General features: G+C 37.4%; 1 protein-coding gene, 1 long non-coding RNA gene and 1 pseudogene across 2 annotated transcripts in view; all 3 read left to right on the top strand.

Annotated features, from left to right (window-relative positions):
* The first annotated feature begins 15,004 nt into the window (after nt 1-15,004).
* LOC105047793 (uncharacterized) lies at nt 15,005-52,207 on the top strand (annotated as a pseudogene).
* A 14,291-nt stretch (nt 52,208-66,498) lies between these two features.
* LOC140858650 (nuclear transcription factor Y subunit B-2-like) lies at nt 66,499-67,443 on the top strand. Its single transcript, XM_073259962.1, has 3 exons — nt 66,499-66,825; nt 66,966-67,204; nt 67,287-67,443. Exons 2-3 carry the CDS (start codon nt 66,972-66,974, stop codon nt 67,441-67,443), a joined length of 390 nt encoding a protein of 129 aa, XP_073116063.1. The 5' UTR covers nt 66,499-66,825; nt 66,966-66,971.
* Nucleotides 67,444-67,701: 258 nt separating this feature from the next.
* LOC140858407 (uncharacterized) overlaps nt 67,702-72,089 on the top strand; it is a 9,001-nt gene continuing 4,613 nt past the window's right edge. The window contains exon 1 of the long non-coding RNA XR_012141984.1: nt 67,702-67,785. This is a non-coding gene — a long non-coding RNA (uncharacterized lncRNA). The remainder of the gene's footprint in view (nt 67,786-72,089) is intronic.

Genomic DNA, 72,089 nt, shown 5'->3' with positions numbered 1-72,089 from the left:
ATTTGATTATGTAAAGATCAAAGTAGTTCTTGCTCGTGATGTTGACCTTGACCTTGAGCATAATTGAGCCCCCATGGTGAAGTATTGGCCAAGTATCACAGGAAACAAGATAACTCCAAGTTGAATTGGAAATGATGCACAATTCTGGCGGCTATTAGTGTGACAACGAAGTCATCAAATTGGACCGCAACCTAGGTAGGCTATTCAGCATTACGGCTGCATTTGATCGGTGAAAAAAGATAAAGCTAATTGTTTATCTAATCTTATCTCTTGAATGAGGATGTTGATAACCATGTGAAAAGGGAAAAGCAAACAAAGAGTTATCCCAAGGGCAGAAATATTCTAATTCTCCCTCGAAATCTTTATTATAGAGATAAACAAGTTGGACTACGTTCCTACTTCTTCAAGCTTGTTTAGCATGAATCGAATGGAAAAGAACTTTATATTTCATACAACCTGGGGCCATTGGGCTCATTTCTCATCTGGTTTTGAATAATGGAGGGGGCTTTCTGATGTTAAAGCTGAAGCACTTCCAACTTAGTCTAATAGATATGGTTATAAAATATAAAAAATTTTAAAATATATTTGATTTGTAACCCGAAAATTAGAATGGATTGAAATAGAAATCAGAATAGTTATATTTTTCAATGCATTTGATTGATAACTGAAATTGATATTGGAATGAAATTTGAATATTACTAATGCATTTGGATTGAATTTTGGAGGATTAGAATATTTCTACCTCTCACAAATTTTCAGAGCACAGCTCCTAAAGCGAAACATGCTCTCGTATTACTCTGTTTAAGCTGGCTAAGGCTGAGGTGAGGAGCGCGACGAGTGTCGCCAGGGAAGGTCAAACCGCTAGTAGTAGGTGACGAGCCGCTTGTCTCCCAAAAGGAATAGTTTTATCTCTAGGGGAAAAGCTATAGCACTTTTGTCCCCCCATCAAATGAATTCTTCCGCCTTTTTTCCTCCAAGAGGCACAACTTTATGGAACCGATAGATTTTGTCTGATTAAAGTCCAACACCATGAGTGTTATCCACCGGAATTGTATGATCTGCCAAGCCTTTTTTGTCTTCTGGAAGAAAGGTGGACAGTGCAAATGTTATATAGAAATAATAATTGTTCGGGGAATTAGAAAGCAAAGGGCATAAGCCATCTTACCTGACCTTAATGTGAAGAGATACTATGACTTATTATGAGCTCAATTGATCCTAAGAAATTATTTCTATTGCTCTTCAGCTTCGCAATAAAGCATCACATGCTTAGCTAGTGGGGCAGGTTGGCATATGATGGATTCTGATTCCGATTCTAATTCGATTTGGTTCACCAACCGGTTCATGCTATAAACTCGCCCATATCATCATTATCCCTCGTAATGATGCAACGTGTGCTTAAAAGTACATGAGTGCATGAGTGCATGCATTGGTTTCCATTAGTTGGTAATGAGTACATGAGTGCATGCGTTAGCAGATGGTGCACTAAAATTTCAAGGCCAATTTGGAGCATTCCAGTCTCCGCGACCAGACAAGGAAACATATGTTTTCAAATTAAAAGTACGTGTCATGCCATCGTTTTTGACTTCAAAGATGGCGTGGCACTCGCTTGCTCGATGCCTCTTAATTGCTGCTTATTGGTATTGAACACGTGGATTCGTGATTCGCGAACTTAACAAAAGACGTCTCCATTTTGAACTAAAAATGCATCCATCTTTTTGACCGCCTAACTGCATACCCTCTCACCGATCGTACATCCTCTATGACCACGTTGCAAGCAAGTTCTGCAAGTTGGGTATACGATGAGTTTTGATAAATCCAAAAAATATTAATTATTTATTCACTGAGGATAAAGCACATCCTCATCAAAATTTTCTCCTGCGAAAAAAAGTATATCCTACACCATGTGCATAATATGGTGGTACAAAATATCAATCACGTTGGCTCATCTCGGTGATTGACCTATGGGAACAAGATAATATAATGGATGTGGTGTATCGCTATATGATGCATGTGATATAGGCTATGATTTTTCATCAGTCATATATGGGAAAGTGACTATTTGTTGGAATTGGATGCTTTCAAGATTATTTGGGTCGTGATAATGGCAAGGCACAACACAACACAAAAAATTTTCTGATTTTAAAGTTAATATATGATAGGCACATTTTTTATACTTCTCCGTAATCGAATTTGCAACACAAAATCTCTAAACATCCGATAATAAGGATAGTCTTTATCATCTCAAAATAGAGGTGTTGCCTTGGTGTAGGATTTGGTTCAACTCCTAGATGTCATGAAAAAAAAAAAAAAAAAAAGGAGGGGGAGGGCGAGGTCTACCTAATGAATTTAAATGGCACGTTAGAGCCAATATGCTTTTTATATTTAAAGATCGATCACTTAAGTGCCAATACTGCATTAAAAAACATGTAAACGTTTTGCATCACTCAACTATATGTCAGAAAGAGATTGAAGAGTATATACATATCATGGAACGTTATCAAAATACACAAACTGAATAACATTTTTGTTTGAATTTTTTGAATTTTTGAAACATTTGTTCCATGCATGGAGGCTTCGTATACAAAACTTAACCCAGAAAAGCATGGCCAATGCATTCATGTTCCCCACCCATGAAGCCTGATCGGTGTCCATGAAAGCCAATTTCAGCTTGAATATGAGAGCAAATAGGTTGGGTCGGATCAGATGATGAGTAATCCCGATACAATCTGATTCCTTGATCGAATTTAAATATTGGACTTAAACCCAGCTAACAGAAGATCGAATCAGATCCATGATCAAATTTTTTGATCAAACAGATCATTTGAGTTGGATCGGGTTTATGTATAACTTGACTTCGATCCATGAAATACAAGTTCATTCGAATCCGGATTCGGATCGGTTTAGATATGGGTTATAAATAACAAGATCAATAAATACCAAATAAGAACGATCATGGTACTGTTTTATGTAGCAACACTACCTAAAGACTTACTTTTCTTCAATGTGCACTCTTTGTTGTTGGCTATATACCAATTTTCAGACAGTCAAGTAGATGTTAAATCTATTACTTATTCTTAACCCATATATAGTTCTACCTATATTCTTATTCTTGTTGATGTTTCTAATAAAGTCTATGAAGCTAAAATTAATATCAAGATCCAACTAATGAGAGTATGTAAAAATGAGTATCAAGATGTTTCATATAATTTGAAAAGTTAATGATGACAACCAATAATCTTTGTTCAATAGAATCTTAATTCTTTTCCAATCTGTGTAAAGTCTAGATGAATGAAGATAGGAGGAAGACAGGGAGTTTTTATTTATTTATTTTTAAATTAATATGTTTCTATCATTTCTATAATATTAGATAAATAAATATTTTAATTTTATTTTCATCATGTTCTTTTTTTGATATATATTTAAAATCTTGAATTAAGTTGATGGAACAACAGAAGTATGAGTTTAAAAGATCATCTTCTAAAGAATCGAAAAATTATAATTATAAAAATAAATAGAGAAATTAAAGAAACATAAAGGAGCGGAGCTCTAAACTTCAATAAACAGAGAACAATGAAACTAAAGAAGGTAATCATGATCCGATCTTGTATTGGGTTGATTTGGATTTTGTATTGGGTTTGAGTCGGGTCGAATCGAGTTCGATCGAGTCTGGTCATTTATCTTAAGATCTAAATCAATTTAAAAATCTTCATGGATCGAATTGGATCGGATTAAAATTTAGTAAATCCAAATTTGATCCGAAAAATAGAATAAATCTAATTTTAAAACTCAATCCGGATCCATAGATACTTTAAAAAAGTTCAGATCGAATCTATACCTATCGAATTAGATTGAATCACGCATCAATCCGACTCATTTGCAACTTTAAATTTTGATGATGGTAGATCTTTTTGTCCATGGCGTCAACAATCGAATCGTATCTTGCATAATTTTCAAAATATTATAGTATCTTTTTTTCATCTATCCGCGTTCAATATCTTTTTTACGTCTATCTGCGTAGGTCTCATCGCGAAAGAATTCTTCCTTCTTTTTTTTTTTTTTAATAATAAACACGAGTGTGGGATTCCGTCTTCGGCGCGTTTCCAGGGCTCCGATTGGCGGGCCACAGCAATATTCTGAGGATTTGGCGCGGGCCCGGCGGATACGGCGTCACCGACCGTCCCATCCGCAGCTGCCACGTCACAAATCCGTGTATCTGCGCTGTGTTTGCGACCACGATGGGGCACGTGGATGTTGGGTGGCTGGGTCGCACGGAACCGCCGGGCCCAGGACTGGTTCTAGTTTCTGCCGACAGCGGGCCCGTTCGGCGGAGCCCCGTGTCCCGGGGAGGACATCCGGCACGTGTCCGTGATCGTACGGAACCACTTTATCCAAAAGGAAGAAAACCTCATCCTGTTTCTAGATCTGCATAAGCTTTCGACGGACAGGAGAGATTGATTACATGGGACATGGGTATCAAATTGCTTATGCACGAATTGTTGCCACGTGCACGGATGCAGCCTGCGACGTGCAACACACGTCTCGGTGCAAGATGGCTATCAGCCATTATATTTGTCAACCTTTCTCTCAAATTACAATGTATATACGTATGTTCTACGTTGCAGGTGATTTCAATGTATGCGGCACGCATTTGGACTTTTTCTTCTCTCTTTAAATTTGTTACAACAGAGAATGGAACCACACAAGGCCTCAACCCCGTATGAAGATTAACAAATAGGGATGCGAAAGCACTGACGACATCAAATAAATTAATTAAATAAAAAATTGAGTCCATGATATTTGAGAGTCTTAGTTTTGGATATCATATTATTGAAGAGCAACTTGATCTTGAAACCTAGAGTGCGATTGATTATACGTTTTGATTTTTGATTTTTAATTTTTAAATTTTTTTTATTTTTATTATTAAATAAAAATTAAAAAATAAAAATATATTTGGTAACTATGTTGTTACGAAGCAAAAAGCAATATTTGGAGATGGTAGGTGAATAGCTCGATAAGAGAAAAAAATTCGGGAAGGGAAGGAGAAGGGGATTGGGAGGTGAAGAGCTTGATGAGGGAGAAGGGTTCGAGTTCTTTACTTTTTGACCTGGCGTTTTAGACGTGAGGAAGCAAAAAAAAATAAAAAAATAAAATTTGAAAAATAAAATTTTTTATTTTGCATATAAAATAATTATTTTAATTTTTTTGATTTTAATTTTTTGTTTTTATGATGTTACTAAAAATTGTTTTTAATTTTTATTTTTTAAAAATTAAAAAATAAATATATTTTTTAATAGCTAACTAAACACACCCTTAGTTGTTAAGAAGGAAGCTTTAAAAGGAAAAACAAGAGGGGGAAACATCCGTCTTGACGTAACTGGCTGGATGGTGGGGAGCAGAAAAATAATGGATGCCCCTCGTACACATGTACTCTATTCCGTTTGCCGGCCTTTGGTTATGGGGCTTGTTGCTGCGGCCAATCCCCTCGTCATCTGATCATCGAGAACGAGCATCTGTAAAAAGAAAATCCACACTGATCGAAGGCGGCTCCGGTGGGGACCCTCCGACGGTCAAGTCAGGGAGGAGACTGGGCAACAGTGAAATGAAGACAGAGAGCTCAATTGAGAGAGAGAAAGAAAGGGAGTAAGCCTGAGAGTTTTCAGAAAGACTCCTAGCACTGTTGCCTTCCCCGATATATATAGTGGAGATTGACGCAGCACCTCCCGTTGCAGCTGCAGACGCCGTCGGATAGCGTTCGGGTTCCCGAACGGCGTCCGACGCCACTTCCAACGGCGAAGCCGCCAACGTTCCTTCAGCCGCTTCCTCCGCCGGCCGCTCCTCCGGTTGCACCATCGGAGCCGAGAGTGCGATCACCGACTCCGACTGATCGGTCGCCGACGCCGCGACGGTCGGCGCCGCTGTGGAAAATTTCTTCGATGATCGTGAAGGTCCGGCCCCCGACGTCGGTCTCTTCTTCGCCGCATATTGTCGGATTTCAGCGTCGGTCGCCTCATCCTCGACGGTGTCCCTGCGATACCGGCAGAAGGATTAATATATGCACGAGAACGAATGACAAATAAAAAGACAACCGATGGATCGACGATACCTAGACGGGGAACCAAGCTCAGGCCAGCGTCATAGAGGGCTTGTTCGGTAACAAGCTCCCTCTGTTTCGGGACTGACATGTCCTTGAGTCGGTGGAAGTCCTCCCGGTCGTCCGCCTCCACCCGGTTGTTCTCATTCGCCTCGGTTCGGGGCGCGCCCCAATGAGAAGGGAAGCCCCAGGGAAAAGAAGAAGAAACAAAGAAAAACTGGTTCTTCCACCAGTGAATGGACAATGGAAGGCCAGTGATGAAGGAAAGACCCTTCCGGGGGTTGAAGAGCCACCACCCTCGGGCCTTAGGGTGGGGTCGGAGGACAAAAAATGCCTGAAAGAAAGAGATACGAGGGTTGGTCGGCAGAAGCTGACACAACAAGGCGAAGCTGATTATTAGCCGAACAGAGTTCGGCGCCAGTTGCGCCGGACAAAGTCCGTAATAATCCAGCAGATTCGGACGAACTCCGGAATCGAAAGCCGAAGACCAGCCCGGAGGTCCTCGACGTATAGTGCCACCTGGCCCGTCGGTGGGTTGTTAACCCGACCGCTGACCCCTGGGGCGGAAAGTTGGAACTGCTCCGGGATATGATACTGATCCCGAAACTGATCAACATTCGGCCCCGAAAGCGAGGAAATCTCAACTTTCGGAGTCGACCGAGGGTCATCGATCGGGTTTCCCGATCGAGCCCCCTGAGATGAGGTTCCGGCCATAACACCAGAACCAAGAGGAAGACAAGACCAAAGGAGAAGGAGAAGGAAGAAAGAAGGTTTAAAGAAAAGCTAGGGCAAAATAGGAAGGAGCACGAACCCCGGGTGGACCCTTGCGAGAGCAGAAGAGGAGGCAGCTGCCGGCGACGACGGAAGGATCGCTTGGGCAGAGTCTCCGCAGCAAATCGTCAGGAATGAAGCTTCAAGCACGAGTGGCCCTATATATATAGGGCCGTTCAACGGCCGAGATGACGCCGCGCCGATCGAGATTTCTCAGATGGACGACACATGGCGGCATCCGGGCCCCCTTTCGGCCTGGCGGTTCGGCGCACCCATCCCGGAAGGCCACGCAGCCTTCATTAAATGCGAAGGACGCCGGCCCGATAACCCCTGACACGTGGCGGAAGGGCCGCGATTCGGAATTAAATTGCCCGCGGCGATTTGCATTCCCGATGGGATGCCTGACAGCGCCCCGCGCTCCCAGAACCGGCACTGGGCGGCGGTTTGCGTTCCCCAAAAGGCGCCGGACACCCGATCGTCTGACACTGAATCGTCCGGCACCCGATCGCCTGACACCGAATCGTCCGACATCCGATCGCCTGGCACCAGATTGTTTGACGTCCCATCATCGAACAATGGGACACCTGAGGTCGACCTGCCCGAACCATCCGTCGGTGAAGTCGGCAAATCTGGTCTGGGACGCAGTGAGGAGTCCACTCCTTTCGCTCAACGTCCCGCCTGCGTGGAGACGCGGGCTAATGCGACATCAGGCTCAGGAGTGGGGGGGGCAACTGTTGGGATATACCGACCGACGGACCAACCGACCGACGGACCGACGGACCGACCGACCGATCGACCGACCGACCGACGGACCGGCCGAGAGTATGTCGGTCGGGCAGACCCTTTCCGCCCTCCCAACCGACTACACCGGGGGGTCCGGTGTCCGACCCCCGCGACGTGCCCGACTGACCGTCGGAGGGGTCCGAATCTTCACCCGACGCCCCTCAGCTGGCCACCGACCTAAGGTCGGTCGACTTCTCCAATCGCCGTACTACTGCCAGAGACTGTCAGCCCTGACAACGGCATGCGGCGCTACCGCCTAGCGGCATTATCCCGCCTATGGCTTTGTCAACCCTAGTGATTTGACGGTCCCATGGCGATTTGACACCTTTACGGCGACTCTGACATTCTACAGTGAATTGACAATTCTCCAATTGTCCGCGCCATTAATGACGGCGCCATAGCGTGCTCCATTATATATATCGGGGAATGCAACAGTGTTAGGGGTCCTTCCGAAAACTCTCAGGCTTGCTCCCTTTCTTTCTCTCTCTCAATTGAGCTCTCTGTCTTCATTTCACTATTGTCCAGTCTCCTCCTGACTTGACCGTTGGAGGATCTCCGTCGGAGCCGCCTCCGGTCAGTGTGGACTTTCTTTTTGCAGGCACTCGTTCCCGACGATCAGCGAGAGGGGATTGGCCGCAACAGGACTCATTTGAAGGAACATTTAAACATGGATACCAACAAAATCATTTCAGTTATAACAAAAATAAGAAATGCTATGTGCCTCCAATTATAAGCTAAATCATGTAAGAATAAAATAATAGGCACCATAACGTTTCTATTTTTTTTTTTTTTATCAATTTAGATAATTTATAGTTCTAACGAAGAAAAGTAGTAAAATATAATTTTATTTGACTGCACGCAATAACCAACTGAATTTGATCTAACGTGCACATTCAAAATTTAAACTATTTTTTTTAATTTGATAATTAAGTAATTAATTAGCATGGCAAGTAATTCGCAATCTGTAGCACAGCGGCCAGTATATTTCACTTGTAATGATTAAATATCCACTCGCGTAGCGTATATACGTGGCTGCAACGGCAATTACAACGTTACACTACTCGTCCTTCATTCAAACCATGCTTTAATAATATTGTTATAGTTTTTTTCTCCAAAACTGGCCAAGGTTAGGACCCAGCTGACCAATCTGATGGGCTGTCGGCATCCATCCAGAGAGATCTTCCCATGGCCACCGCATGCCGACGTGTCGGAATCCACCGAGACAGATCCCGGTCCGGCACCGACGCCCCGAAATTTAAAGTCTCCGCTCCGCGTACCATGGGACCCGGCAATAGAACCATTGTACAAAATCCATCTATCTTCTCCTTCTTTTCTCCGCTAGGAAATTAATGGGAATCCCGGAATAGTTTAGTTCTTATTCCAGCTCCAATCGGAGTAGGCCGACCGATGCCTCCGGGACCAGGAATAGTTAATTAATTCAAAGCTTCTGTTCCAACTCCAATGAAGATAGTTTGCTTGGTGGAATAGAATAGTGCAGGATAATTTTTTTTCCTCTTTCTTTCTTCAGGCTTAATAATAATTTGAGCAAGCTCGAAGGGTCGCAGTCAGCACACGCATTTGGCACGTCAGGAGGCCTCAGTGATGCGTCGGTGCTGCGTAGACTGGCGAGAATTGGAGGACCAGAGGAAGGACATTGCTACCATCTTGACGTTGTTCTTGCCGCGCGGAAGACTTCTTTGTTTCGATCGGGCGTTTTCCACGGAACATAAGAAGAAACAAAGGAAAAGAAAAAAAAGGAGACGTGGACTGAGAGAGACGGATAAAGGTTGCATGCATGGTAGCATCAGTCTAATGCCATCAAAGGTGTGAGGGTGGCCATTGCACTCCGTGTCGTTATCCTGTTTGGATATAAAGTTTCTGTGCTCTGTCTAACTATTTGTAATTGATGGAAAACTGCTGTGGTCTGCGGGTGAACCAACCACCGTATCTTCTAAGTCAAACAAACTACCAAGGTTCTTCCACAATATTGCAACAGTTTAGATCACTTTAATTAACTTTTAGTTGGCGTGATGGCATAGCTTTTGTAGGTTGTGGTTGGCGTGGAGGGAGGTTGGTTTGGGGAAGGGTGTCCGTGCTAATCGAGACGTCTGAATCATGATCATGTGTACCAAATGAAGGTCTAAATTCAATACTGTCATCGTAGCATCCGGGTTATATCTTTTATGTGAAAGATTAATACGGAAGATTAACTATCGATCTTCTTCCACGATCTTAATTATTGGATTGCATTTACACAGATTTTAAAATATGGCATCTTTTTGTCATGGATGAAAGAAGAAATTTGTTCTGCTTCGAAAGTTATGCAAAATATAATCTAATGATTGAGATTGTAAAAGAAGATCATTTTTTTTTTTTTCAAATATTTACTTGAACTTTGCAGGATATCGCTGGAGAACAAAAGCATTCTTGCAGTAAAAGATTGCGAGATTGGTCTGACACATGTGAACCATCCATGTGATTGTGCTATGCAATCGTGTCATGCTTGTAGTCCATGCATGTGCTTGTGGCGAGAGCATGACGTGAAACTTATGTTGCATTGAATAGGATCCAACTGTGCCGGACCTACATAGCAGTCAAATGATAGAAACTCTTTTCCACGATTACATTTTGATAACTGTGACCTTGAGGATGGTTTTCTCAGTGGCAGAATATTTTGATTGATGAAAATACCGACAATGGATAATAAGGACGTCCTATCTTGCTCGGTCTTTCTTTTGTATGGTTTGGCTTTGAATAGACCTTTTTCCGATCCAGATGAGGACCAATATTGACCTTGTTGCAAGTCATTGGAAATTTTAATTTTACAATAACAATTATATAGATCAGATTGAGGACTTTGACCGGTAAATGCGTCGTCAAGAATTACAATTATATGATAGCATTGCATAAACGGTTCGCTTTGACCGCTTTTCTACCACAACAATCCGAATTAGGTGCCTAGCATGAGATTGTTACGTGATACAGAATGGTTGGTGGAGTTGGCTAGCTTCTCATACAGCCAATACCTTTTACTTTTTTTATGAGAAGCTCATACAATCAATATTATACCAGTCATGGGGTATGCTGGAATATAAAGTTAATCCTTTTTGTCTTCATATTCCTCGATCACTATCTCGTTAAAATTGTGCTGATGCTATGTATGGCCTTGGAAGAATTTTAGAGCATGGTTAGTTGGGGGAGGAGGAGAGCTAGAGTCCAGAAGAAAAATAGAAATGAATGTCTCTTATGCTGATCATTTGCATCGGAGAGTCTCACTTCCACGCCTATTTCATTCTAGGAGGGTACAAGAGTGCCCCAATTTTTTGAAATTTAATTTTTGCTCTCTATTGGTATTCAAACTCCATCCAAATTTTGTAAACCAAAGATGTGAATATGATCATTCTAATTTTCACTCCGATTTTATATTCTGATTTTGGTTACGAACCAAAAACTCTTTAATCCATACATTATAGTAACACATTATCGAGGCTGGTGACTTGGTATCGATTTTCAATTTATTCGGACACGAGCATATATAGAATACCATGCTAGATGATAAAGTAGATCCTATGCCAAAAGTCCTTTCTTCATCGGGTTTAACCCAGCAGTGCTAGAGATTTTTAAAGGCAAGTTAAGAAGTATCAAATTCTTTGTAATGCTAAAGGTTTCTTTAGAATTTCTTGTAGAAATGGGTTAAAAATCCTGAAAGATTTATGGATTGGATAAGCATAACTAGTAAGATTATAGACTATATACTCGGCTAAGCAAAATATTTAAAAATAGCTTTAGATTGAGTCTAGTCCAACTTGTAGCATGTGATCTTACTAATTGTATTGATCCGATCCACAAATCCTACAGGATTTTCAGCCCAAGCTTATAGGAAAATCCCAATAAACCTCGAGCTCTAGTAAATTTTTGTTGCCCGGGATGTCAAAAACTTTTGAACAACACTAGATCCCGAGTAGTGTGGAGTTGGCATGTTGGTTGCTTGAAGAATATTGATTGGTTTGCAGTAGATCTCTTTTAGCATTCTTCCTTTATTAATTCTTCCCCCTTCCCCTTATTTCATGTTGAAAACTAACCCCTCTCGTGAATGATCATAAGAACACGAGAAATTATTTTATCAAGTAAATACAACTAGTCCATGTAATTAGCAATTAAAGGCAAGATACAAGAGCTGTAGAGGAAATGGTTCATCAGATTAATCAGCAAGAATCCCATGCTTTGCTAGGGGATGCATAAAATCTAGAGAGTCCTGAACCAGTTAGATACGAAGTAGCAATAGTGAAGAAACACTGATGGTGCCTGAGAAACTACGAATCCAAGCAATTGTGGAAGCTGAATCCACTTCCAGGAAAAAAAATTGTAATAGATTGAATAAGCAAATCACAGCAGCGATGCCCTTCAAAGCAGCTTGGGGCCTAGCGCCAAGTATGGTGCAAGGGGATGGATCTTGTCACGTGGCAAACAACTCCTGACCATTTTGATCTCTAGTCAACATACAAATCCCAACACTATGAGATGTTACGGTGCCGTCAAAGATTAAGCCTATATTTTCAGGTCCTAGTATAGCATAGGTTGATGTTACCTTGATTTGAAATATACTTAGATGTGGGCTGACAAAGTGCATAATCTTATCCCAATCTAGTATGTTTTCTTGGAACTAGCATGCGGATTTATATAATGTTTGTTTAATCCCACATCGGTTATATGTTGGAGAGAGTACTTAAACAAGTTAAAGATCCCAACAAACAAAATCATAATTGTTTATTCCATTTTTCAGACAAGATCCTAGATCTTTACAACCAGTTCTCTTTTTCTAATTTGAAAAAAAAACATGAAAATCCTCCGAGTCACTAAGAATATAAATCAGTAGCCAAGTTACACTTGTTAGTAGGAAGAAAAAACTGCAATTCCTAACAAACCTAGTATATAGAACATCTAATTTTATGTAATTACATTTGACTTCTATTAGCTCATTTTGGACATCTCTAATATCAGTATGTTGTTATGTATCAAAAATATTAGTATGTTGTTCATTACATGTCATAAATCTCTCCTCCCTCCCCCACCCTCCTCTCCCTCTAAACTCTTGTAATAGCCAACCTGAAGGTGTTGGACAGCTTAAACTCCTAGAAATAAGAACAGGACTTTGAAAAGGACAACCATGATTCTGCTCTATCATGGATGACATTTCCATGACTATTGTTCATATTGCCTTGTTTAGAGCCTATTTAGGTGTCGTAAGCCATCAATAGGATACATCATACATAGGGACCGCCGGAAGAGGTGAACGGAAGGGTGAGCACGCGAGCGAGTTTTCCTGTTACTAGTACGTTGGCCCAATTTTAAGCGGCAAGACTTTCGGATCAAAAACAAAGCCTCTGTGCACCGCATGGGGGGCAATAAAAATGACATAGAGCATACTATTCAACTATTTGAGGTACGTAGTTATTATTTTTTAATATATATTTAATAATATATTTAATATATTAATTTTATTTTTTTTTTAAAATTTTGAATGATAAAAATATTGATAAAAATATTTTTTTATTTTAAAAAAATTATGACATTATGTGCCATGACATCTTATGGTTAACTTATAATTTTTATATATAGAAAGTCATAATTTTTTTTCAAAAATCATAAAGAAGGAAGGATATTTTTATTATTAAAGATTTATAAAATTTTTAAATGATGAAAATGTTCTTCCTTCTTTATGACATCTGTGGTCAAATTATGAATAGAAAGTCATAATTTGACCACAGGATGTCATAATATGGCATAGGATTCATAATTTTTTCAGATAAAAAAAATATTTTATCATTTAAAATTTTAAATGAAAAAATAAAATTAGAGATATTAAATGTACATTGGAAAGCGATGACTATGTAGCCTAATTAGATGAGACCGTATATTTTTGCTACACCGCATGCAGTGTACAAAAAATTACTCTAAAGTCAAATTGGTTATCATAAAAAGCAGGAATAAGTTGTCGATACAAGCTCCACTTTGGGTGTTTTGATCTCATCCAACAACTTATTTTTCAATTATATCTTTTAAGTAGAAGCCTTGGTGCAAGATTTATTAGGCTGATAAAATCTTCTAGCATCCAAAATAGACTTGTAAAGACTTGGTTATCTGTATTACCTCTAATCACGTTAGATAAGAAAGGTGACGAAGTGTTAGTGAATAAAAATAAAAATTCATACAAGATGAAATTCTTCAAAGTACAAGGAGAAATCTTAGACTTCAATTGGAGAATTAATCTTGATATTTTATTAATAAGAACTAAATAAATACAAACAAAATATTTATAATGTCTCAACACCATCACGGTAGTTCGTAAATAGTAAAATATCAAAATAATGTGATATCATTAAAATAAATTAATAGTCCAATTGAAAATAAAATAAAACCTAATAAAATGCCCCAAAAACCTACTAAAATAATGGGATTTGCACCCAAAAATTGAGATAAACTAGTAGATCCTGTTCACGACCATAGGGCTCAAAATAAGCTTTCTATCCATATATTATGAATTTCATAATTTTTTTAGATTAAAAGTTATAGCCGTTTGATGTTCAGATCGCTGTTTTGATGCTCCAATTCATTTGTTTGGGCTTTCACTACTTCATACGCTCTATCTGGCCCAAATATTCTTTAGCTTGACGTTCTGCATCAAGCGGAATTAACAATGCCCATGGGTTTACATCCAATTCTTGCTTTTGCTAGGTATAATCCACAGCTAAATCTCTCTTTTGCATGAGAGCTAAAAAAATTAAGAGATCTTATCTTGATGACCCTCGTTTCTCGCACCCGCTCCTCTAGTACATGTGTAAGAGAAAAAAACATTAGAAAATCATAAATAAATAATAACCATTCTGATATGAAAAAAATATTTTTTGATTGAACATTCTACTGTGAAAATATGAATCATACAAGGACATACTTGTGACTCTTCTAAGGACCGTGGGAGTACAATTTTAATAAATCAAATCTACTTTCATGCTTTTAAACAGAAGTAACCAAATTTATATCAGAAGGAAATAATAGGAAGGAACAAAGCAAGAATGCAAGCGAGCCTTGGATGTCCTTGAATTAACATAATCCAACTTGACCTGATTCCATTTGATCTAGTGAACTCGACTTTATTAGACTTAGTCCTACATTACCCATGAGCCCATCCTGCCTAAATCTGCAATTAAAAGCTAGCAATTTCACTGAAACAAACGGTGATAGCTGAACTACGTTCCATCAAATTCAAGTCAAAATTAATGGACCTAAACATTCGCTAATGCTATGCACAAGTCCGTCGCTGCTGCGACATGATATTCACGCGACCCACGTATACTGATATCGTCTTCCGGTTGGGCTGGAAACTGAGCTTAGAACTGGGCCTGGCTAACACGACGATCAACGCAGGCTGGATCTGGCCCCCGGCAAGAAAAAGGAAACGCAAAAGCCCGACTTTCTTCCCTCAGGCCGCCTGGGAGCAACCTCCGAGCGCCATTAATGGCTATTCTGTTCTTCTTGGATCACATGTCTAGATCCTGAGAATGAGATCTTTGTCGCAGATCTGACCTCCACCGTGTTCTTGATCTTTTGTTATATAGGAGGGATCAGCTGAGAGGAGTGCGGGGGGGGGTAGAGATGCTTCGGCTCAGGGCATTCCGTCCATCGGCTGAAAAGATCGTAAAGATCCAGCTTCACCCCACGCATCCATGGCTCGTCACCGCTGGCGACTCCGATCACGTCTCCGTTTGGAATTGGGAGCACCGCCAGGTCCCGATCTCTCAAGTTCCATATGTTTCTTGATTAGCGTATTTGGTGATTTCTGGTTTCCTGATGGTCTCGATTGCTTTCTTGTTCTTTTCTTGAACTCTTTAGGTGATTTACGAGCTGAAAGCCGGTGGAGTTGATGAGAGGCGGTTGGTTGGGGCGAAGCTGGAAAAGCTTGCGGAAGGAGAATCTGGTACGCGAGAAGATCCCCTTTCCCTTTTCTGCCTTGAATTTTGAAGGATGGACCTTATAGTGGCTAGGGCTGCTTTCTATTTCATATTACAAGATTCTTGCACCTTGTATGCTGTAGTTGAATCTGAGCATAGGCTGTTGCGTCGAATCAAGACGTGTCACGAGATTTTTCACTGTTTCATATGTTTCTTGAGGGGTCAATGACTTTAAAGAGCTTCTAGGGAGTTCTAATTGGCAGTAGGCCTACCGGTGTCAGCATGACAGTTTAGGATACAGAGACTATTTAGAAAGTGGATTTTGCGTTGAAAGCTAGGAGCAGACGATATGCAGTGTGAAGTTTTAGTTGGAATTGAGAAGTGAAGTGCTGGGGGTAGATGGAGAAAAATGCGAGCTTGACTGAAACATATATGACGTGAAACTTTAGTGGAAGTATTTGAAGAAATCTATATCTGGATAAACGTCTGAAGGCAAAGGGCCAAATGATTTCTTGATTATCTCATTTTGTTAGTGTGATTTTAAACGGAAACAAAAGATGGTGACAATATATCAAATGAAATGAAAGCAGGGTTGATGAAGTGAAGAGATGCCAATGGCATACTGTGATTGTTGAATAACTCAAGATCTTTGTAATCACTACAGCCGTAGCATGATTACAATGGCAAGGGCTGTGCATGTTATTTGCAAGAAAACTGAAATTTAGCATATTAAACTTATAAGCATCACAATTGTTTTATACATTCAGGAGAAATTGTTTTTCATGTTGTATAAAAATGGACAAAACTGCTGATTTTTTAAAAGCTTATTTTAGTATCAAGCATATCTTTTGTTAATCTGGAAGTTGACTGCATTAGTGATTATGAGTGGAAGATAACTTAGGGACTTATGTAAAAGTCGGGGGTGAACTTATAGAATGAGAGTTTTCATCTCAAAAGATCACTAGGAGTGCTCCTTGAATAACTGAAATAAAACTCCTCATGCCACTTTTGGGCTTGACTACTCACTTTATGGTTTAGACATGCCATCTTGGAAGGATCCCAACTTTTGCGTTAATCTTCCTTGGTGGAAAAAAATATCACTGATATGTCTTAAATTTACCGCAAGCGTACGGTGTGCAATGTAGCACGTCCGACGAGTACGAGTCGATCTCACAAGGAATTAAATTTTAAATTGTATTTAAATGCTTGCTCAGACGAACTTTAGAGAAAAAGAGAAGAGATTGTTTGTTGAATTATGAACTACCAAAGCAATAAACTAATTAATTATAAAGGTAAATTATCGAAAAGATCTAGGGCTCTTGAATCCACTAGATCAATGAATTAGAGAGCCTTCCTATGATTTCTCTTATAATGTCTCTTGATCAAGGTGTAAAACATGAACAAGCATGGATCATGAAGAGATTTAACTCAACTATGATTCATCAAACATTTTGTTCTCACCCTAATTAAGAGACCCTTCTTTTCTTCACTTCTCTTGTGTTATCCAAGTATAAGCTATGAAGGGATTCTGACCCAACTATAACCCATCAAGGTTTCCACATGGAAAGAGAAGAAATGATTTAGAAAATTATGATCCTTCTATCAATCATCCCCTCTTACACCGAATCAAGTATGGACTATGAATGGATTCTGACCCAACGATAGCCCATCAAGTCTCTTGGCGAGAGAGATGAAGGAGAAGGATTCTAAAAATTTAAAAGCTCGAAAAGAAAAATTGAATAGAGCAGATTTTTATTCACAATCTAGCTTCATCGCAAACCCCAGAGAGATTACTTAGCCAGACATAGTTGATTTGAAGTCAAAAATAAAATAAAGACTAATTCTACTTGCTGGAGTTGAACTTGTGGAAATTAAAAATTACAGAATTAAAAGATGCAGAAATTTAAACTATCCTATTGCAAAAATTAAAATTACAAAAATTAAATAGAAAGAAAATAACTAATTTATTTCTGAATAAAAATTCTGATACAAAAATTTTCAACTCCTAAGCCATTAACAAGGCTTGGAGTTTGAACAGAAAATAAAATATCTTACAGAACCAGACTTCTCTCCTTCTCTTAGTTTGGGATCAACCTTCCCCTGGCTGACTCTCCTTGTGTGTTGGAAGGGTGGAAGAAAGTGGGAACAAGGTGGCTAAAAAGTTTTAAAGGTGGGTATGTCTGCCTGTTACACAGACCTCCTACAAGAATTATGGAGTGGAGAGAGATATCTCTAGAGTAAAGATATTAGCCTCTATTTATAGGTGTTAAAATGGGTGGAATTTTCTGTTTTGCCGATATGAGATTAAAATAGAAGGATGTCTCTCGTTCAAAACGTTGGAATCTCAATTGATTTTGATTTGAAATCCTTCTCAACTCGATAAGATCTGTTTCTTGCTTTTACGATCGTGCATCAAGCCGCATCAGCATCCGCACGCCATTCACTTCATCAGGGAGTCTTGCATAGCACGTCCAGCTACGTCCACGTGCATCAAGGACCATAATCAATTGTTTGAAGACCTAGGCAACCATTCCGTCAGTGAAGCCCACCAAACACTCCCTGAGCCATTGCTTTTCACGTGGCTCACCCATTTTTTTTAATGGACCAAGTGGTCCATGGTGGACCACTAGCTTGTAAATTGGATCGGGTTTGCTTTCGGCTTAAAATTTAAATTCATTTTAACTCCATTTTTTATCTCGTTTGATCTTTTTAAGCTTGTAGATCGGGCTCTTCATATTGGTGCATTTATTTCCTGCAAAATATACGAAGAAGTTTCAATTTTAAAAGAATAAGGATTATTTGATCCATAAATTAATGTTTCTATAGGCAAATTTATGCACTTATCACACCCCTCATCTTATTTATTGCTAATCTCTTAGTAATGCAATATATATATAATTATTATTATTATTATTATTATTATTTTTTTTTTTAAGATCCTCTTTTACAGAAGTAGACCTAGAATTGAAAGTCAAAAAAAAAAATTTAGCAAGTATCACTAATTAAATATTGAGCTTTAGAAGTAAATTTCGTAGTTAGTACAATTAGAAACTTCTTTAGAATACATCGAAAGATCTACAGCACTTGTGTTTGTGATGGCCAACTTAGCATTTGAGTGTTGACTTGTAAAGGACAAATATATCTTCTTTTATCACCTTATTTTGATTAATTTTCTATACACTCTTAAATGAAGTTCATGAATTTAAGGTAGCTTTCACACAGCCTTTTTTTTTTTTTTTTACATGTTGAGCATCCTGGCCTTCCCTTCACTATTTGATGCGAACCTTCACACTTGACTTAGGTGCAGAGATCCGGTTACTAAGCTTAAGGCAATCCACATATACTCTGTGTTTTTATTTTAGGCAGGTAGCTCTTTCCTCAATTCAAATTTTTGATTGGAGTGTACATCAATTGCCAATTTTAAGTGATAATTGAGTCCTCAGTCGGCCTCACAACCAGCACCTATTTGCCTTGTCAGCGTGCATGTGCAGTTAGAAGTGCTAATAACCTTTAAATGATCTAAGTAAGCTGCTAAAAGTCTGCCCACTAATCTACTTCTTAACTCACTACAGTCATTAGCAAATACTTTCTAATTCTTATTATTCTTTTCCTAATCTATTTTGCTCAAAATACTCTTTTTTTTTTTTACTCTCCAACTTAAATATCATTATTTCTAATGAAGAAAGAAAGACATTAAGAAAAAGAAAGATGTCACCTGATGAATATGTGTTCTTTGTTGAAGGTGATCCGGTGCAATGTTGGTCTGAAAGTCCGCGAAGCCCGAAGACTGGTATCTTTATTTATTCAATAGAAAAGATATTAGTTGAAAAAAAAAATTGAGTTGCCTCCCAGAAGCGCTAAGTTTAATGTTTTCAGCCAGACAAAATATTTTAAGCAATTTAATCATGATAAATTGGCTCATAGAGAACCATGGCTTCGTCAATAGATTCTTTGGGTAGTTCCAAGAATGGTTTCAATCTTTGACCATTAACTTTAAACACAGCACCATTACTTGGATTTTCAATTTCTATAGCTCATGTGGGAAGACTTCTTTAACTAAGAAAGGTCCTGTTCATCTAGACCTAAGCTTTCCAGGAAATAGGTGTAATCTAGAATTATACAAAAGAATTTTTTGTCCAGGAGTAAATGATTTTCTCATAATTGCCTGATCATGAAATACTTTGGTTCGCTCCTTGTACACCCTAGCATTCTCGTATGCTTCATTTCTAAGTTCTTCTAATTCATTAATTTGAAGCTTCCTATGGTTTCCAGCTATGTCCAAATCCATATTTAAATTTTTAATAGCCCACATGGCTTTATGCTCTAGCTCAACAGGCAAGTGACAAGGTTTTCGATACACAATCCTATAGGGAGACATTCCTAAATTGGTCTTGAAGGCAGTTCGATATGCCCATAGTGCATCAACTAATTTCAAGGACCAATCCTTTCTATTGGTATTAACAGTTTTTTCCAAGATTTGTTTGATCTGTTTGTTGGACACTTCTACTTGTCCACTAGTCTGAGGGTGATAAGGTGTGGCCAACTTGTGAGTGACATTATATTTTTTCATTAATGTGGCAAAGGGTCGGTTGCAAAAATGTATCCTCCGATCACTAATAATTGCTCTAGAAGTGCCGAAGTGGGAGAGAATATTTTTTTTTAAAATTTTATGATCACTTTGCTATCAGTAGATCTACAGGAAAGAGCTTCTACCCACTTCGAGACATAGTCGACAGCTACTAAAATGTATTCATTTCCAAATGAGTTTGGAAATAGGCTCATAAAATCGATCTCCCACACATCAAAAATTTCAACCACTAAGATTGGATTGAGAGGTATCATATTTCTCTTGGTGATTCGTCCCATTTGTTGGCATCGAGCATAACTTCTACAGTACTCGTATGCATTCTTAAATAGATTGGGCCAATAAAATTCACATTGAAGGACTTTAGCAGCTGTTTTCTTGGACGCAAAGTGATCACCACATACTTGATCATGACAGAATGATAAAATGCTTCTAACCTCATTGTCCGGGACACATACTAATTATTTGATCAGGATACTGCTTAAAGAGGTATGGATCATCCCAAATGAAATACTTCACTTGGGCAAAGAATTTGTATCTGTCTTGAGTAGTCCAATGAGAAGGAACTTTACCAATGGCTAAATAGTTGACAATATCGGCATACCATGGTTCAGTGGACACAGACATGAGCTGTTCATCAAGAAAAAATTCATTGATAGGTGATTTATTAAATGGTGCGACTATGATTCGGGACAAGTGATCCGCTACTGCATTTTTCGTACCTTTTTTGTCCCTGATTTCTAGGTCAAATTCTTGAAGGAGTAAGATCCATCGTATCAAGCGCGCCTTGACGTCTTTCTTTGCTAGGAGATGTCTAATGGCTGAGTGATCAGTATAGACAATAGTTTGTGACCCAACCAAATAAGATCTAATTTTTTTAGGGCAAAGACAACAGTCAGAAACTCCTTTTCAGTGATAGTGTAATTAAGCTGCGCATCATTTAAGGCTTTGCTTACATAGTAAATAACTCTAGGAAGCTTATTAATTTTTTGATCTAAAACTGCACCCACAGTATGATCAGACGCATCACACATCAATTTAAAAGGTTCAGACCAGACAGGAGGATGAATGATAGGAGCTAAAATGAGTGTCTTTTTAAGGAATTCAAAAGACTCTAGGCATTCATGAGTGAACTCAAATTTGATTTCTTTTGCTAAGAGATTAATTAATGGGCGAACCACTTTGCTAAAATTGGCAATGAATCTTCTACAAAATCCAGCATGTCCTAGAAATGAACGAATTTCTTTGACAGATTTGGGTGGTGGAAGACTTGCAATAAGATCTACTTTGGTCTTGTCCACTTCAATTTCTTTTTTCGAAACTACATGGTCGAGAATTATCTTTTCTTTAACCATGAATTGGCACTTTTTTCAGTTAAGAATTAAGTGCTTCTCCTTATATCTTTCTAGAACTAATCTCAGATGATCTAAGCATTCGAAGAAAGTCGGATTAAAGACAGAAAAGTTATCCATAAAAATTTCTAGAAATCGTTCAACCATATCTGAAAAAATATTGATCATGCATCTCTGAAAGGTTGCCGGCGCATTACATAATCCAAAGGGCATACACCTATAAGCAAAGGTTCCAAATGGACAAGTGAATGTAGTCTTTTCCTGATCTTCGGGGGCTATAGGGATCTGATTATAGCCGGAATATCCATCAAGAAAACAGTAGAACTCTTGTTCGACTAATTTTTCTACCATTTGATCAATAAACGGTAATGGAAAGTGATCTTTTCTTGTTGCAGCATTCAATTTTGTATAGTTTATACAGACCCTCCACCCTGTTTGTGTCCTAATTGGAATAAGTACGTTTGCTTCATTTTGGACCACTGTTACCCCAGACTTTTTAGGTACCACTTGTACAGGGCTTACCCACGAGCTATCAGAGATGGGGTAGATTCCATTATCAAGTAACTTTAGAATTTTCTTTTTGACTACATCCTTTATGGCTGGGTTAAGTCTTCTCTGAGCATCTCTAGTTGGTTTGGCCTCTTTCTCTAGGTGAATCCTGTGTTGAACTATAGAAGGGCTTATTCCCTTAATATCAGCCATGGTCCAGCCTATTGCTTCACGATTCTTTTTCAGAATTTCTAGCAACTCCTCTTCTTGTTTAGAATTTAGGTCAGATGCGATAATTACAGGCAAAGTTTCTTCTAGACCTAAATATGCATATTTAAGGTGTTTGGGGAGGGGTTTCAATTCTAATTTGGTTGCCTTCTCTATTGATGGTTTGGATGATGGACTAATCATTTTTATGATTGGTTTAATGGAAGGTTCTTGTCTTTGGCTATTCCTATTATTTATAAGAATTTTATTGATTGCTTCAGATTCATTGATTGGTCAGAGACTAGACTCGAAATCGACTTCTTCATCGCTAATGTCAATGGGTTCATAAATTTTTTCTTAAATTACATTTACATCAGCATGCTGGGAGGATTCTTATTTTAGGTTGAATATATTTAGCTCAATTTTCATATTTCCAAAAGATAGCTTCATAAGTCCATTCCGACAGTTAATTTCAGCATTTGCAGTAGCTAAGAATGATCTTCCTAAAATAACTGGGATATGACCCTTAGGGTTCGCAACTGGTTCGGTCTCTAAAATGATAAAGTCTACAGGGAAGATAAAATTATCAATCTTGATTAAAACATCTTCTACCATTTTTTTAGGGATCCTAAGAGATCTATCTACTAATTGTAATGCGATTTTTGTCGGTAGAAGTTTTCCTAATCCTAATTGCTTATAAACTGAAAATAGAAGAATATTTACACTAGCTCTTAAATCCAGCAAGGCCTTTTCAATATGGGTTTCTCCAATATCACATGAAATTGTTGGAGATCCTGGATCCTTATATTTTATTGGCACATGACTAGATAAGTATGAGCTCACACTTGCTGCCAAAAATACTTTCTTGGGTACATTGGTGGCTCTTTTCTTGGTACAAAGGTCTTTTAGAAATTTAGCATAGGTTGGAACTTGTTTAATCATGTCTAAAAGAGGGATATTTACTTGGATTTGCTTAAACACTTCTAAAATTTTATCCAAATATTCTGATTTTTTATTGGGCCTTAGTCGATTTGGAAAAGGAGCTTTAGGAATTTTGGATTTTGGGCTTGATGTACTATAATTTCAGGAGCTTGAGTTTGTAAGGTAGATTTTTCATAAGGTAACTCAATTGAATTTTCTCTATCATTAGATGTACCTAACTTATTGTCCACTTGTTTTTCAGATCTTAAGGTATGAATAGCATTCACATGACTGACTTGGTTCCCTTATTGGGGTCGTGGACCATTTTGGTTTCTCGGATTAGGTTCAGGTTGGCTTGGTAGCTTACCTCGTTCTCGCTCGCTCATAGCAGAAGCTAGCTGACCCACTTGCGTTTTCAAACGGACAATGGCTTGAGAGTTAGTGTTTATGAGTTGACCCGTGGTTTGCATGAAATTGCTCAGTGTGGCATTGGTGTCAGTATTGGATTTGGCCAGAACTTCTAAACTTTTCTTTAGAGAATTAAGTTTCTTTTTATTATTATTGAAGCCTGGTGGGTTGTTTATCACAGGGTTAGGCCTTGGATTTTGCTGGCTGTAGCTAGGACCACCTACATTTGGGTTTTGTGACCAAGAAAAATTTGGATGATTCCTCCAACCTGGGTTATATGTGGGTGCATAGGGATTGTTCACTGGTTTCTGGTATGTGGCATTTACCTGTGCACATCCATTTTCTATTGGATTCATCAGGAAGGGACATTCCTTAAGGACATGATCGGGTGCACTACATGCATTGCACATGGGTGCAGAAACTTGGTTCACACTGGCTAGTCTTTGTAGCTCTAAGGCCTCTAACCTACGTGTTAATGTTGCTATTTTGGCCTCTGCAGCTAGGAAAGTTTGAATTTGATGCATTCCTCTTGAAGGTGTTGGTTTCTCAGGTTTCTAGTTGTTTTTCATTGTAAATTTTTCTTAACTAGGTCTTCTAGAAATTGCCAGGCTTCAGTGGGTTCTTTGTACATAAATTGACCTTGGCACATGGACTCTAGCATAGTTCTAGAATTTGAATCTAGCCCTTCATAAATTATCTGGCATAGCCTCCATATTTCTATTCCATGGTGTGGGCATTGGGTCAAGAGATTCTTAAAGCGATCGAAGTATTTCCAGAATGATTCCCCAGCTAGTTGGTAAAATTGGTTTATCTCATTCCTAATCCTAGCTGTTTTGTGATAGGGGAAGAACTTCTTTAGGAACACTCTTACAAAACCCTCCCAAGTTGTGACAGATTGGTTTGGAAGACTATAGAGCCACTTTTTAGCATTGTCCTTTCGGGCAAAATTGATCAGTCTTAATTTAACCTCGCCCTCTGACAGTTGTTGCAGCCTCATGGTTGCACAAACCTCTTCAAACTCTCTAATGAATATGTATACATCCTCTATTTCCGTGAATTTTGGAAGCATGTTAATGATTTGATGTTTAATTTCAAAGTTGTTTGCAGTGGGTTGGGGCAACCTGATGCAAGAAGGTTGGACAGAACCGACTGGATAATATAAATCCTTAAGGGTTTGGGGTTGATTGGGTTCTCCCATTGTAGAAGTTATTGAGTTTGAAACAGGAATCCAATTAATTCTTACTAGTCGACCCGCCACTTTTTTCCACGAAGGAAATGAAGAAAGTATTTTTTTTTTATTTTTTTTATTTTAATTTTTTTTTTCAATCAAGTTTTCAATCAAAAGAAGAGAAAAGAAAAGAAAAGGAGTACTGACTAAAGTTTTCCTAATTCTAGACAGCTCCTAACTGTCAAGGTCGTCTCCGAGCACTCCAAGTTCGAAATCGGCTAACCGAATCAGCTAGGTAAGTGTAAGATTGGTGGGAGGTTCCCCATGCTTTCGCAACGGACCTAATTAGATAACCACATTTCTTCGGAACATAGTTCCTGAACCACTTTCCTAGACACTGACAGGCTAACCCACTTGAACCCGATCTAACTCTTAGATTTTCTTGTCCTAATGAGCTTGAATGTTCTAAGGCTGGCGTCTAATTAATTTTATTTAAGGATTAGTTTATATAGATGCAAGGAGGTGATTTGTGGGCTAAAGAAGGGTGATCAAATCCTCACCTTATCTGATTAATGGGTGATGCCCTTAAGATATATTATAAAAATGCAATGCAAAGAAAGCAAGGTGACCAAATAAAGTGAAAGATTTTTAAAGTTTAGTTGTTTCTTTATATTAATTAAATCTTATGCGATTAGTATTTTTTTTTTATGTTAATCTAATTACAGAACTAAAGTAAATGTTAATTTTTGGATTAATGAGTTATGAAAGAAATAAAAAAAATTAAATCAGTTAATAAGAAAATGAGACTTATGCAATCTAAATATAATGAGATAATTCTAATCTAAAAGTAAAAAATTAACTAAGCAAATAAGCAGCACTTAAAAGAAAAATCTAAGAATTAATGGTAACAAATTTTTTTTATGTAAATCAAAATATGTCCTAGGATAACCATACAACGTAACTTCCAGTACGTCAGGGTAACCTTATGTCAGGACAGATTTTGATTAAACTTAAAAGATAGAAAGAAATTACTAAAACTAAAACTAAAAGCACGAAGAACAAGAATCTGAAATACAATTTAAATACGCCAGTTCTCCGGCAACGGCGCCAAAAACTTGATATGTCTTAAATTTACCGCAAGCGTACGGTGTGCAATGTAGCACGTCCGACGAGTACGAGTCGATCCCACGAGGATTTGGATTTTGAATTGTATTTAAATGCTTGCTCAGGCGAGCTTTAGAGAAAAAGAGAAGAGATTGTTTGTTGAATTATGAACTACTAAAGCAATAAATTAATTAATTATAAAGATAAATTATCTAAAAGATCTAGGGCTTTTGAATCCACTAGACCAATGAATTAAAGAGCCTTCCTATGATTTCTCTTATAATGTCCCTTGATCAAGGTGTAAATATGAACAAGCATGGATCATGAAGAGATTTAACTCAACTATGATCCATCAAACATTTTGTTCTCACCCTAATTAAGAGACCCTTCCTTTCTTCACTTCTCTTGTGTTATCCAAATATAGGCTATGAAGGGATTCTGACCCAACTATAACCCATCAAGGTTTCCACATGGAAAGAGAAGAAATGATTTAGAAAATTGTGATCCTTCTATCAATCATCCTCTCTTACACCGAATCAAGCATGGACTATGAAGGGATTCTGACCCAACGATAGCCCATCAAGTCTCTTGGCGAGAGAGATGAAGGGAGAAGGATTCTAAAAATTTAAAAACTCGAAAAGAGAAATTGAATAGAGCAGACTTCTATTCATGATCTAGCTTCATCGCAAACTCCAGAGGGATTACTTAGCCAGACATAGTTGATTTGAAGTCAAAAATAAAATAAAGACTAATTCTACTTGCTGGAGTTGAACTTGCGGAAATTAAAAATTACAGAATTAAAAGATGTAAAAATTTAAACTATCCTATTGCAGAAATTAAAATTATAAAAATTAAATAGAAAGAAAATAACTAATTTATTTCTGAATAAAAATTATGATACAAAAATTTTCAACTCCTAAGCCATTAACAAGGCTTGGAGTTTGAACAGAAAATAAAATCTCTTACAGAACCAGACTTTTCTCCTTCTCTTGGCTTAGGATCAACCTTCTCCTGGCTGACTCTCCTTCTCGTGTATTGGAAAGGTGGAAGAAAGTGAGAACAAGGTGGCTAAAAAGTTTTAAAGGTGGGTATGTCTGCCTGTCACATAGACCCCTTACAAGAATTATGGAGTGGAGAGAGATATCTCTAAGTAAAGATATTAGCCTTTATTTATAGGTGTTAAAATGGGAAGAATTTTCTGTTTTGCCGATATAAGATTAAAATAGAAGGATGTTTCTTGTTCAAAATGTTGGAATCTCAATTGATTTTGATTTGAAATCCTTCTCAACTCGATAAGATTTGTTTTCTGCTTTTATGATCGTGCATCAAACAGCATCAGCATCCGCACGCCGTTCACTTCATCAGGGAGTCCTGTATAGCACGTCCAGCCACGTCCACGTGCATTAGGACCATAATCAATTATTTGAAGACCCAGGCAACCATTTCGTCAGTGAAGCCCACCAAACACTCTCCCTGAGCCATTGCTTTTCACGTGGCTCACCCATTTTTTTTTTTATGGACCAAGTGGTCCATGGTGGACCACTAGCTTGTAAATTGGATCGGATTTGCTTTCGGCTTAAAATTTAAATTCATTTTAACTCCATTTTTGATCTCGTTTGATCTTTTTAAGCCTGTAGATCGGGCTCTTCATATTGGTGCACTTATTTCCTGCAAAATATACGAAGAAGTATCAATTTTAAAAGAATAAAGATAATTTGATCTATAAATTAATGTTTTTATGGACAAATTTATGCACTTATCAATCACCCTTAAGTTTAGCATCACAACCTTTTACTTATAGTCTGTTTTCAAGGTCTTTGAATAGTTCCTTCTCGATCCATAAGTCTTTACTTTTCAAGTTTATTATTTTTGAGGTTCATGAGATTGAGCAAGTACATAACTTATAGTTGGCGATTTTGAATTGAGGATGACAACTCTTGGATGTTTTTAAACAGCTTGATCTTCTGTCTTAAAGTTTGCAGGTTTGGCTATAAGTGCCCATGGTATATGTAGGAAAATGAATTCCATAAAATCAATAGCCATTTATTCAGATTGCTCTGGACATTAAGAACTTGGACCAGTTGCTTGATGATGTTACATTGGTCTGTTGTTGTCTCAGACCGTGTTAGGTTTGAGTTTCGCATATTTCATCGATAGTCAGTGACCAGGTCATCTTTATGTCATGCTTTTTTGACAACGTTTAATCAGCTTCCTTGTGACCATTATATGTCAATTAAAGGTTTCTTATATTTGCTAATAAACATTTCGATATAGCTAGCAATTTCTTAGGAATGAGTTTCTGATTTAGGAGATCATTTCAGATATCTCTAAACAGAAGGGATATGTAAAAGCTTGAAATAATATCAGAAATAGTCCTAAGTAGAAATGCTTACAAAATGTGAATCCATAAAACTGGCCAGAAATAGGTCAGGTGGGGCTTAATCATATGATTATTTAAAATGATTTGAGGCTTTTATATGCATCCACTTAAAAAGAGTGTGTTAAGTAATATGAAACTTGGGATTGCTGTCACTTAGACATTGGTTTGAGAGTGCTAGATGCTAGGGAATTGAAGTTTTCTGCCCTTATGTTTCTAAAGGTAATGACAAGGTCCGCATATCATGTATCGTGAATGAGTAAATTTTAAAATAGACCAAGGAACTTTCATAGAGATTAGAAATCTTGCCTTAGGAAGCATATCCAGCATTCCATCATCAGAATTTTCAACTTGCTTGGAAGATTTACCCCTTTGAGATCACTAGGCAGAAGGGCCACCAAAGGATTAATTTCAATTGATTGGTTCATCAATTTCAGTCCATTGATCAACCTTTTGGTTAAGAATGGGTTCCCTAAGGTATTTGGTTTTTTTCGATTAATGCCTAGATTGAAGCTAGAAAGCTTATTGGTCTTTCCATCGAAAAATCTAGGAATATAAGGTTATCTCTTGAGAAAATTTTCCAGCAATATTAAATTCTGAAGGATGGACAGTCTTTTAAAGATTTACTCCAAGGGGTAGCCTCATTTATAGATAGGAGGAGAGGTGGGTTGGCAGCCATAATCTTTGCTAACACAAAATCTCTTTATTCTATAGGAGCGGTGCAAGTAGTGGGGCAAGCTTGTAAAAGTTCATATTTTTCTGGCAAGGCTCACTATGCTGCAAGAACTGAAAAGCAAAGTAATTTAGCATAAGAATTAAAATAAATGTAAAAGTAGTTAGGGAAACTAGAAACTTAATGTATGAGATGATACCTAGAAAGCGTTGGACCTTCTCTGCCCCATCAACCTTTGGCGTCTTACTATTGGTCTTGTCAAGGCTTCAATTGAAGTAGTCAGGCCATACACCAAGTTTTCAACGGGTGGTTGCAATGTCATGCAACGTTCTTCTGTAGTTGCTCCCAAGGTTTGAAATAATGTAGTACACAGCATTGCAGTCATGTCTTGGTACAGTATGCACTGTGTTACGCCCTGTATCTGCTCATGGTTCCTCCAAGATTTGAAATACTATGGTATGGTACAACAAGGTACACCCTTGATATGCATCGGTTCGTCTGGGTACCATTGTGTTGTATGATGGTACGGCCATTTTTTCAATAGGAGTGATTAAGAGAGAAATTGACTAAAAATTATCGATTGAACTCTAATCAGGAGTAGATTGAAATGGGAGAGTTTTAGGTATCTTAGGATCTCCAAGCCCTTAGGATTCAAAGAAGATCTTTAGCTTTTCTATATAGCCCAAAATACGTATGAAAAGCAAACTTCTAAGCAATCCTGTGCTTTAAGGCTGTGTTAGATGGTGTAAGTCGAAAGTTGGGCCAGACATCTGATAGATTGGACACTGTCTAAGTAGGCAATGGATCCTCATCTTGAATTGAACTATTAGACTTTTATCTTGACCTGCGGCTGTGAGTGCTGCTGATTTTGTGCTAATATCATGCTGCTATGAGCATTACCTAATGTTGCCTCAGAGGGCTGTCAAAGAATTCAGTGCCAGTTAAAGAAGCTAAAGAAATCTGATTCTTCGAGATTCTAATAGCAGAAGGACTCTTGAGAAGTAGGTGGCATTTTTTAAAAAAATCACTACTAGGTCAGCCACTCCTATGGAGGGGGTTCCCAATCTAAATAAGCAAAAAAAAAAAAAAAAAAATCTGTCTGCTTATATTTCATTTATTTATTTACTTACTTTTGGGATTGTGAGAAGTCCTTGTGTTGTCAGCAGGAATCCATTGTATGGAAAACGAGAGAGTGCCATGCCTTTTAGGAAATCTTATCATCATTTGATCTTTGCTCGTATGCAAGTTGTCTGAGTTTATATTGCTTGCTTCATCATTATTGATGTGCCAAGTGATGATCATTGCTGTTAGGTGCAGCATAACACAAACAGACATGGCAGATGCCAATGTCTGTACAGAGAAATTTGATGTTGCTGCCCAACATGGCTGTGCACGCACATGTATGCATGCACGAGTATGCGTGTGTATGTGCACATATTCATATGATGCTAAAAATGGCATGGAAGCTGTAGATTAGAAGCGACCAAGATGACTATTATCTCTAAAGTTTAAGTTCCTTAAGTGGGCAATATGTATTGATATTATTCAAAAAAAAAAAAAAAAAAAGGATAGTGTAATAATCCTCATAATTAGGACTTAAAATATTGGAATTCACACAAAGGCTTTTTTCTTAGACCGGGTATGGGACAACAGAGTTTTCTACAAAATAAAAAGGTGAAATAACTTGAGGTGACTGTGGTTCAGTTCCTATTAGAATTGAATGGTGAGAAATTCAAAATAATCAAGGTGGCACCCAAAATTTGTCATTAGGCTTGTCAATTATGGTTTTCTCTTTTGTATTAACTTTTAATGATGACTTAAAGTATATATAACTAGGTTTTCATCAAAACAATATCCCCCTTCCCTCCAGACATTGATCAGATCATATGCGCTACAGTATCATTTATTTGTTGTTGTCTATTTAGTCAATTTCTTTTTAATTAAGTATAATCTAACAGATGTGCTAGCTGCTAAATCTGTTCTTGTATTGCGTACAGAGTCCAGAGGAAAACCCGCAGAGGCCATCCGTGGAGGAAGGTAAGGAACAGATTGCTCTATGGCTTCCTCAATTTAGTGGTCTTTTGGTAGCTTTACCAAACACCATGATGAGTGAAATATGGACCTTGAAGTGTGAAGCAGGTTAGCTTCTATGATGATGATGTGCAGTTCTGGCAACATTGGAGTAATCGCTCTGTGGCTGCTGAGGCTCCAACTGCAGTCAATCAACATTCCTCTGCTTTTACTTCTCCTGTCCCATCCACTAGAGGAAGGCATTTTCTTGTCATTTGCTGTGAGAATAGAGCCATATTTTTGGATTTGCTGACTATGCGTGGACGTGATGTTCCTAAGCAGGAGCTTGATAACAACTCTCTTCTTTGGTGTATGGTTTCGTGCTTTCAATTCTTCTCGTCTAATAAATGCTTGAAAACTTACATTTCTATATTCAATGTCCATCCAAGACTTTTAGAAGTAACATGTTTATCTGTGGTACACAATGCTCGATAAGTGCATCTGACATGTTGAGAAGTTTAATTGATGGATGGACCATCTTTACATTGTACTACTACTTTCTGTTTTTTCTAAATGAAAATATTGCAATTCTTATGTCCTTCACCGCTAAGAGAATCCCTCTTTCTTTTCCCTTATTTTTGACAATCAATTTATCTTGTTTCTTTTGTATCTATATAGGAAAGGAAAAAAAGAGGGCGGAGATTTTTGAAATAAGCAAATGCTTGTTTGTTTGAAAGTGCCATTATGGTCTCACTAATTTTGTCATTTCCATGTCTGGTGAAATTGGATTTGACTCCATTAGTTTATAACTACCTACTTGACAAGAATCCTCTATTTTAGGTCTAAGGTCTTCAGATCAATCAGATCTTCAACAGTTTTCACCTGAAACATGAACATGTATCCCACCATTAGGGCTAATTTTCCTAAATATTAGGATCTTGCTTGACCTAATGAGTTCCATAGTGGTACTTTTGGTTTAGATGAGATACCCAAGCTCTATATGACTTAGACCTGATCTTAACATTGAAAAAAGGGCAAACAGAATTGAAATCCTAAAACTTGGAAAATTAGGAAAATAATTTTGCTTTCATGAGACACAAAGGGATAAAAGAAAAGAAGATCAAAAGACGTAACCTTTTTTAAGAAAAATGGTAAAAGAAAAGTTTGTGAGAAAGAGAAAGAGGAAGGAGGAAGGCTTGCCACATCCCTGTACCACTGCTTGTCTATAAATTTTGGAGCAATGAAACGTAGTCTTTTTTTTTTTTTTTTTTTGAGGGCCGGCGGGGGTGTGGGGAGGTTGGGGGGTGGTGGGCATCTTCTTGTGTTTTGATCTCCTCTGATGATGAAATTTTTAGTTTGGTGCTTTTCTAATTTGAAGGATAATGCCATCTTTATCACTTAGAGCATGTACTATCAGGAAGGTTTAGCAACATGTTCCTTGATGTCATTTCATTCTTCTAGCCCCTGTTTGGATACCTTAAATTATCAGAGTATTGAAAAATACTCTGATTTTTTTTTGGGTCCAATGAAAAAGTTTCCATAGTAGTGTTTGGATACGACTGTTGAAGTGAGAAAATACTCTGAAACAACTCCAATTCCGAAGTATTTTCATTCCCCACTCCTGGCAGTGTAAAATTTTTCAGCAACCATCGGGGCTTAGTCTGCCCCCTAATGACTCCACTCTGTGCAACTCCTCCCACTCCACTAACTTTGATGCTGCAAGTTTTTTGATATGATGCTTCTGAATGTTTTCTTCTAGTTGCTTTTTAAAATTGTACATCTTAGTTTCCTTTTTGCTTTCATTGCTTATTTATTTGCCTTTCCTTTTATTCTTCCTCTACTTGTTTTTTTTAGTTGAGAATCATTTAGTTCTTATTGACAATAAAGGAAAAATAATTTGTGTATAAGTTTTACTGTTACATTTTGTCTTTTTAGTTTCATTTTAGCCTCTGCTATCAGGCTTTTCATGTCTTTTGCAACCTTGTGCTTAGATATTACCCATGTTTTATTGCTGCTTTGGTAGTTTATGGCTAAGATTCCCTGAACTTGTATTGAGATTTATGCATGGAATTCCTATCTAGATCTTCTGTTGGTGATGGCCCTCTTGTCGCATTTGGTGGATCCAATGGTGTAATAAGAGTTCTTTCTATGATAACATGGAAGGTTTGGACATGTTCCATTACTCTTTTTAATTTTTGCGTGATTAAGCATCTGGATGTTTCAAATTGAATTGATCACTGCAGCTTGTCTGAAGGTATACTGGTGGTCATAAAGAATCAATATCATGCTTGATGACTTTTTTGGCATCCACTAGTGAGGTAAGTTTATTATGTAGTAGACTGGAGTTTCTTATTTATTGTGCTAGACCTGCATATGCTATGATTTAACTTCTTGATTTCTCTATGTATTTATAGGATTAACATGGCATGAAATGTTCTTAAATCTCAACTAAGGTTTCTTATTGATGCTGTTCATTTAATATATGGTCTATGGATTGCCTATGTCTTTATGGAGTATGAGATAAGTTTCTGTGTAGTTTGAATTGTGAGAGCAAGCTTGATTCGGGGAGGATTTAGAAAAGGCTATAGCCATGGAAGGTTGAACCATCTCGAACCATACCGGTAGTGGACTGGGATGGTTTTGGACTTCAAAATGAGACATCGATGAGGAACCAGGAAAGAAAAAAGGAAAGAGAGGAAGAGAGAGAGAGAGAGGAAAGGGGAGGGAAGTAAAGGGAGAGGAGGAATAGCCTTCGAAGGTCTGGCAAGGCCACCACTGCCGCTGCTAAGGTGGTGGGCCTCATCTTGATCCGATATAGCTCAGGAGAGAGAAGGAAAGAGAGGAAAGGGGATGGAAGGAAAGGGAGAGGATGAAATGAGCTTCGGGGATGCTACGGATTCCGTGGATCTCTGTTGTCGACTTCGTTTGATAGATTCAAAATAAAAAAGAAACAGAGGCTGAAGCCCCTGTTTCGATCGAACAGAGGCCCACGGCCTTTGCAGTGCTTTCGGTGGCTTCCGGAGGCCATTTCCTCCTGTCTATTTATATCAAGAAACACATTTGTAATGGTCATTATTTTTGGCTTTTTACTCTTTAGTATTACTGCATACTGGCTTTTCTCATGCTTGTGACTTGAAATTTTGTTGCCTTGATTTAATTTTTGTTGCAATTTATTCATAGCAATTATTTAGACATCTTTCAAGTATGGGGATACATTTTCTTGTGCATTATATCAATGAATTGTAGATTCAGCTGAATCCTTACCCACCTTTTTGCAATGCTTTTCACAAGGCACATGATGGTGGGGTTGTGGCCCTTGAACTTTCAAGGGTGATGGGAAATGCTCCACAACTCATTACCATTGGTGCCGATAAAACTTTGGCTATCTGGGATACTATCTCTTTCAAGGTATCACACTCTTATTTCATATTTTTATCAGTTTAAGTTCTATTCTTGTGGTGGGTGTTTTAACTTGATACTCTATATTTTCTTATTTAGAAATTGAGGCGTATTAAACCAGTTTCAAAACTTGCTTGTCATAGTGTGGCATCTTGGTGTCATCCCGGGGCTCCAAACCTTGATATTCTTACTTGTGTTAAGGATTCTCATATATGGTATAAAAATTCACTACTCTGATCCAATTTCAAAACATATAATATGATCTGAGCAAATTTTTTAAGTTAAGGCATCATGCATCTAAGGACTTATTCGTACTTCCTTTGGAATTCTAACAGGGCTATTGAGCATCCAACTTATTCAGCTTTAACAAGACCATTGTGCGAATTATCATCACTTGTTCCTCCGCAAATTCTAGTAGCTACCAAGAACCTAAGGGTACGTCTTTACTTTGCACTTAATGGTTAGCACTTGTCTAAATATTTTGATGTCTGTAAACTTTGGAAATAGTGTTGCGAGTCAACTCAAATAATTGGACTCTAGAGATCTGACCATTGATGTACATGAACATCTTCCTATGACATGCTCCTATCACTCTCTCTATGCAATTGAACATATTCTATTTTTCTTGCCTTATAAATAAAGATTGAGTTACACAAAGTATCAGAAAGTTGATGAGCCAAAGAAGAAAGACCATTGGTTTCTTAGCCCTCTTTTCTAATATTTCAATTTCGTTTCATTTTATTTTATTTTTGCATAGTACATTTTCATATCTGCCCTTTGGATCAATGAATTTACATGTTTTGAGTCCCAACCCTTGCATGGAAATTTGGCCTAAAAGTTCTAAGGGAGCTTGCTTTGCATCACTTGTACTCATGAGTCATGTACCAAAGGGGGCGTTTGGTCATTTTCTATCAATGCACTTTGTGTGCTACCTTCAAGGTTTTAGATCTCGTGGGATGGGGCTGTTTCGATTTTTCTATGAAATAAGATGTGCTGTTGTCCTGTCCCATCCTGATACTTGGGATAGAGAATGTCTTAAGATATCTTGATCGAGATGCTGGGACGCTAGTGGGACGGTCCTATCCTGATACATGGGATGGTACCCTATCTCGATGTCCTATAGGACATCCCACTGGACCTAAATACTTGGACCATCTTTGTGAATATCTGTCTTAAACTTCAAGCACAGCAAAGATACACCCTCAATGAGACTAGGATTTGGACATAACTCGGTTGCCAAGCTTTGGGCTGATTGTGAAGTAGGCTTATTCTGGACGCCAATGTGGCTAGATCATATCTAGTCATGGTTTTGATCGCTTGGGTGCGAGTTGATATTGGATCAAGTATTAGGATATGTGTGGACAAGCATTCATTGATTGTGAATGCTAGTGCCTGTGCAACAAAAAACTTATCCTTGTGTAGGTGGGTGCTATTACGGAATAGGAGAGCTTTGAAACATGAAGAATGCTTTGTTTTAGATAAGTTGAGGTGTCTTTATATGCAGGATTCCATGGAGACTTGAATTTTGTAAGCTATTAGGCCTTTTGGACTCAAACATTATAAAGACTGACCATCCAATCAAGGGGATTTACTTATCTTTTTGGTAGAAAAAGAAAGGGGGATATTCCTTTTTTATCTCTATTTCTTGCTTGCTTTTAGCTCTTCTTTACCTAGCTCCTCCATAATCTTAACTACAATCCATTGGAAGTAGAAAGAAAAATAATCAAATGAGCAAAGAAGGTGGTTTTTTTAACTGGGTTCACAGAAAAGTGAAGATGGAGAAAGGATTTAACAAGCATTGAAGCGGTGGCTTAAGAGGTCTCCAGGTTCAGCCTGAGATGAGATCCTTTTGAACTATAAATAATTAGGCATGTGATTGATGTCTGACAGTTGGCAGGGTGAACGCAAGGATTTTTTTAGAGCAATGGTTTGGTGAAAAACAGTTTGTTGAAAGGGGGCTTTTGATCACTTAGGTCCCCTCATGATTCGCTAATTCCAGCTCAGGTATGTCAGTTGGAAGATATTGATGAATTCTTCTTCTTAACACAAGAAATCAAAGTTCTATATGGTGGCTGACCAACAAAGAGCTTGGTCGATCTTGGGGATGCTCTAGTGAAAGAATCAGGCAAGATTGTTTAGCTGTTACTGTAAAATTTTTTGGAGATTGGTAAGGATGATCCTTAACACATTTTCTCTTTGAAGCTTTCACAATAGTTTGGGGAGATCATTTCGGGTTTCTATATCATGAGACTTAAAGATGTAACTGCTGGAGAGTTGTGATGAGGCAACAAGCTACTAAAGGTTTTGTATAGATCAGGATTTAGATTTAAGATATAACATGTTCATTCAATAAATCATTGTAAATATATGTTTGCACACAATAGAACTATGTCTAAACCTGTAAGCAACACAAATCTTAGTACAATAGTTTTGCTTGTGGATCTTCCTTTTCTTATTTCATTTATCCTATATACGTGCGACCGCATTTTGGATGTCTAAGTCCTTATACTTGTCTAGTTACCATGCAGTAATAATTTAAAACTCAGGTCACATGCGTCTCTGTTGGAACAACATGCAAAGTTGTATATATCAATACAAGGGTACTGATAAGTTGGTTTTTCTGAAGGTTGTCACATCTGAGCATTCATGGTGGCTCATTGTAGGTTTACTGCATGGTTGCACATCCATTACAACCACATCTTGTTGCCACTGGAACCAAAAATTGGTGTTATTTTAAGTGAGTTTGATGCAAGGGCTCTTCCAGCTGTGGCTCCTCTACCAACACCAGCAGGTAGCAGGGGACATTCTGCAGTGTACATAGTTGAAAGGGAGCTTAAGTTACTAAATTTTCAGCTATCAAACAAAGCCAATCCATCTCTGGTAAGCACTAGCAGCATATCTGAAACAGGAAGATCCAGAGCAGAGTCAATGGAACAGTTGCATGTTAAGCAGGCCAAGAAGCACATTAGCACACCTGCTCCACATGATTCATATTCAATTCTCTCTGTAAGCAGTTCTGGAAAGTGAGTTTCTGTTTCTTAGCATGTAACCTGTATCTACCTATCTTAGATGGTGACCACCTCAATATGTTGTTGTTATGTGGTTTCTGATTGAAGATTTTGGATATTTTGCCTTTTCTTTGTAGCCTCATTATTTTATGAGATATCTCACTTCTTGGGTTTATCTTCACAATATAGATAGATGCTGATATGGTTTTCTTTTCTTAATTTCTCCATTATTTGGGTTGCTGGATTCATATCTAGCCATCTCTGTGAATCACTAATGACGTGATCTATTACTCTCTCCCTCCTAATTTTGTGAGCACCAACGTTGTTGGGGGCCAACAACTGTGAGACCCATTCTGTAGTGTCATCTTGACGTAGCATGTAGTTAGCATGCTGGTACTGGATTTATTTTTGATGTGTAGCCATCAAAAGTATGTGAAGTGAATGCAATTTGCTTGTTAGTTCTAATTCATCTTCCTTACATGTTGGGACTTTTAGATGCTATGTTCAATGTGCTTTGAGTTTTCAGCCTTTTGTGGAATATAATAATCAGCAAGACTAGTTTCTATTATCAGTAAATAAGCATACCGGAATGACAGGCTGCCTCATAACGATGTGCCAATATAGACCTTATTGCAAAAGCATCGGTAGGATCCAGAGACTAATTCATCACTTTTTAGCTTTGATTAAATGAACTGGAGAAATTTGATGTTTTGACAAAGAATCTCGTGTTATTGTCTGCATGTAGTTTGTGTACAAAGGTTCATGTTATCATTTTTGAAGGAAGTAATTGCTCAATTTCTTCTGTATCATGCATCTTATTTTGGTTGTACTTTGCCTACAAGGTGTAGAAAAGATTGACTAAAATCTTACATGCATCTCTTTGGTGCTCCAAATGTACGGAGTTTAATAAAAGTCAGTGCTATAAATTTGCATCAATTCAGAGTTTGACATGATTTTTCATGTTTATGTGCAATATTCAAATGAGTGAGAGCTGCTAAATATATATGTCCCAGCACAACCTGGGAAGGTGTAGTTGAGCAGGAGACTTGCATGAAAGAAGGATAAGCCAAGAGAAGCATCCTCTCTAATACCCCTGCCCAATTCCTAACCTTAGTTTCCTTTTCCTACCTTTCTCTCTTCTACCCAATATCTCTACCTGAAATTTGCTCATAACAATCTTTAGTGTACCAAGTGCTTGTAAATTTCCTTATTTATGCAACACAAACTATGACACCAAACAAAATGAGTGGTATGCATGTGCTTCACATCTGCATATTCAGACGGGATTCGACTTGAAAAATTGGCCGATATTTTGACCAAATGTTTTCTTACATTCTTGATTCTCAATAGAAAACAGTAGAGTCTGTTTTGTTGTCAAGCTTTTATGCATCAGATACTAAAATAAATGAATTCTATAAAAACTTCCTGCTTTGTTGCTTTTCACAAAAAATGCTTTGGAAGAACCTTTTTTTGAGAAAAAAACATTTTGGAAGAACTGAGTGGCAAAATCATCTTATGTGATTTTTTGTTGCAATAGAATGTACAGACAACCCAACAGTCCCTTGGCCTTAGTGTACTATATTTTGCTGTTTATTTCATTTCAACTGCACAACTTTCATATGTAAAAAATTCTTTCGTTTGAGCAAGTTATTTGACTAGCTAACTTGTTTTTATGTTAATTGTTAAAGAAATTGGTCTTATGATAACATGATTGTCTCATTTAAAGAGGCGACTCTTATCATTAGTTATAATGCAGTGTTAAATCTTCTCTGCAATTGATCCTTCTTTTTCTAATTTTTGCAGGTATGTTGCTATCATATAGCCTGATATTCCTTCATTTGCAGTGTACAAGGTCGTTGATTGGTCAGTTGTTGATTCAGGGGCTGGAAGGCTATTTGCTTGGGACACTTGTCGTGACAGATTTGCTTTGGTGGAGGTTGCATTACCTCCAAGAATACCACTTGCTGTTAAAGGTGGGTCATCTAAAAAGGCAAAAGCAGCTGCTGCTGCAGCAGCCGCTGCTAGTGCGGCTTCTGCAGCAACAGTACAAGTGCGTATTTTACTGGATGATGGGACTTCACACGTTTTGACTAGGTCTATTGAAGGTCGTAGTGAACCAGTATGTAGTCTTGACTTGTCTATGGTGTACATTTTTTTTTTAAATAAGAAGTAACGTTTTATCATTCTTTTCATTCAGCTTATGCACATGAAGATTGATTCTAAAATTAAGTGCCTTAGTTTAGTTTATGGTTCTATACAAGGTTTCAAGTCCTGACGGGACATCCCATGGGACATCGGGATAGGATACCATCCTATGCATTGGGATAGGGTTATCTCGCTTGCATCCCACTGTCCCAATCGGGACATTTTGGGACATTTCCTGTGCCAAGTATCGGGATGAGGCGAGATGGTGGCGTGTCCCATTTCATGGGAAAATCGGATCAGCCCTATCACACAGGATTTAAAACCTTGGTTCTATATGCTTCAATATTGTGTTGTGTTATGCCAAAACATGAGATATTAGTAAATTCTATGATAGATTAATTATTTACTCTGTTTTAAACAGCATATGGAATTCTCTCATATGTTGAACGCATCCCCCCCCCCACCCTTTCAGTGACTCTTTTGCACCTACTTTTAATTGGTATATTAGTTTTTGATTCTATTTGTTGCAACATGTGCTTGAAGGTTATTGGTTTGCATGGTGGTGCATTGCTTGGTGTGGCTTATCGAATGTCACGAAGGATCAGCCCTGTAGCTGCAACAGCTATATTAACAATTCAATCAATGCCATTATCAGGCTTTGGCAATAGTGGATTTTCAGCAGCTGATGATCCCTTTTCTTCAAACAAACTGTCTGCTGTTGAAGCAGCACCTCAAAATTTCCAGCTATACAGGTGTTGAGAATGAGGCATCCTTGATATCTTGTTCTGTTTAAGTAACTTTTTTGCTGCTTTGCTAATTCAAGCAACTGAAACTTCCCAGGATTATGTTGTCCTTACCTACTTATTTGTTTACTACATAAAATTGACCCCGTAAATTCAGGTCTGGTTCAAAAATTTTAAGAATATTCTTGATAACCCATATATTTGGCCCTAATAAACAATTTTCTTGGCTACTGTTTCAAGTTTATCATGTTACGTTATTTCAAACTCTAATTTGATGAAAATTATTATGCTGCAGTTGGGAAACCTTCCAACCTGTAAACAGTCTTCTCTCTCAGCCAGAGTGGACTGCATGGGACCAAACTGTCGAGTATTGTGCTTTTGCCTATCATCAATACATTGTCATATCTTCATTGCGCCCTCAGTATAGGTATCTTGGAGATGTGGCAATTCCCTTTGCTACTGGTGCTGTTTGGCATCACAGGCAGCTGCTTGTTGCTACACCTACTACCATTGAGTAAGATGTCACTGATCACTTATCAACACAGTTTATGTTCACTAGAACACAGTTTGTTTCTTGATTTGTTTTTGCACGGATGAACATTTATAGTGACTGTGGAGTGTGGACGAGATCATCTCTACATGTTTATGTTTACTGTAATACAGTATTTAATTAGCTGTCATATTGAATTTGTTATGTTGCTATCTTGATAATGGTTTTGCATATAAATCTTGGTGGTTGCTGCTTTTCCTGCAGTATCTCTCTTCCATGATCCATATATGCTTGCTTTGTGTCTTGCTGTATATATGCATGACTACATGTATGCAACTGTGTATACATGTACATGCATGGATGTATGAGGCTATACATATTATACTATGCTGTATGGTATTGTGCTGTATTGCCTTGTATGTGTGCATTTGTGTGCACTGACATGGAGATAGTACACATAATGTGTAGTTATGTGCTATCTTCTTATGTGTAGAATTCCTAGTGCCTCCAAATCTTAAAATTTATTGTGAAATTTGCACTGTTCCAAATCCAGATATTTAGGAATTAATCTACCCTGAATTTAACCAATCCCCAGTTTGCTTCCTTCACCTTATAAATATGAAAATGGGAAGGAAAGTTATTGCCAAGCACATACAGGCTCAGATGATGTCTTATCGGGTATAAAGTTTATAATTTACATGGTTGTTTTTTTTTTCTTTTGCTCACTGGAAGTCAGGAAATTCATGAATGGCTTCTTGGATTTTTATTGGTCTTGGTAGATGCTAACTGCATTACACTTTTCTAGGTGTGTTTTTGTAGATGCTGGTGTTGCACCCATCAACCTTGAAACCAAAAAGGGAAAGGAAGATATTAAAATCAAAGAAGCTCAAAGCAGAGCAGTTGCTGAACATGGGGAGTTAGCACTTATCACAGTAGATAGCCCGCAAGTTGGCACAGATGAAAGGATCTCATTAAGGCCTCCAATGCTGCAGGTAACCAGTTTCAGAAAGTCCCATCATAGTTGTGTCATTTGCTGACTTTTAATAGGTTCCAAATATTGGTGGTTTGGATGTTGGGCAATGTTCTGCACTTTGGTGTAGTTGCCAGGAACCTTTGTAGGCAGATAAAATATATTAATAATATGAACCAGGAACGTCAGCGAATAACTTGATGCCTAAGAATATGCTATATTTTGTAATGCAAATGTCTGTTTGCATATTATGTACTATTATGTGTCCTTAGAATTCCAATTTACAATAACTGTATACAATGGTACTCATGATATCCTATGAATTTATGAACCTAGATACATAATTCTCTGTGTGCATTGTTCGTTTGACTGTTAGTAATAACCTTTTTTAGATTATTTATATAAATAAGTTTATCATAATTTATGAGGTTAAATTTTTAACCTGTATAACCTATAATGCTTACTAACTTCTCATATATTACCACTAGCAAACAAGATTTAGCTAACATTGATAACAATTGTAAAACAAAGGTGTTGATTTAATATCATTTGTTGATAGAATAAAATTTTTTGAACTAACATAGAGATTTGAACTTGCAGATACATATTTATTTAATCTTGTGAACAATGAAAATGACAAATAAGAACTTGGGTCGAACTCTTCTTTGGTGTCAAGGTAATAGGCCTATGAATAGTCATCGACTCCCGAGAAAGAGTAGAAGAATGGGACCTGTTATGGGACATCCAGTGCATTACAGGCATATGATCATTGTGCTTCAAGTGGGTTATTCTATTCCACATCTTATAGAGAAGAGCTTCAAGCAAAATACTTAATAATATGGCAATGCATTTGTATAAAACATCTACCCCAAGCACATGCAATGGAGCCATAGACGGTCAAGTGAAATCAAATCCATGAAATGATTTGATCGATGGACAGCATCATTGTGGTAAATGTTGTAATGCCAAAGGAATCCAAGGTTGGACCTCAGCTACATTTGCCAACTTTACCTTATCAAGGAAGAAGGATGTTATATAGATGGGGTTCAAAAAGCCATCTCCAAGAAGTTCATCTTTACAACCCCTTATTGAGGATAGACCCATGTATTTGGGTTACATAATTTGTTTTGGAACCTAAAGCTCACATTGGAAATCCAAGTTTTTCATTGACCTGTTAACTTTGAATATTTCCTCGCTAGTGAAAGCCTCCAAGGCTGGGATTGCAATTGCTGAATGCTTTATTTCAGAAGGCCACTCTAATGTGGATCTTTTTAGTGGCTGTCAAAGAGGAACTAAGTACCAATCCTCTATGAATTGGTGTTGGATTCCTAGCCAAGCCAACATGAAGTGAAAGGCGGGCCATGAAGCAGTGATGATGCTTGTCTTATCAGCTACCTTGTTGAGGGTGCATGTGACCAAAGAGCAATTATTCAAGGTTCTATAAACCTGGGCAAATGTTATTGAACAGGGAACAAGACAATATCTTATATAGAAAAACTGCATCATCAATTCATCATTGAGGTGCAGTTTATAAGCCAAAGGGCCAGATTTGGAATACAATCCATTACACAAATCAAGGAGATTCAATTTGCAGCTTTGATGTCGTGTGTTAAGCCTTAAAGCCTGAACCATGTGCTTCAAGATATGATAGCATTTGAAATTCAAGAAAAAGAAGGAACCACAAATGGACACAAAGTTTTTTCATGGCTAATTTCTAAATGGGCAAAGTTTGTTCACCCAACAAAAGGTGTTGATTGAATGTTTGTAGTCCAAACGTATTGGATATATGGTCTTTTTACTTATAGTAGAGACCACTCACAACAATAGAAAAGCATGCTATTGTCAACATGTGATATAAAGATATCTAACCATGTAAGGATATAGGATGGGTTATGAAATTAACCCTTAATCATAATTTTCCTTTAGGGACAGTTTGTATCATTTAGAAAGAAGGTTTCATGCATATATCTTGTGATCAACAGGATTATATTTTTTTATATATCATGTTTTTGCTTGAATCCTTATACTTATTTTCTTTTTAACATTTAACTTGAAGTTTATAATTTCTAATTTTTTGATATTGGAGGCTCCTAGACATGCAAACAGTGTCTTAGAGGTAAGGTTTTACGTCCTATGGGATGGAGGTATCTTGATATCTCCATGGAACGGGACGCCCCACTATCTCGTTCCGTTCCGTCTCGTCCCGACAGCTGTCTCAATTATACATCCCATTAGATATCCTCCTTTTCTCTCTCCTTCTTCTTTCATTTCATTTCTTTTTTCTTTTCTTCCTTTTTTTTCTTTTTCTTCTATCTTCCTTTCTTTTCTTTTATTTTTGTTTGATTTTTTTATCCCTTTCTTTTTTTTTTTTCATTTTTCTTATTCTTTCTCTTTCCTTTCTTCCTTCTTTTCTTTCTTTTTATTCTTCATTTTTCTTCATTTTTCCTTTCACTTTTTTCCTTTCATCTTCCTTTTTTTCTTTTCTCTTTCTTCTTCTCTTCCTATATTGATGGGTTTCGGAGTCCCAACTCCGTTCCGATCCCGTTTTCTCACATGAACAGGATGGGATGGCTGGAACGCCTCCCGTCCTGTCGGGACGTAAAACCTTGCTTAGAGGTATCTTGGCTACTTATTATATGAATATGGTCCATACCAAAAGATAAGTACATCAGAATCTTATTGGCTAGGTTAAATTAGCAACATAACTTGCTTGAAGCTATGACAATCAAAGTTGTTATTGTGCTTTTGATCGATAGTAAATTGAGACAGTGCCATCTGCCAAAATACTTGCAATTGGCCGATTCCAAGTTGAGAGTTTTTCAAATATTTTAGATTTAGCTTCTTAACAATTACTTGTGCAACTTTAGAAGGCACTAAAAATTTACCCATTTTACCATCTTTATACTGAAGTTTTATTAAAGATCATGGATGAGCCTAATCTCTCTCTCTCTCTCTCTCTCTGTCTGTGATCAAATACCTGAATGAAATCATGGGGAAGTGTTTTTTGTAAATTATCTTTCTTGTTTATTTTATTAATTAGCTTGGTTTGACTTGATTGATATAACTTCTATATACTGGAGTGGCATTCGTGAAGTTTGACCTGGACCTGCTATTATATTTGTAAATTTGGTCTCAGCTAGCGGTTATTATATATCATATCTATTATCTAATGTTCTGACATGTGGTGGCTGAGATGATGCCCTCTAGAATATCATAATTGGATCTGAAGAAGGTTAAGCAATTCTTGTAACATTTTTTATTTAATTATAAAAATATAATGCGAAAGCCATTACCTTCCTGTTTTCCTTTCCTCAGGTGGTTCGATTAGCCTCTTGTCAGCATGCTCCTTCGATACCGCCATTCATTGCATTGCCAAAACAGTCCAAAGTAGATAGGGAAGGTACATTTATGCAGAAAGAGGTTGAAGAAAGAAAAACTAATGAAGTTGCTGTTGCTGGAGGAGGGGTATCCGTGGCAGTCACTCGTTTTCCTCCAGAACAGAAACGCCCTGTAGGACCTCTTGTTGTGGTAGGTGTCAGAGATGGGGTTCTTTGGCTTATTGACAGGGAATAACACATCTCTTGTCATAGGAATCAGAAAATTATGATTCAATGCCTCAATGATATGTTATGTTTTTTCTTTTTGATGGTTTATCATGGCATACAACATGTCAAGAATCATTAGATGATGCCCCTTCAAGTTTTATCTTTTATGCTAGCACCAAATTAGTGGTATATTAATTGCTATTGCCAGTTTACACATTAGCAAATGCTGAAGATTGGTAAGATTACTAGGAAGGAACATGCTTGTGTGTATTTTCTGAATTTTTACACTTTAAATTACATGATGCATTTTTTGGTTCTTAAGCTTCCACACATGACTGGCTTGTGTGGAACAACATCTAAGACTCCTTTCCAGTTCTCCTCAGCTGGGCTCTGTTTAGTCTTATGGGATAAGTTCATTTGAAGTATATGTAGATGATGCTATTCACGTTGTCCAGCTAGGGCCAAGTTTGATGTTTTTTTTTTTCCTGATGGCATTAGCTAGCATCTCTTCCACTAGAAGTACTATCTTTATGCATTGTTTAGGGTTTGGTAATTTTGAACGTTGATATGTTTGGGGTATCTAGTTATCCATGTCATTCAATTATAGTAAGAAACTCGGATGCAAATGATGGCTTTGAGAGAATATACTCTGAAATTCAGTAAAAGAATGATGGTTGTTAGGAACGGTTCATAATCTATCACTTGATATTATGCAAATATAAATGAGTTGGGAAGCTGATACTTAGAAATTTGAGGGCTTTAATTATCATGAACTATGTGTTACTTGGGTAGCATCCTAGTATGTATTGTTGGAGGAGAGGATACATCCTTACGTCTATGGACAATACATGATGATGTGAACTTATCGAGACCTAGATGCTAACATAGTGAAATGCTTTTAGTGGAGTGATGATTGAGACTTGTCTTACTCTTTTTCATTCTTTCCAACCTGGTGGGCTATATAATGTTCAATTTTTGTAGGTGACATTCATTAGGAGTTTTCTTGAAGAGCGTCAGATGCTATTTAAGTACAGATACTCCATTCATTCCTTTGCATGCTAAATGTTGGATTGGTGCCTTCACTTTCAACTACTTCCACCATCATATATATATAAATCATCTGGAAGCTATAAACTACACATGCTTCCCATTCCAGAATGTCTCTAATGTTGGCAGCTGATATTATCAATTTTTTCCTTTTCCTTTAAAAAACATATATCTCTACTTGGGGATCGGTAGCTGGTCTCGTTCTAGTTAGTCAAGCAGGTTACATTCAAGAGTGTTTCAAGTGGATGCAGAGGTACTATCAGAGGTTGTTTGACAATGATAACCATCTTATGAGAATAATTGCTGTACTAACAGATACATGAAAGCATCCTTAAAATGTTTGCTTGAAAGAGAATTATTTCTTTGTTCTCACACATTTTATGTATACCACAAAATAAGGAACCTTGACTTCCTATTGAGTTTTTTTGCTTTTGTTCACTGTTAAGGTTTATTTGGATCAATATGTTTTATCTTGTTCTGTTCGACAAGTTCTGTGCTGCTAACTAGTATCTTTTGTTCAATCGAAAGATCATTTTTTTCTTGATTTATCGACTCTTTTTCTCCTTTTGATGGAGTAATCGAGCATATCCTGGATCTTGTTAGGCAGATTACTTCTTAAAACAAATCATGAACCTTGCTTGCTATATCGTCCAGTTATGCAGTTGACAAGTATCTGATGCTTGAACTATGTCTTTCTCAGGTACATGTGTGCACATGCCTTGGCTCTCAGCCATCCAGGTATTCGTTGCTGGTGCCTTGCTGCCTATGGTGATGCAGTTAGCGCAGTGAAATGGTACTATGCAGAAGATTTTACCTTGTGATTGCTTCTTAAAGAACACTGAATTTCAATACTTCCACAGGGGACAAGTAGACTTGGCCGGGAACACCATGATGATTTGGCTCAGTTCATGCTTGGGATGGGATATGCAACCGAAGCTCTTCATTTACCTGGAATATCCAAAAGGTTTGAAGGCAGAACTTCTTCAGATTGTGTTAATTGTGTGGAATTGTTGCATAGACTTTTTAAAAAAAAAAAAAAAAATGCAAACCAGCATAAGTACTATAACTAGTCTATAGTTCGATCAGCACTTGGTGGCAGCATTTGACTTTGGCTGTGCCTGGTTGTGAAAATTGGTAACAATTTAGAGTTCAGAGGTCAGTTCATGATGTTAAAATTGCAGTGATGCTCCCTAGGTTGGAGTTTGACTTGGCCATGAAGAGCAATAACCTGAAGAGAGCGCTTCAGTGCTTGTTGACAATGAGTAATAGCAGAGATATTGGGCAGGAAACTGCTGGCACAGATGTGGCTGAGATTCTCAGTTTGACAGCTGCTAAGCAGGAGAATCTTGTGGATACTGTCCAAGGAATATCCAAGTTCGCCGAGGAGTTCATGGACCTGATTGACGCTGCAGATGCTACTGGACAAGCTGATATAGCCCGTGAAGCTCTCAAGAGATTAGCTTCTGCAGGATCTGTAAAAGGTGCTTTGCAAGTAAAAGTTTTGAGAGGAGTAGCCCTGCAACTTGCAAATCATGGAGAGATGACTAGGCTTTCGGTATGTAATTAGCTCTGAATTCTTATTTTGCAATCTCTGCTTAAAGGTATGATGTGAGCTATTATTACTTCACCCAACAGCTGAAACATTGGCTTAACCAAAAAAGTAAATCCTGCATTGAGTTTTCATCTATGACCTGGGGTCAACCTTGATGGGGAGTGTTCCTATATCCTGTTCAAGTCTTTCCAAAATTGCACCCAACTTTCGGATTTTTTCTTCAATCGTATTGTTCCCTTTCTATCTGCTTGTGGGACATGTTTAAACCTGTCTCCATGGTCAATAATTTTATGCTCTTGGCAATGTCCTTAGAGATACTTTATGTTGTCCGGTGCATAAGAATGTATGGCTTTTTAAACTAGGCTTAATAAGTTCTATTTGAAAATTCTATATTGAATATCTTGTGGACATATTATTTATTTGATTTAAGGTCTTGAGGCGAAGTAAATACTCCTTTTCCTTTTGCTTTCATCTTCTTCATCTCCATCACTAGAGCCTGCATGAGCTGGTAACTATTGCTGTCATCCTGAACCATCTCCACTACCATTCCTTTCCCAACCACCACATATGAGCATCTTATCGATGCAGCACTCATCAATTTGCATCTGCATCCTGCCTCCAAATCGTTCGAACTTCGAACCATTGCCCCTTTACTGCTCCACTTGGCTAACCATTTCACCAGCAAAGGGTCTGGTTCTTTCAGCTAAAGTATCTAGGAGTTGTGGTATCCTTTTGACAGAATGGTTGTAATATTGGAAATGATCTGACACATTTTCTGTCACTAGGAATATTGTTTTGTTGGTTATTCAAAATTGGACTTCTATAGTTGTATAAAGTATTTCTGCATTACTTCTTTTTTCTAACTTTTTGCAGTGACATTTTATCTGTATCTTCTTTTAACATTTTATAGGGGATATATGTGATTTGTTTAGCTATAATGTATTGCAAGAGATTGATACTAATGCCTTCCAACAGTTTCTTCGTTAAATATGATGAGAAGGCCAGCCTGCCTAGTTTAAGCAATTAATAATTGGTACTGTTTTGGTACCTGCAAGTGTCGTTTTACATGCAGGATTGACAATGCTCAGAGTTCTAATTAACGGACTTTATATATTCCAGACATTGGTCACGAATCTGATTACAGCTGGCCATGGATGCGAGGCAGCATTTGCTGCTGCAGTTTTGGGTGATAATGCATTGATGGAGAAGGCATGGTAGGACACCGGGATGCTTGCGGAGTCCGTACTCCATGCTCATGTAAGTACTCTTCTCCACGTTCACCAACAGGAAGACCAATGGATTTTAGTCCCCATCCTGCCTATAATTAAGTGGTCTTTAGTTGTAGAAACATGGTAATTATCTCAAAATGCATGCCAGCCAATGTACCATGTTTGGTTGTGGTAATAGATGGTTCTTTTTCGACTGCACAAGAATAGTTGCAATTTAAAATGATTCATCCTATCTTCCATGATAGTCACAAATGGTGGCTCCTTCAAGTTGGCTATATCATCTCCTTAACATCTGTCCTAATCAGTGTTTTCTAGCCCTTGGTGTCATATAATTTGGTCTTTTTGGACAGATTATTTGGTTTTTTAGGAGGGCTGATGCAACCATGAACAAATGAATATACTTGACAAATGTTATGATGCTCTGAGACTATGGCCTAGTGCAGCATATTTTGGTCCCTTGGACAGACTATGATACTCTGAGACTATGGCATACTCTCAGAAAGTTGAAAGAGCACGACTGTTATGTAGAATCATAGATATTTTTTTTTGTCAATAAAATGGTAAAAGTGGAAAGCTTGTATGTTTCCTTCCAAGTCTAGCCAGAGCCATCCTGTGTGCTTGCCTGGCCGCTAATATTCTTATATTTTCAGGCCCATGGTCGCCCAACATTGAATCACCTGGTCCAAGCATGGAATAAGATGCTGCAAAAGGAGCTTGAGCTTACACCCTCTGCAAAAACTGATGCTGCTGCAGCATTTTTGGCATCACTTGAGGAAACAAAGCTCACGAGCTTAGGGGAAGCTGGAAAGAAGCCTCCTATAGAGATCCTTCCTCCAGGGATGGCATCTCTCTCAGCTCCGCCTGTTACAATTAAAAAGCCTCCTACCACATCAACACAGACCCCTACTCCCACTTCGGCACAAAGCACTGCTCCCGCTGCGGCACAGAGTTCTACTGCCACCGAGGGCAGTTCCCAGCCAGAGCCGGAGAAGCCATTAATGTTAGAAGCTCCTCCACCTGCCGAGCCAACAGAGAGCAATCCTCCAGTCTCTGAGACTGCGAGTGGCCCAGTTGCTTCCCCATAGGTTGTTGAAGTTCCACCCACCACAGAGCCACCACCTCCTGCTGCAGAGACTGCTGTCTGAACCTTTTATTTTCCTTGAATATTTTTTCCACTCCATTCTTTTTGTGGTATTCGTGTAGGTTTCTCTTCTTAGTTGGTTTTAATCGAGGGAGTTAGTGAGTGGTATACAGCCTTCTTCTGTCTGCTGGTTATCTTTACCGAGAGTTGTTCCAAAATGTGAGTCAGGGGCAGCATGTCAACTTTTTAGCACACTGCCAAGCATAAGACGGTAGTTGTGTTGCTCAGAGTAGAAGCTTGATTTCTACTAATTTTGTTCCAAGATTTGCTTATAAGTATGGCATGTGCTCCACTCGGCACTCATAGATCTTCATGATACTGGCATCTCAGAATGTCGTTTCTTCGGGCCATTGTGCACAAGTGGAAGTACCCTATTTCACCATTGGAGTGGATTTCTTGAATCAAAAAAGTCATTTTTCTTTGATTGTGGCTGTAGAGAAGGTTTGTGAAGATGCAGGATCTCTGCCTTCTCGTTGTCATCATTGAAATGGATCTTCTATTTGAAGTCTGTGATCGGAGGATGAGGACCATGAAGGGTAGAGATTTTATTCGTCCAGAGAGAAACCTTGGAATTGTCTCCCAAAAGCCCTAAACAAAGACATTTCATCTGAGAATGAATTGTCAGATGAGTTGGAACCAAAAGACATCTTGACATGAATCTTTGGGTGGGTGGCCATGGTAGACCAAGTCACCAATGAGGTTTGCTGAGCTCGAAGATGTTCCCTCAGAGGTGGGAGATCCCGGACAAGCCATTGTTGATGAATTAGAAGAAGCGGATCTAGAGATGGAAAGCCCGGGCCACCCTACACCTTTTCATTTTCACTGCCTTGTCGCCTCCTGGAGGCTCTGTGGTTTCACTCCATGGTATTAAATCTTCGTTCACCTTTCCGACTCACGATGCATGTGGCCATTTGAAATAGAAGATGCAGCCTTGAAATATCTCTTTTCCTTTTTAGGACTCATTTGATTTGTAGAAATTTTTTTTTTTTATAAAAAGTTATTTTTTTAAAATACAATATCTAAGAATATGGTTTTGATATTTTTGTTTGATCGTAGAAAAGTAGCTTATTGTAAAATAATTTATATTCGATTAAATATTTATTTTTTTAAAAAAATTATATAAAATATCTATTATATCTTTAACAGATATTAATTTCAAATTCTACATAAATATTAATATAATATTTATATTAATATAAATATAATTTAAATATAATATAACATTAATATAATATATATAATATTAGATTATAATAATTATTATATTAATACAACATTAATATATATCTATTGATATAATATTAATATTTTAATATAACAAATGTATTGATATAGATATTAATATAATATTAATATTAATAAATTAATATTATATTAATATGAATAAAAATATTATATTACTATAAATATAAAATAATATTAATATAATATAATATTTATATTTATCGGAACAACATTAAAAAGATATTTTTGAAAAAAAATTATGAATTTTCATTCTATAAGAAATTCTAAAATTTATCTCTTCTATGGGAATATACTTTCTAAGAAATGTGAAAAATATCTTTTCATAAGGAGAGCTTTTGTTATTCTTCATCTTGAAATTCTAATCAGACAAGGAAATTTTTCTTTACTTTCAAAAAATTATCTTTTCCTCCCTTCATTTCTACGAACCAAACAAATCCTTAGTCTGTGTAGATCTTATATTTTTCTATACAACTGAAATAGTTGTTCTGTCTGTACGCAAAAAAAGAAATTGCTCCATGAGTATAATAACTATTTTAGTTGATAAACTAAAACAAAGAAAAAGAAGACATAATTCAGAAAAATTATTTAGATTACCACTTTTGGAGTACTTTTTGCCGACAAGGCTAAAATGGTGCAGATCCACGTCTATCTTTTTTTCTTGAGGGGAGGGTATCAAGCATACGTGACGGTCAGTGCCAGTTTGAAGTGGGACCAGACATTGTTCTGCTGCACACATGATCCTCTGCTTCAGTGTAAACACTTGCACATTGTGTTCTGTATATGATATTGGGGAATTTATGTTTCATATGGAACCATGCAAAGTGTCATTGTTTAACTGATTCTTATGATTACTTCTGTGAATATAGCCCTGATGACATAGATAAGCCTGGGCATATAAAATCGATTCATGTTATTCTCTTTTGCCAAAATCCGACCTTGTATTGAGAAATCCCCACATGCATTATTCTTTGGATATTTTCTTTATCATGTAATTTTACAAGTCTATATTTCTCACTTTGGAGGCTAAATTACTTTCACCTTGATCAAGCCTTTATCGTTGCAAAATAGTCATCTAGAATGTAATCAAATATTTGCAATATTATTTTACATGTTTATACGAGCATTGGTCATTTCAGTTAAAAAGATGTTCCGAGAGAACGAAATGCCATTTCAATTCTCTTTCACAAAATGTTAAAGTTACATAGTTTTTTAGAGTATTATATAAACTTCGCGGCGATGGCAAAGAATAGTGAAAGATTTGAATCTCATCATTGGTCCTTAAAGATGTCTCTTAAATTCAGAACTCCTACATACATCGATAGAAAATCTTTATTCATGGCAAGCTTTCTTCAAATATCAAGACTTAATATTGTACAATGATTTTTTAAAAATCTTCTATTCATTTATCTCCTTTTATATGAAATTTTCTTGCATGAATAATAAATATGGTATGTTGCTGACACATGCTAAATTTTTCCTTGCTAGTCAAGGTTGCAAGTACAAATCCATGAAACCAATAAAGCTGAAGGATTCCTTTATTATACATATAAAAAAGGTCAAATATGCAAAAAAAAAAAATTTAGACAAGCATATTAATTGAAGGTTGGTGTAAAAAGTTTAGAAGAATGTGTAATAAGAAGAATAGTGGAAGAAATATTAGATTGGTACTATGAGAAACAATTTTTAGAATTGGAACTTTGCTCACGCATAGGAATTAAAATTTAATTTGTAAACAAGTTAAATGCATGAAGGAAAATAGCATTCATGTAATTACTTATTTTGGTTAAACATATTGTAAATGCAACGAGAGCTATGTTGGTGCCTAACTCCTTTCCCCTTCATATCACCAACAAAAAGGTTTAAAATAGAAATGTATCTGGATGGGCGTAAGATATAATATTTTATTTTTAAATTTAAAAGTTTGGGTTAGCATTTAATTGTAGAATGAACTTCTACAAGATCCCCTTAAATTATGAAATTAAAACTTCCTATTTTTAGCATAAGTTGTCAGAGTTCAGTATTTTCTAGCCTTGCATTTTTTGAACATTTGCATTTTTTTTAACAGTCAATACCTATCAAAAATTTCAACAAATTTAATTTTTTAATATAGAAAAGATAAAATATGAATTTAAAATTTTATAAAATTTATTTGTAGTCCGAAACAAATATGCTATGCTTGTCCAGTGTGATATCGAAGAAGAGAGCTCTTTTCCCGAATAATACAAAAAAAAAATTTTTTATCAAAATATATTCAAACCAAACTTATTTACCAAAGTGATGTAAGAGGGAAAAACGCCATTTTGAATGGCGTTTTTTCCCTGCCACGTCACCCCCCATTTCCACGGTGGCATCGTCCCAAAAAAAAAAAAAAAAATAAACGCCATTTGGAATGGCGCTTTTAAAAACGCCATTCCAAATGGCGCTTTTAAAAACGCCATTTTGAATGGCGTTTTTAAAAACGCCATTCAAAATGGCGTTTTCCAATTTTCCCCCCAAAAATAAAGGAAAAAATCGTGGGAAAATAGAAAATTATGTTTTTTAAAATTTAAAATTAGTAAATAAATTAAAAATTTTAATTTTGATTGAATTTTAAAATATAAAGATTTGAATTTGTAATTCATTAAAAAAATTAATTTAGATTTTTTATTTCAAATTTTTTTTAAAAGATGTCCAAAAAAATCTTAAGAAATTAAAAAAAAATTATCATAGAAAATAAAAAAAGAGAAAAAAATATGAAAGAAATAAAAATTTGAAATTAAATTGAAAAACATCATTCGAAATACTTGTCTTCAAAATTTTTAAGAAAATTAAAAATTATAAAATTTTTAAAAAATAAAAAAAAAGAATTATAATGTAAAAATAAAAAAGAATAAAATTTTAAAGATAAATTGAAATTAAAATATTATTTCAAATTACTTTCTCAAATAAAAAATAATAAATTAAAAAAAGATTCAAAAAAATTTTAAAAATAGGCTAAAAAAATTTTATAAAAATAAAATAAGTCTTTAAAAACGCCATTTTGTAAATTGAACTTTAGAAAAAATAATAATTTTTTAATTAAAGAAAAAGAATACGTAATAGAATGCTAAAAAGAAAAAAATAGAAGAGAAATGAAATTATAATTTCAAATGATAACTATTTTAAAATAAATAAAAAAAAGTATCATAGGAAAATAAAAAAATAACAATAAAATAAGAATTATAATTATAAATTTTAAAGAAATTTAATTTTAATTTAAATTAAAAATTATCATTTAAATTATTATTTTCATTATTTCATTTAATTTATTTATTAAAAGATTACAAATACATAATATAAAAAATTGTAAGAAAAGTAGATTTATATTTTTTAGTCGACCCCATGAATCGACTCATGGCTAAAAGAGTTTAACGGCACGCAAAATTTTTGACTGCGACACTCTGTGAGTCGATCCCTTGACTTTCTTTCTGGTAATTTTTATTTTTTAAATTTTTTAAATAGAGGAAGAGAGAGGAAGAGGGAGAGAGGAGGCAGCTCACCGTCGTGCTGTCGGAGAGACGCCGGAGTAGGGAGAAAGAAGAAGAGGGAGAAGGAGAGAAGAAGGGGGGAAAGGAGAAAACGCCGTTTCCTTCGGTGTTTTTTTATTCTTTTTCTTTTTTCTAATTTTTTAAATTTTTTTTCATAATTTGTTTAATTATTTTTTTTAATTTATTAAATTTTTTAATGAGGATAGTAATTTGAATGATAATTTTTAATTGAAATTAAAGATAATTTTTTGTTTTAAATTATAATTTCTATTTTATTACCATTTTTTATCTTTTATTTACTTTTTTTATGATATATTTTTTAATTTAATTTGTAATTTTTATAATTTAAAAATATAATATTAGTTTTCTTTCATTTTTATGATATATTATGTATTCTTTTCCTTTACTTAAATTTGTAAAGGAAGAAGGAGAAGATCGAGAAGGGAGAAGGAGAAGGGAGAAGGAGGGGAAAAAGGGGTTTGGGGAGGGGAGAGAATGGCGTTTTCTCTTTTTTTTTATTTTTTATTTTTTTTAATATCTTTACTTATCTATTTATAATTATTTAATAAATAAATTTAATTAAATAATAAAAATAATAATTTAAATGATATTTTCTAATTTAAATTAAAATTAATTTTTTTTAAAATTTATAATTATAATTCTTATTTTATTATTATTTTAATAATTTTTTTATGATATTTTTTTAAAATTTATTTTAAAAATTTTATCATTTCAAATTATAATTTCAGTTTTCTTTTATTTTTATCTTTTTAGCATTCTATTACGTATTCTTTTTCTTTACTTAAAAATAGACTTATTTTTTCTAAAATTCAATTCAAAGAGCAACATTTGATATATTATTATTTACGTTATAATTTTTATAATCCTTTCAGCATAACATTTTCTCTCCTAATATTCTGAGACACGTTCGAGTATGTGTATCTATATGCACCAATCATAATATCCAATCATTTAAAATTAAATAATATAAAATAAAATCAACATTTAATATTATTCAATAAAATAAAAATGTCAAACGTAAAAAAAAAATACAACAAATATGAAAAAATACTAAATACAAATACAATAAAGACTAAGTCCCACAAGAACGTCGCGGCGCCCATGATCGTCTGTCGGATCATCTACGGACTGAGAGACCCGTTCAACTCTCTCATCTGGATACACGGATGGATGCCTCTCAAAAAAGTATCATACTCATGTGCAACTGGTACCCGGTGATGGCATCTGGGGGATGTACGAAGAAGAAGACGCTGCCATCTGTAGATGAAAAGGCGGTGGCATCTGTGCAGCATCAAATGATGACATATGCGGTGATGGCATATGTGAAGCATATGGTGACGGCGTATAACTCATATCTAGCGCCCGAACTGCTCCATACCAAAGCGCACAGGTATGTGGATCAACACCAATCGCCACAAATGTTCCGGAACCTGTTCTCTCCATCTCCCGCAGTATCTGAATCCGCTCGTCCTCATCAGTCGTAGATAAAGCACGACGAGCGTCCAACACGAGATCCGACATAGAATAAGTCTATAAAATAAAAATAGAACAGTTAGTATAAAACAATCAGTATAGTGTACAATATAAAACAAAAATATAACACAAATAACATGAAGTAATTTTCATAATTTACCAAAAGACGTACAGTAGAACTCTCGCCCTCGTATCCAGAAACTGCATACTGAGACTGTCCAATGACTCGCACCATAATGCTAAAAAATCAAGTCATGTAGTCATCAGTATATGAACGACCTCTCAAAATAGGATCACCATGAACAATAAGATCTCGACGTGCATCCCAAATATCGATGTACTGTGCATGTCTGATACGCCAGTCGATACGAACTCTCCCTCGTCGATCAATACGATGAAGTCCCTAACTGGTATCAAACTGCTCTGGACCCACAACCAATCGAGACGGGACCCACCGCCGGGAGAGACGGGGGCTGAGGACCGCCGTCGGGGCGCGGGAGCCCGCCGTGGCCATCGGGATGCGGGGCTCGCCCCCGGGAAGTACGGCCCGCCGGCATAACATTTTCTCTCCTAATGTTCTGAGACACGTTCGAGTATGTGTATCCATATGCACAAATCATAATATCCAATAATTTAAAATTAAATAATATAAAATGAAATCAATATTTAATATTATTCAATAGAATCAAAATGTTAAATATATCAAAAAAAATAGTACAACAAAAATGTAAAAATACTAAATACAAATACAATAAAGACTAAGTCCCACAAGGACGTCGCGGCGCCCGTGGTCGCTTGGACCTTCTCAGGAAGGTCCTCGTCGGCTGCTCCTGCTGTGATGGCTCCTCTCCTATATCAGTGGAGGAGATCTGCTGATCATGCTGCTCAGGAATAACTGATGCTGTCGGATCATCTACGGACTGAGAGACCGTTCAACTCTCTCATCTGGATACACGGATGGACCTGAAAAAAAAGTATCATACTCATGTGGCCAACTGGTACCCGTGATGGCATCTGGGGGATGTAGGACGAAGAAGACGCTGCCATCTGTGGATGAAAAAGCGGTGGCATCTGTGCAGCATCGAATGATGACATATGCGGAATATGCGGTGATGGCATATGTGAAGCATATGGTGACGGCGTATAACTCATATCTGGCGTCCGAACTGCTCCATACCAAGGCGCACAGGTATGTGGATCAACACCAATCGCCCTCAATGCTCCGGAACCTGTTCTCTCCATCTCCCGCAGTATCTGAATCCGCTCGTCCTCATCAGTCGTAGATAAAGCACGACGAGTGTCCAATACGAGTTCCGACACAGAATCAGTCTATAACATAGAAATAGAACAGTTAGTATAAAACAATCAGTATAGTGTACAATATAAAACAAAAATATAACACAAATAACATGAAGTAATTTTCGTAATCTTACCAAAAGACGTACAGTAGAACTCTCGCCCTCGTATCCAGAAACTGCATACTGAGACTGTCCAATGACTCGCACTGTAATGCTAAAAAATCAAGCCATGTAGTCATCAGTATATGAACGACCTCTCAAAATAGGATCACCATGAACAATGTGATCTCGACGTGCATCCCAAATATCGATGTACTGTGCATGTCTGATACGCCAGTCGATACGAGCTCTCCCTCGTCGATCAATACGATGAAGTCCCTGACTGGTATCAAACTGCTCTGGGATGCCCTGAATCTGACCAAACTGCCGCAGGACACGATCGGGAAGATGCCACTCTACCACATCAAAACAAATAAGCGGCACCCTAGCAGTCCATATGTCGTGTCCAACTGTACACATCTGCGGCAGTATAGCCAATATCCCATCTGTATATGGCTCCCACAAAAACTGATATAATATAATTAAAATAAAAAAAATTAATAAAAATTTATAATAGATTATGAATACTGTAAATTGATATTTGTAAAAAATTTAAAATTTATCCGTCTAGATGTATCAACTAATGTATCCAACTGGCACCTATAAACCCGTGCCACTCTTGTCGATACGTGATGAACGTTGAATGCAACGTTCCATCTGTTTCACAATGTACTAATATTAAATAAATTTAAAAAAAAAAATTTAAATAAAAATAATAATATTTCGATACCTGTATCCTAATGGACCGTCTAGTCTGAATGGAACATCAGGATCCTGCTGCTCTGATGGCATCTCGAGCAACTGTCGTCGTAATGGACTGATAGTCGGCATACGCTCCCATACCCAAATCTGCAAATTTCAAAAATTAAATAAATAATATATTCAATATCATATATAATTAAATATTAAAAATAAAAAATTTAATTCACATACCTGCAATAATACAAGATAACCGCCAATCTCGCTCTGATCAGCATAGGCCCCCCGACACATAGCTCGGTATAGACAAGCTAGTACTGCACTGCCCCAACTGAGTCGACGAGCGAAGTCTAAATCCTCTAATAATGGCAGAAACATCAACTTCATCTTATTCGATGAAGTATCAGGTAACAGGACACCACCTAACAATCGCAGCACCTGACCCCTAACATACTGCTGCACCATCTCCTCCGGTGCATCATCCGCAATATGAAAATGACGATAACGATCATCCAAACACTCAATCCTGAGTCGTGAATGATCGAAAAAATGTGCGTCGGGCTCAAACCCTAACAATCGCAAGCACAAAGCCTGTCACTCCGGAATGGTAAGTGCGGGATCAACTCCGGTAACTGGATCTCCATCAACTGGTAGTCCAGTAAGGATGCTGACATCCTGTAAAGTGATGGTCGCCTCACCAAATGGAAGATGAAATGTGTGTGTCTCTGGACGCCATCTCTCAAGCAAAGCAGTAATAAGACCAACGTCCATCTGTATACGACCGATCCGATATACTCCATAAAATCCCAGATATCGTAAATAATCTAACACTCTACGTGGGATATCCTCTGTCCTCCAAAAATCTGCATCGGATCGTCGTAGACGAAGATGTCTGGACTCCTGTAATAAAATATAATAATTAGATAACGTATATGATTTTTAAAATGAAAATTTAAAGAGTAAAAAAGATTGTAATACTTACACCGCCATTTAAAATAGTCTGCGATCGATGATGCTCCTGCAATGTAAGAATACTGCTGTCTCGAGGACCGGGATATCGTGGATCGTAAGCCATAATACGCTGCCTCAAGCAAAATTATCACAGATATATTAAAAAAAGTAAGACAATATTTTAAATTTTTTTTTAAAATATAATATTATCACACAATACAACTTAAACATAAAATTCAGTTCATCCCAACATATTACACACGTAAATTCAAATACAATCTCGCAGTAATTCATAAAACACTGACAAAAATAAATTTTCAAAGCTTTCAATTTCTTCCGCTGCTTGAAGTTGAAGTATGTTGAACTATCCTAGGACAGCGACGACGATCATGACCCTGTTCCCTACAAATACCACAGTGATTCTTATTTCTTATTTGCCTATCATCCATCTCATTTCGTAGTCTCGTTGACTTTGGTCTACCTTTCTGCTTCGGTCTCAAACGATGATGATCAGGCATGTATTTGAACATACGTGTATGCATCCAATAATCTTCATGTGGTAGTGGATTGAAATTACCGTCCAAGCATTCATATATGCTGTAATTGTATATGCATCATCCACAAAATCACTAAAATGTACAGCAATTTCCCTTAGTTCTCCCCACACGACTCAAAATGTGTGAGGAGAACTAAAGAAAAATACTGTCCGAAATATCTCTCGAACCCTCCGCATATCATTCGAATAATGTAATTATCTATAGAATTAAATGCAATTCCCAAACTGTCCAAACTGGACAATCAATTGATCAATGTATGTATTTTACGATATCCATATAAAAATATATATGAAATATATATTTTATACGGATAACGTAGAATATTATACATTGATCAATTGACGGGTCTACGTTTTCATGAAATGCAATATATTTAAAAATTTAAAATACAATTGAAAAAATTTACATGATACATGCATCATATCATCAACAAATAGGTACAGATAGATCCTATCCCATTCGAGAATTGCATTAATTCTATAGATTAATTACATTAATCAAACGATACGCAAAAAGGACCGAAAGAAATTTCGGCAGCATTTCCCTTAGTTCTCCCCACACGACTCAAAATGTGTGAGGAGAACTAAAGAAAAATACTGTCCGAAATATCTCTCGAACCCTCCGCATATCATTCGAATAATGTAATTATCTATAGAATTAAATGCAATTCCCAAACTGTCCAAACTGGACAATCAATTGATCAATGTATGTATTTTACGATATCCATATAAAAATATATATGAAATATATATTTTATACGGATAACGTAGAATATTATACATTGATCAATTGACGGGTCAACGTTTTCATGAAATACAATATATTTAAAAATTTAAAATACAATTGAAAAAATTTACATGATACATGCATCATATCATCAACAAATAGGTACAGATAGATCCTATCCCATTCGGGAATTACATTAATTCTATAGATTAATTACATTAATCAAACGATACGCAAAAAGGACCGAAAGAAATTTCGGTAGCATTTCCCCTTAGTTCTCCCCACACGACTCAAAATGTGTGAGGAGAACTAAAGAAAAATACTGTCCGAAATATCTCTCGAACCCTCTGCATATCATTCGAATAATGTATTATCTATAGAATTAAATGCAATTCCCAAACTGTCCAAACTGGACAATCAATTGATCAATGTATGTATTTTACGATATCCATATAAAAATATATATGAATATATATTTTATACGGATAACATAGAATATTATACATTGATCAATTGACGGGTCTACGTTTTCATGAAATGCAATATATTTAAAAATTTAAAATACAATTGAAAAAATTTACATGATACATGCATCATATCATCAACAAATAGGTACAGATAGATCCTATCCCATTCGGGAATTGCATTAATTCTATAGATTAATTACATTAATCAAACGATACGCAAAAAGGACCGAAAGAAATTTCGGCAGCATTTCCCCTTAGTTCTCCCCACACGACTCAAAATGTGTGAGGAGAACTAAAGAAAAATACTGTCCGAAATATCTCTCGAACCCTCCGCATATCATTCGAATAATGTAATTATCTATAGAATTAAATGCAATTCCCAAACTGTCCAAACTGGACAATCAATTGATCAATGTATGTATTTTACGATATCCATATAAAAATATATATGAAATATATATTTTATACGGATAACGTAGAATATTATACATTAATCAATTGACGGGTCTACGTTTTCATGAAATACAATATATTTAAAAATTTAAAATACAATTGAAAAAATTTACATGATACATGCATCATATCATCAACAAATAGGTACAGATAGATCCTATCCCATTCGGAAATTGCATTAATTCTATAGATTAATTACATTAATCAAACGATACGCAAAAATGACCGAAAGAAATTTCGGCAGCATTTCCCTTAGTTCTCCCCACACGACTCAAAATGTGTGAGGAGAACTAAAGAAAAATACTGTCCGAAATATCTCTCGAACCCTCCGCATATCATTCGAATAATGTAATTATCTATAGAATTAAATGCAATTCCCAAACTGTCCAAACTGGACAATCAATTGATAATGTATGTATTTTACGATATCCATATAAAAATATATATGAAATATATATTTTATACGGATAACGTAGAATATTATACATTGATCAATTGACGGGTCTACGTTTTCATGAAATGCAATATATTTAAAAATTTAAAATAGAATTGAAAAAATTTACATGATACATGCATCATATCATCAACAAATAGGTACAGATAGATCCTATCCCATTCGGGAATTGCATTAATTCTATAGATTAATTACATTAATCAAACGATACGCAAAAAGGACCGAAAGAAATTTCGGCAGCATTTCTCCTTAGTTCTCCCCACACGACTCAAAATGTGTGAGGAGAACTAAAGAAAAATACTGTCCGAAATTTTTCTCGAACCCTCCGCATATCATTCGAATAATGTAATTATCTATAGAATTAAATGCAATTCTCAAACTGTCCAAACTGGACAATCAATTGACCAATGTATGTATTTTACGATATCCATATAAAAATATATATTTCATATATATTTTATACGGATAACGTAGAATATTATACATTGATCAATTGACGGGTCTACGTTTTCATGAAATGCAATATATTTAAAAATTTAAAATACAATTAAATTTAATTAAATAAAGATAAAAATAAAATTAAATTAATGAGATAAAAAAAAACGAACGTCGGAATCCATGGACCCCACCGTCATCGCAACCGATCGCATCGGAGCCATCACCACGTGGGGCCCGCCTTCAGCGCACGCAGCCCCACCGACCGTCTGAGCCCACCGTCGAGACGCGGGGCCCGCCGTCAGGGCAAGCGGCCCCGCCGGAAGAGACGAGGTCGAGGACCGCCGTCGGGGTGCGGGCCCGCCTTGGCCACCGGGGCGCGGGGCCCACCGTCGACCGTCTGTGGCCAGCAACCGAAGAGAAGGGAGAGAGAGAAGAGGGCGCGGCCCACCGTCGGGACGCGGGCCCGCCGCCAGGATGTGGGCCCCGCCTTCGGGAGGCGCGCCCCGCCGCCGGCCGTCTGTGGCCGGCGGCCAAGGAGAAGGGAGAGAGAGAGGAAGAGAGAGAGGAGAGGGCCGGGGGCCACCGTCGGGATGCGGGACCCGCCGCCGGGACGCGGGACCGGCCGCCGGGACGCGCGGCCCACCGCCGGCCGTCTGTGGCCGGCGGCCAAGGAGAAGGGAGAGAGAGAGAGGAAGAGAGAGAGAGGAAGAGAGAGAGGAGGGGGCCGGGGCCACCGTCGGGACGCGGGACCCACAGCCGGGGCGCGCGGCCCGCCGCCGGGACGCGCGGCCCGCCGCCGGCAGTCTGTGGCCGGCGGCCACGGAGAAGGGAGAGAGAGAGGAAGAGAGAGAGAAGAAGAGAGAGAGGAGGGGGCCGGGGGCCACCGCCGGGACGCGGGACCCGCCGCCGGGACTCGCGGCCCACCGCCGGCCGTCTGTGGCCGGCGGCCAAGGAGAAGGGAAAGAGAGAGAGGAAGAGAGAGAGAGGAAGAGAGAGAGGAGGGGGCCGGGGCCACCGCCGGGACGCGGGACCCACAGCCGGGGCGCGCGGCCCGCCGCCGGGACGCGCGGCCCGGCGCCGCCAGTCTGTGGCCGGCGGCCACGGAGAAGGGAGAGAGAGAGGGAGAGAGAGAGAAGAAGAGAGAGAGGAGGGGGCCGGGGGCCACCGTCGGGACGCGGGACCCGCCGTCGGGACGCGGACCCGCCGCCAGGACGCGCGGCCCACCGCCGGCCGTCTGTGGCCGGCGGCCAAGGAGAAGGGAGAGAGAGAGAGGAAGAGAGAGAGGAGGGGGCCGGGGCCACCGCCGGGACGCGGGACCCACCGCCGGGGCGCGCGGCCCGCCGCCGGGGCGCGCGGCCCGCCGCCGGGACGCGCGGCCCGCCGCCGCCAGTCTGTGGCCGGCGGCCACGAAGAAGGGAGAGAGAGAGGAAGAGAGAGAGAGAGAGAGGAAGAGAGAGAGGAGAGGGGGCCGGGAGCCACCGCCGGGACGCGCGGCCCGCCGTCGGGACGCGCGGCCCGCCGCCGGGATGATAGAAAGAGAGAGAGGGGAAGAGGGAGAGAGAAAGAGGAAGATGGAGAGAGAGGCGGGAAGAACTCACCGCCGCCGAGACCTCGCCGCCGTGCCGCCGTGCCGTCGGAGAGACGCCGGAGAAGATCAAGAAGGGAGAAGGGAGAAGGGAGAAGAGGAGAAGGAGAAGGGAGAAGGAAGAAGGAGAGGGGAAAAGGGATCTGGGAGGGGAAAACGCCATTCTCTATGGCGTTTTCCCCCTTTTTTTTTATTTCTTTTAATTAAAAAAATATTTTTTTATGAATATCTTATTCCATATTTTTTCTCAATTTTTAACTTTACACTGTATTTTTTTTATCAATTTTTAATTCAAATTAAATTTTAATTTTTCCACCCATTTTTTTTCCTTCATTTAAATTATTTTTTAAATTATAATATTTAATTTAATTTATTAATTAAAATATTATTTTTAATTTCAATTACAATTTTAATTCTTATTTCTTATTTTTTTAAGTCACATTGATAAAATACCCTAACAAAGAAATTGTAATTAATTTAATTTTATTTTATTCTTTTATGATATATTTTTTCTAATCTAATTTATAATTTCTATATTTTTAAATTTTAATTTTAATTTTTTTAATTTTATATTTTTTATATTCTACTAGTATTTTTTTTTCTTTTATTTAAAATAATTTTTAAAAATTTATATTTAAATTAATTTTGTTATTTAAAATATAATTTTTAATTTCATTTACAATTATAATTCTTATTTCTTAAAATTAAAAATTATAAACTTTGTTCTTCAATTACAATTATAATTTCTATTTTTTTTTCAATTCTTTATATTTTTTAATATTTTTTAACCCTATTTTTAAAAATTTTTTGAATCTTTTTAATAAATTTACTTTTTAATTTCCGAAAGTAATTTTAAATAATATATTTATTTCAATTAATATTTAAAATTTTATTTCTTTTAAATTTTGAATTATAATGCTTGTTCTTTGATTATTTATAAATTTCTATTTTTTTCAATTCTTTATCTTTTTATGAAATTTTTTTAGGTCATTTTCAAATTTTATTTGAAAATTTTTTAAATTAAATTAATTTTATTCTTATAAAATATATTTAAAAAATATTTTTATTTCAATTAAACATTACATTTTTTTTGGTTATAAATTTATATTTGTTATTTTTGGTGACTTTTTAAAAATTTTCACTTTTCAACTTTTTAACTTTTCATAATTTTTTAACTTTTTAATGTATTTTTTTATCAAAATTTATTTCAAATTTACTTTTTTTAAGTCACATTTATAAAATACCCTAACAAAAAAATTGTAATTAATTCAATTTAATTTTATTATTTTATGATATATTTTTTCTAATCTACTTTATAATTTCTATATTTTTAAATTTTAATTTTAATTTTTTTCCACTTTTATCTTTTTTATATTCTATTAGTATTTTTTTTCTTTTATTTAAAAAATACTTTAAAAATTTATATTTAAATTTATTTAGTTATTTACAATAAAATTTTTAATTTCATTTACAATTATAATTCTTATTTCTTAAAATTAAAAATTATAAACTTTGTTATTCAATTTCAATTATAATTTCTATTTTTTTCAATTCTTTATGTTTTTATAAAATTTTTTAACCCTCTTCTTAAAAATTTTTTGAATCTTTTTAAAATAAATTAATTTTAATTTCCGAAAGTAATTTGAAATAATATTTTCATTTCTTTCATATTTCTTTCTCTTTTTTTTATTTTCTATGATAATTTTTTTTTCTTATAATTTTTTAAATTAATTACAAATTAAAATCTTTATATTTTATATTTCAATCCAAATTAATTTTTTAATTTATTTACTAATTCCAAAGTTTAAAAAATAAAATTTTCCATTTTCCCACGATTTTTTTCGGGGGGAAAATTGAAAAACGCATTTTGAATGGTGTTTTTAAAAACGCCATTCAAAATGGCGTTTTTAAAGACGCCATTCCAAATGGCGTTTTTTTATTTTTTTTTTTATTTTCGGACGATGCCAGCGTGGAAATAGGGGCTGACGTGGAAGGGAAAAAACGCCATTCAAAATGGTGTTTTTCCTTTTGTATTAGTTTGGTAAATAAGTTTCGTTTTGATATATTTTGGTAAAAAAATTTTTTTTCGTATTATTTGAGAAAAGAACTCTCGAAGAAGAACTGGCTAGTCAAATGATAAATTAAATATTCTTCGTATCGCAATGAGGATGTCGGTACGAGCCTTAGGTATTTTTGATATATATATATTTTTATTTATTTATTATTTTTTTTTTCCTCCTCAATCATAATATAAACTACCATGTTATCCAGGCTCTGTTTTCCAGTTCGGTCACCTCTGCTCCTATAAAACATCTTGCTGTTCTTGCACCTAACTCCAGTCCAAATTCATACCCTTCACATGGATCGCTGACGGTGTACCGCATTCACACTTTCACGGCCTAAGATGTACCTGCAACCACCGGCCTACCACCCTATTCCCCAGTCTCTTGCTTTTATAAACCAATCAACCATCCATCCATTCAACCGAAACACGGAGAGAGTCACCGAGTCTGGGACCGGGTGCAGTGGGGGAGCTCTCCTTCCGCTGATGAACGTCTCCTAGCGGCAGTCGAAACCAACGGCAGTGATCCGTCGGAGAAGCCTGCGATCCCGCTCTCACGTCCGTCGATCCATCCCTCCCCTACCGATCTCTCTCTTCTCCGTCCCTTTCTCTCCTCCCACTTTAACCCTTCGAGGTAAGTCTCCGATCCATACCCCCACCCAGTGTTTTTATATTAAAAGAAGCCCGCCCGCGCTCTTCCCTGCTCTCTCTCTACGTCCCAATGGAGCTAGGTTTAGGGTTTGGGTCTCACGAGCGGCGAGGGTTGTGGTCTAGGGTCCCATGGCGGAGTCCGGCGCTCCGGGGACGCCGGAGAGCGGGCATTCCGGCGAGCACGGTGGGCCTCCGGGAGGCGGGGGCGGTGGCGGCGCGAGGGAGCAGGATCGGTTCCTTCCGATCGCCAACATCGGGAGGATCATGAGGAAGGCGATACCGGAGAACGGCAAGATCGCCAAGGACGCTAAGGAGTCCGTCCAGGAATGCGTCTCCGAGTTCATCAGCTTCATCACCAGCGAGTCGGTGCCGTTCTTCCCCGCTCTCCTCGTCTCTTTCTGTGATCTGTTTCTGTTGGTTATGAATTCTCGGGTTTTGGGGCAGGGCGAGTGATAAGTGCCAGAGGGAGAAGAGGAAGACGATCAATGGAGATGATCTGCTGTGGGCGATGGGGACGCTGGGCTTTGAGGATTACGTGGAGCCACTCAAGCTCTATCTGCAGCTCTATAGAGAGGTGATCTTCCTTCTCTTCTTTCTCTGAATTTCTGTACCCGTGAGTTGGTTATATTGGTCGGTTGGACTTACGCATGGCTTAATTCTTTTCCTTGAATCTAATCCTGTTGGGGCATGCGCGCACTTTTGTTGGTGCTGAAGATGGAGGTATTTCCTTTTGCCGTCATTTATCTTATCTATTTCTTCTCTATTTTATCCCCTCTCTTTGTACGGAATTAGCTTCTGTCAGGGAAATTAATCGGTTTGGTTTTGTTCTTTTATGTCTATTGAATCTGTGAAATTTTAAAGGGGGACAGCAGGGGTTCACGTTCTGCAGATCAATCTGGAAAGAAAGATGGTGCAATTAATGGGGATCCTGGGGCTTCGGTAGGTGGGTCGCTGCTTTCCTCCCTCTCTGTGGTTGTTTTTCCTTTTTACTTTTAGGTTAACTGAGAAAGGTCTAGAGTTAATGCTCATGTTGTAGTTACACTTCTTCATTGCTACGGGGATTGGTACTGTGACTGTTGCGAAGTTATACTTACCACTTTGGAACCTGTTTTGCTCTGCTTTGGTACAATACTTGAGCATATATTTTGAGAATGCATTTCTGGGATTATATGTTTTTGCTCTGTAATACTCTACATACAGGTAACTGGAGTACTGCATTGCATTATTGCTTGCTAAATATGAAATTCCATGTTTCACTGTATTGCATGTTATGCTTTCCTTGAGTGTTAATATTGAATGCATAGCCTTGGATTATTATTTGAACAGGTCTTTAGGGTTTCACTAGATATGCAGAAGACTAATTCTAAATTCTAAGAAACCTTTATTATGATCTTGTAAGTGTCATAGTTATTATTCTTTAGATAATCCATAGAACTTGAATTTGTAGTATTCTGTGACATGCTGCAATTGGATTTTGCATTACTGTTAGATGAGAGTGTTCATATTTTGATCATGATGATTTTACAGCCATTTTATCTTAATTTGTGATGCCATAATGGGATGTTTGTACATTTCCACAACCTGTTATTGATACAGAAATCAAAACCTGAAATAGCTCGTTGACTTGCCATTGATATTTATGGCTTAATTCTCGAAGGTAGTGTTTGGTTACGGAATAGATTTTGGATGAATGAGAAAAAGTTATCCAAATAAGTATGGAGTGTATTTTTGTACATGCATGCATCTAGCTGGAATCTTATTGAAAATGGAAGCATATGGATCGATTAGGATCTATATGAAATTTTTAGCCAATGCTCATTCTATATGTGGTCCCTGATTTGTTGGAATAAGGTTTTCCTATTTGGTTGGATGGACGAATGAGGAAAAGTTATCCGGATAAGTATGGAGTATGTTTCAGTACATGCATGCTTTTAGCTGGAATCTTATTGAAAATGGGAGCATATGGATTGTTTTGGATCAATATGAAATTTTTATTCCATGCTCATTATATATTTTTTCCTTGATCTATAATATAAGACCATTTGGTGGAATAAGTTTTTTGTGTGTTTGGTTGGATGGGTAAGTTTGGAGGTTATTCTATTATGATATTGTTTGGTTGAAGGAAGAATTTGAGGGGATAATTGTTTTTTTTTTTTTTTTTGGTTAGGACAAAACTGCCCTTACACCATTTGTGAAAAATGGTCAAGCATAACGAGGTGAGATTGAATGTGGGTGCAACAACCGCCAACCATGCCCCCTCGCCTGTGCCTCATGAATTTGTAGAATATAGTTTGGTCACAATTGCCCATATATTGTTTATGTAGAAATGGTTGTATGGATGTATATTGCCATGTGGCAGTATTGTGATGCCTACCGTACACACTCCAATTCATCCACTGCATGATGTTTGGGCCTAGGGACTTATTTTTGGGGGGGACAAAGTTGGCCTGCACTTTTTATGCCAAAAATGGCTACATAGGAGTATTGCCTTGGGGAGATATAGCCAGTCTTGCAAACACCTTCCAGCCACCCCCTTTCTCTTGGATTGGCCACATATGACCATATGGTTGCCCGGCTTTGATAATATTGCCATCAGCTCTCACTTGTATAAAAGTGACTATTTAAGCATTGGATTCTTTCTAGCTAGGATGAGGTAATGTTGATAACAGCATGCTGAAATTTTGGCGAGCACATGTAGACATACATATGCTATCAACCTGCAAAGTATCATGTAACAGAAACTATGATCATGTGAAAAAACTGATCGTATCACGTATACATGTGAGTATAAAGGAAGATATAATAAAGTATAGACCATCCACCCTAGGTACTATGATGGGAACCTTGCAAACTATCTATATAGTATTTGACTTGTGGGGTACACCTGTAACTCAACACAACGTTTCTAATAAAGTAGTATAAATAGCTAGGTCATCATGCAAGAAGCTGGAAGATAAGAAGAACCATGCCAAGCAGGAAGACACGGACCATCATATGTATAATGCGGTGTGTAACAGGAGGACAGGTGCAATGTCATGATAAGTGCAGGAGGTGGACTACCACAAATTGGCTTTTCTAGGGAGTGGTGATGCCAAACATGATGGTGTGATAAGCATGAGTGGCTTCCTCGAGTGTTTGAATTTCGCACATAGAGCATACCAATGGCCACTGACCTGCCGCTAACACTGGGGCCACATCTTTTATATCCTCCAAACATGGCCGATGAGCACCACATGGTGTCCTCTTTGGAGTGCACTGGTTGGTTCCTTGTCATAAACAGTTAATATTGTAACAAAGAAGACATGCACGATGAAAGAAAAAAAAGAGCAATACAGGAATGGTGGCTGGTTGAACAGCATATCGCCTGACTGCTCAGCCCCTCCCATGTCTCTAGACAAATGCTCTGGCGTGCTTGTATGTGCCTACCGAGATGTCACGGTCCTCAAGATCACTAACATCTTCATCCAGGAGTGGTGGGTTAAACCTCATTTTGAAGTACCTATTTTTGCCCTGGTGGCAACGAATGAAGCTATGCATGACAAAACAGGTTATAACAATATCACATTACATCCTTAACTTGTAGGGTGCGGTCATCTCAAATATCTTAAACTGGTGCTTAAATATTCCAAATGACTTCTCTAGGACATTTTATAGTGGTGCATGTTGGTTGTTGAAGCAGTTCACAGGGAACCTGTGTTGACTGGTTCCCAACTCTAGGGTACTCGTTAATGTGATACTTAAAGTTGCAACAGGGAGTTAGGAACTTGTCGATGTTTGCATACCCTGCATTAACCAGGTAAACTTTCCCTGCACATATGATGCAATAAAACTTGTTTAAGACATACTTCACATATGATTCAAGTGCAAGTCTTGCTCATTAAGCTGTGGCTTAAGTAACCTTCAAGTACCACAAATCCTTGATTTATCAAGGCCTGTCATGAGACCCTCATTTTAGCACATTTCTCACAACCCATGGCAACATATAAGAATGTATGATCTAATGAGCAGGATGCTATGATGTTGTGTGAGGTTCAGCCTTCTCTGTTCAGATAACCTGGTCAGAGGTCAGGATGTGGTTACCATCGGTGCATCCTATGCAGTTCTGCAAGGGGGGAATGTACAGCAGTTTAATATTGTGAATCAAAGCAGTTCTCATCATTTTTTGGCACATGATTTACCTTGAAGGCAGGGTAGAAGTTTGGGTTGTCATGGATGCGAGTGTGCTAAGGCACATTGCTGTTTGGGGGACTATATACTCATACTAGAGATGCTTTATAGCCTTCAGCACATGGTTGAAGTGGTAACCGATTGTCTCTCCAGAGTGCTGGAAGGTCTCAATGAGCACCAGATTCATGAACTAGTGATCTATGCTGAAAGGAAGATGGCTAGCTGCTCGTAAGCAGTGACATGCTTCCTATCGGTTATCCAGCCTCTGGACACAAATTTGTCACATAGTGCATAGAATATAATGGTGGTCATCCTAAAATAGTTGTATCCACAATGTGGATGATCATTAAGGATGTCCTATATGAGCATGTCCCATGAACAGCCTCATTCAACATGGCAACCTCTCAAAATGTGCTGGCATGACAGGGACAGGGAATAACAATTCAAAAGTCACATCCCATAGTCAGTTGTCATCTCCATCCCTGCACCATGTGTCTATGATGGTTGACAAGAAATCCATATCCATCCCAGGACAACAAAGCTTCTGGTTAATAGTCAAACAATAACAGATAAATAGATGATTAATCCACAAATAGAATGAACATTGGCAAATAATATAATAACTTATGGAAGTATTCTAGAAATAGTAATCCAATAAGCATAAATATATCAACATGCTGCAGTGCCACATGTCCATCAGAAATAGCAGTAGCCCATATTGGCTACAACGAAATAAGGGCTGTCACATGAGTGCAAACTACAATAATAGAAGGATGTTCCAACATATATGTAGTGGCAACATCAGAAAACTCGGAGCACATATGAAGGTGTATCGTGCTATCAATTTGTTGCCCTAGGGTGGAATCACTACAGGCCATACAACTGCTCTTCTTGTCCTCAGATATCTAGAACAAGATCTGCTCAACATCAGTTGGGAGTGGATCCAAGGTCCTGCGAATCCTCTTTGTGCAGTCCCCAATGGATGGTTTCTAGTTCTCCACTTCAATTCTTCCAGTTCCAACTTCTGTCTATCAGCTTCTGCAAGACTGTTCAAGTAGGCTGGATGGATCATTTGCCCCT

Source organism: Elaeis guineensis, chromosome 6 (genome assembly GCF_000442705.2).
Source record: "Elaeis guineensis isolate ETL-2024a chromosome 6, EG11, whole genome shotgun sequence".
Lineage (NCBI taxonomy): Eukaryota > Viridiplantae > Streptophyta > Magnoliopsida > Arecales > Arecaceae > Elaeis > Elaeis guineensis.
The sequence above is the reverse complement of the archived record's forward strand: the minus strand, read 5'-3'. Positions and strand labels throughout refer to the sequence as shown.

Excerpts from the sequence above, each read along its gene's own strand:
- LOC140858650 (XM_073259962.1), top strand. The coding sequence starts at position 66,972 with ATGGCGGAGTCCGGCGCTCCGGGGACGCCGGAGAGCGGGCATTCCGGC. Across the intron at positions 67,205-67,286 it reads ATCAGCTTCATCACCAGCGA|GGCGAGTGATAAGTGCCAGA; the intron begins GTCGGTGCCGTT and ends GTTTTGGGGCAG.